The sequence below is a fragment of the Polypterus senegalus genome, chromosome 5 (genome assembly GCF_016835505.1).
Source record: "Polypterus senegalus isolate Bchr_013 chromosome 5, ASM1683550v1, whole genome shotgun sequence".
Taxonomy (NCBI): Eukaryota; Metazoa; Chordata; class Cladistia; order Polypteriformes; family Polypteridae; genus Polypterus; species Polypterus senegalus.
The window spans coordinates 169685123-169746070 of NC_053158.1; the positions used below are offsets into that span (position 1 = coordinate 169685123).

General features: G+C 38.0%; 1 protein-coding gene across 1 annotated transcript; it reads right to left on the bottom strand.

The window, feature by feature from the left end:
* Window positions 1–13076: 13076 nt before the first annotated feature.
* Window positions 13077–58558, bottom strand: nom1 (nucleolar protein with MIF4G domain 1). The gene is made up of 12 exons (XM_039753617.1): window positions 57457–58558; window positions 50828–50958; window positions 50046–50241; window positions 48248–48571; window positions 44227–44337; window positions 41002–41169; window positions 33533–33654; window positions 27548–27680; window positions 26780–26911; window positions 21079–21188; window positions 15482–15690; window positions 13077–13515 (listed from the first exon to the last, which is right to left on the bottom strand). Exons 1-11 carry the CDS (start codon window positions 58414–58416, stop codon window positions 15513–15515), a joined length of 2565 nt encoding a protein of 854 aa, XP_039609551.1. The 5' UTR covers window positions 58417–58558; the 3' UTR covers window positions 13077–13515; window positions 15482–15512.
* Window positions 58559–60948: the final 2390 nt, after the last annotated feature.

Here is a 60948-nt window from a genome sequence, read left to right on the forward strand (position 1 = left end):
ATTACATGCATTACAAAATACATTGCAATAGATGGTGCACTGTAAACGTTAACACTGATGTCTGATAAATTAGGTTCAGTGAACAAAGCTCAGTGATGTGTTGGGCACAAAGCAGGGACCAACTGTGGACAAGGACTACAGTCAATCACAGAGCACCAGTTAAAAATAAAGACAAAGGCAGCCATCTTCAAAACCATCACCGGTAGACTCAACAGAAAAGCAACTGACAAATTGTTCTCACAATCAGTTTTCATTTTCTCTTGGACAGGTTACCATTTACACACACTCTGCCACCTCATGGGTCCTGTGTTCCTGGTTAATATTCCACATCTGGTGAATAATATCCAACTGCTGAGCCTCACAGTCATACGTTACCAGAGGTCTGTGCTAGCAGTTCAAGGATGGAAGTTAAGGTTAGGAGCTGGTATGGTTAGCAAGTGATATAAACAGGTAAGGGGTTATTTAACATTAGGGGTTAGTGTTGTTCAGGTTAGGGTTTGGTGTGATTAGTGTGTCAATCAGCTTGATTTGTGCTAACCTATAATGATCACAAAACACTGGGTCTGTAACTTTTATCTTGGAAAGACTGGAGAGCTGAATGTTTTCTAGTTAATGCATGAAAGTCAGACAGGAACTAAACACAGTTCTTCTTTTGAATGCCACAAATTTAACTGGAAGAGAAACGTACTTTCTTTGTGAAGGGAAACACTGAGTTTAGAGGGAAATTCAATTTTATACTGAAGTTTTTTTCGCTCATTACTACAGGTGGGACAAAATATGAACAAAATAACTAACAAGCCATAGAATTAATTAACAGGTTTCATGAACACTTAAACAGGAGTGAAAATGGACTGTTTGAGGCCCCTGATTTAGTTGGTGTAAATGCGACCGGGATACCCCGTTTAGTCAAAATAAACAAAGGAGAAATAACTACTCAAGTTAGCAAAGCATTACAAGGCTTTTCAAAGAGCCAACAATTAAACAAAGTAAATTTTTAATGAGAAAAGGTTCTGTCCTCCTCCAAATCTAAGGTCCAAATAAAAAACACCTCCTTCCTGTAATGTCTGGACTAGAAGTGAGGGAGGTCTTGTCGGGTCGTTGTCCTATGTTACGTGCAAAGGAGAAGCGACTGTTAGCGTCAGTGTCCTCTCTCATTCTGGGGTGGAAGCATTTACCTTTCTAGAGCTAGGCACGCATGTTCCACACTGGTTAGCTGATGGCTCACTTTGCATCTCTTTACTGTTTGGATATCTGCTAAGGAAAAAAAAAACACAATTGAGTAAGTCAGTTATAATTAAGGCTAAAACAATTATTACAATAGAAGCACTAACTGGTTACTAATTTAGAAAGTGTCTGGAATTAAAACTTGTAACCACTGCCTCCCACCAGGATCAAAGGGTGACATCCCTGTCCTAGACTGTATGATTTTTGCATCCGACCTGCAAAATCACTTCCGTCTACAGCCCCAGCTACTCAGCAGGGTTTGTTTCAAGCAATTCTTGACATTCATTGGCCTCCTATCTTAATTAAATATGGAATTATTTGCCAGTTTCAATCTTTATCTTGTCAGTTGATAAATGCACAACAGAATTGATTTACTTTTTAACGGAAGTGAACAGGTATGACTAAGCTATGCTGATTTCCACAGGTGGGTAGTAACGAGTTACATTTACCTTTTTAAACAAAATTGTACTTCTAAGAGTAGTTTTACTGCACCATACTTTTTACTTTTACTTGAGTACATTTGTGAAGAAGAAACACTATTCTTACTCCATTACACTCGACTCGTTACTTTTTTCCATTTATAAATTAAACTATATTTTTGCAAGAGAGAAGTTGCCAGTGGATCTACTGCATGACTGTTTCACCAATCAGACGTAGCCATGCAGTCACATGACCATACACAAACTTCCTGTGTCTTGCAGCCTGTGAGAGACTTTTTAGTCAGGCGGGGGCTCCTGTTCACTGCTAAACGGTTACAGGTTCACTGCAAAAACCAGATCGTCGTTCCCAAGTCTGCCTTTCATGTCTTTTAACCTCATGTCTTTTCTTTGATTCCCCCTTCTTTTTTGTGCTGACCTGTATATGTATATATATATACATATCCGTCTCCGTGGGCCTTAATCACACGCCGTAGGAAGCCAATAAATCAATTGAGAATGATCGGACCCGCACAAGCAGGTGCGACTCGCTCCAACTACCTCATTAACTCCCCACGGTAGTGCAATTGCGCCCACAGAGAGTGACACGGCTTTATGGATTTGAAACTGGCCTTTTTTTTTTTTTGAAGCCGCGGACCCGCTAAACCACAAAGTGCATCTGCAATATTATACTGTCAGTGTACAGGATATCTCGTCACTCTAAGTAGTTTGCACTGTTCAAACATACATGTTACCTACTGTAGGTATCGGCTTCAAAAGCTGTGTTGTGAAAAACAAAGATTTGGAACTTTGTGTTATTTGTGCATCTTTATTTTGTAAAGATGTGATTTATTTTTACTCATTTTTTTATTTGGAAATAGCACAATTTGCACTTTATTTTATATTTTTGTCTGTCTTATTACAACATTTCTGAAAAATTAATTATTTATTATGTTCAAACAGTTATTCAGTACTTGAGTACTTTTTTACTCTTACTTGAGTAAGTTTTTGGTGGACTACTTTTTACTTCTACTTGAGTCATATTATTTTGAAGTAACGCTACTCTTACTTGAGTACAATTTTTGCCTACTCTACCCACCTCTGCCGATTTCCCATTTTAAGACTTCCTGCTTTCTTTTCTTCTCAGTTGTCTTGTTTTCTTATTTAGCTGCTTGTTCATGATCATCTAAGCAGGAACAGACATGGCAACGAAGTAGCAGTACCTGTGATTTGCAGCTGTGTCTGCTCCTTACCAACTGACATGGCTTCTAAGCAGATTCCTCATGCAATTAAACTGACATTTTCCTACTCACATTGTACAGTTAGAAATTTTTTTGCCTTATATATCAATAAACAGTTTGTTTTTCATTGTCTTCTTGCTTCCCCTTATTTTAGAGCTAACATCTAAACTCAAATAATGATAACTTCAAAAAGAGGGCACAGGCACTAAATGCCAAAAAGAAGCAACTGTGTCAACAGCATTTCTATCTGTGAAATCAATAGCAAGGAACTGCTTAAATAGTAGTGGTGTTTAAAATAAATAACACAGCAAAATCTCAAAGTCTATAAAACGTAATCCTAATTTTTAAAATTTTCCAATTAAAGATGGATATGATGGTGCCATCCCTTAATGATGCGATAGAAAACTAATGGTATAAATAAGAGAATGCTTAATTAAGACAGAAATTCCAGTTAAAAGCAGTCCTACACCCACTGCGGCTCTCCATGGACGTTGGCTAGCTGGGGTCTACACCATATAATGTTAATAGCAATTGCAGGTGTACCACTTTTAAGTTAAAATGTGGGGGGTCTTTACCCCATTTCAATTTCTAGTTTAAAACCATTTTATAAAACAAGAGTAGTTTCAGCATATGAAAGGAAAATCAATTTGCTCAGTTCCATTTTCTTGAAAATCATTAAAATGTTGGATGATAAGAGTGCTGAACAGGAAACAACGGAAACACCTAAAAGAGCTTCACATTGGAATTTAGAGAAACTAAGAAATATTAATATTACATGTAAAGTGGTGAAGTGGTGCATCCAACCTCTGTGTGCACCAATCTACATATTTTATCACCTTGGATGTGATATAAAACATTAAATGCTTGTGCAGTTAAACTATAGAGTATCATAAAAGAGGCATTTGTTAAAATAATATCTGGATTTTATTACATAATATATTTAGTGAGCAGCTGGCGGCTTTTATATTGCAACCATTGTGACCATGGAAACCCACTTTAACCACCAAAAATAAAACTTGATCTCTGTTGTACACTGCCAACAACAAGCATTATATATGGAGGACATATAGTGATTCAGATTACTTTATGATCGTAAAATGAAGCCCATAAAAGCCCTATCTGCAATATTTAATAGTCTATCCAGAATTCTTTAAATGATCTTTCTGGAAGGGTTTCAAACTAGCACAAGGTTTTATAACCACACTGTAGTGGATTCAAGAACCAGAAGGTGAGTTCAAGTTCTTGACGTTTCAAGCCCACTCCACGTCACCTTGAGCCGTCACTCCCCTATGAGGCCAAGTGACTGGTGCAGTTGCAGTCACATAATTCATGACTGGCTCTCTTAGTAAGGGGCTTTGGGAAAATTTACTGGGAATTGAAAGCATCGTATTGGATTACGCACAAGAAAACTCAAATAAAATGACCAATCTTCTAAGGATAATCCACATGACCTTCAATGTTAACCTAATAAATTGTCATAATAAAAACAAAAATGCCAAACAGATTTGTCTTTTATATCCGGCTCAGGGGTCTATACCCATGTAATGATAGTATACAGTGCAATATAATTCCCACCTTCAAATGGTGATGGCAATAAAAAGAAATAAAAGAAAAGAAAAGGGCAGAAAGCATACACATGCTGTAATGTTCAGGTGCATTTTGAAAGTTGTTACTTCATCAAAGAGGCAGATAACACAATTAGTCATCGTATACTGTAATAACAGAACATAATTGTAAATATGTACTGTAAATATTGCACATAAAATGCAAGTTTGTTAAATAATATTTTACAATATCATATCATTAAAAATAGAGCCCTAAGAGACTTGTGGTTGTGGAAATAACCCTCATTGACACAGTCACAAACTTGACAAGACGACACAAAAAGGTTTGGGGCAGCCACCCTTATATTGTTTTTCCTGGCTGCAGAATTGTTTGAAAAGAAGTAATACAGGTTAGAGTCCGCAACAGAACTGACTTTCTGGCACAAAGATGGTGGCTTTAAAAGAAAGTGGAGGAAGTGACATCATCGTTGGGGGTGGAACCGGAAGTGGTGTCATTGTGCCTGGAACTGGAAGTGACGTCATCATTGGGGGTGGAACCGGAAGTAATGTTATTGTGCCTGGAACTGGAAGTGATGTCATCGGGGCCCGTAACTGAATTTCCCATAACTGGTCTGCAGAGAAGTGAGAGAAAAGGTTAGTGCACTCCGCCACCCCCTGGTCTGGCATTGAATTACTCTCATTCAGGTCCTTTAGCTGCCTCCCATGCGCACGTGTGTTTATTTCAAGTGATGTTAAAATCAATTGCTGTAATATTGTACCTACTATTGTAGGATGTTCACTCCTCTGTTGGTGTTTCAGTAACTTGTATTGGGGATGTGTTGCCATCAGGATCTGTTTTTGTGTATTTTTCTGTTTTATGCGTCCAAGTTAAAATGACCTCTCTCTCGAGGTTTGTTTTTTAAAGCAATAAATTAATCAGGAACTCATGTCATAGGGAATATTTGTCTATTTAAGATTGAAGATTTCATTTATTTTAATTACTACAAAGACCCTTTAACTAATCTGGTATGATTCAAGCAGTAGCAGCGGTGAGTTGGTGCTGCATTGGTTCATGCAAGCTTCTTACATGACAGTTGATTTGATACCTGCTCAGCTCAGCTGGTGTTTCAATAACTTGCAGTGGGGATCTGTTTTGTCATCAGATGTGTACAAGAAAAAAACATACAAACTGTAAAAGCTGATGAAAGAATCTTTCCATCCAATAATTCCAACGCTCCTTTATCAGAGATGCCTTTTCCATATGCAGGAGAGCAATCTGGCTGTAGAGTGCCACATCAATATACTAAGAAGAGAAATAGAATAGAGAGGGGTTAGTAAAGGTTTAAAAATATTGTGATGCTTATAATTCCTTACAAACAGAAATAGAGTGTGCACAGCTGACCAGCAGCTCTAGTCAGGGCATGCTAGACTAAAGTAGTGAGTTTTCAGCCTGTATATAAAAGCTGAGACTAAAGGAGTATTTCTTTTATAATCAGACAGATCATTCCATAGCTTCGCGCCCCTGTAACTAAAAGCTCAACCTCCCACTGTTATTTTATTGATCCATGGCATCTTAAGTAGGTCAGCATCTTAAGATCTCATTGTGTGCTCTGATTTGTAAGTAAAGATAAGTCCAGATAAGTAAGTAGGACCATGGATTTTTAAGGCTTTATAAATTAAATGGATCAGCTTTAAGCTTACCTGGGAGCCAGTGGAAGGACATGAAAATGGGAGTTATATGTTCGTATTTTCTTGTTCATGTGGTAAATTCTTGAAGCACCATTTGGAATTAACTGAAAACAGCGTAAAGAATTATTTGAACAACCAATGTCTATCCTCATGTAGACAAGGGAATTAATGACCTGTTCTTTTTATTTCATGTATTCATTCTGTTCATTGGAGTCATACGTTTTTTTCTCCTGAAATAAGAAATGAATATCATGTGAGGCTACTTGTACTCTGTCTGGTCATTTTTAAACAGAATCCAGACACTTAGTTGACATAATCTCAGAGTGGTACACAGCCATTTGGCCGAAGTCTGCAGCATTGTGACTTTATTTTTCACTTTCCCTTTTACGATTTTAATCTCCACTGCTGTCAACTGTCCGCAGTTCATTGATTAATTTTAATGGACACATTTTGTTGGTTTTCATTTAAGTTTAATGAGTTTCTGCCTTGTTCTCTGTGTGTGTTAACACATCTCCATTTATATGCGTACCGGTTCTGTATTTAGTAATTAGTATAATCTAGGGGTCTCCAACCTTTTTTCCCCTGACAGCTACAGTGTCCACAACTCACATTTTTCATTAAAACATCACAAAAATATTTAGTTCACCTGCAAGTGCATTTTGTAGTCTGTATGCATTTTCTAGTGTATCTCACACTATTCAATTAAAACATGAATGCTGTCAAAACAAAACAATGCAATTCCAAATACACAGATATTCCTTATTCATTTGTCATTTTGTTCCATGTCACCGTTTCACTTTATTCACATGTCCAGTTGCACGTCTGATGTGTTTTTCAGTTAGTCAGATGACTGGCCCTGCATGGAGTCAACAAGAGAGGTGTATGGTGGAGTGTAGACACTCTTATGGAGTCATTTAAGCGTTCATCTGTCAGTCTTGTTCTGAACTTTGATTTCATGACATTCATGTTAGACTCACAGAGATATGGAGATTCAAAAAAAGCAGACATTTTCAGAGCTGCTTGGTGAAGATTCTTATAGTTATCTGGCTCTCCTAAGCTCCAGAAATGCTGAGAATGCTGTTGAGACTCTAACTGCACATTATTTTGAAGGTTTACTAATATATAATATATAAAATCCAATACCTGTCTGTCTGTATGTCTGTCCACTTTTCACGAGAGAACTACTTAACGAATTTAGATTGTTTTTTTTTCCATAATTTGCTTGAATATTCCGGTTGATTTTGTGACTTCTCTCATTGCGCTCTGTATCATAGTTCACTTGCGGTACCGATTTATTTGCGCGAATCCCAGAGACATGCAACGGGCCGAGGGGAGGGGCCTTCCTCACTCACTCGCCAGTTTCGGGGGCGTGTTACTTAACTCCACTTAGCTAGCGAATGAGAGAACAATTGAATTCAACTTTGTTTGATATTTAAAATAAAGTGTTACTTAGATCTTGATGAGTTCGAGTCTGGATATTCTCTTAAGTGTATGCCACATTAAAAAGATAGATTGCAAGTCAGATTGTGGATCGTGATTTTGTGTAAAAAAGCTTGTGATATGATTTTTTTGGAAAGATCACCCACCCCTAATTTTACTAATCAAATTTTCAAATTTATGTAGGATTCTTTAACCCTTTGGCAAGCTACTTGAAAAGGGGCTGCAAGCTACCGGTAGCTCGCGAGCAACGTGTTGGAGACCCCTGGTATAATCTATACTTGTATTTTAACTGAGAGTTGTTTACAGCATTTTGTGCCTTTATTCAGTGAAGAGAGCTATAGAAAAATAAGACAAAAAAGAAAAAGAAAAGTGGCTTCATTTCAGGATGGTATATAGCATATCACCATCTTGTATTTACATTAGCAGTCCTCAAATTTGGTCCTGGATGGCCCCAGAGGCTGCAGGTTTTTGCAGTGTCTTCATTCTTTTCTGATAAGAGAGCTTATTAGAGCCTTCATTCTGGCACACAAGGCCATTCTCATATTGTAGACCTTTGAGAATGTCATTGAAATGATTTGTGGCCCATAGCTGTTATGTATCAACTTGTGTTTGTGTATTTTATGTTTTCTTATTGCCACCACTCTGTAGCTACCAGAGAATTGCCAAGAAGTCCCCGCCATTTGGATGCTAACACTGTGGTCAGTGGTACAAAATTTCAATTCTTTATTGTCATATGTACAAGTACAAGTACAAGTACCATGTACAATGAAATGCTTGCTTGCATGTGCCCCTGCAGACAGTGAACATAGACAAAAAACACAGACAATAAATAAATTAATATAAATAAGTAAATAAATAAAACTAGAATCTTAGGAATAAATAGAGACAGCGGCAGAAGTATATGTGCAGGTAGCAGTGGAGGTGACAGAAGGTTACTGATTGTTCACGAGTCTGATTGCAGTTGGGTAGAAACTGTTCCTGAACCTAAGGGTCCGCGTCCAAATCGACTTTAGTTGCTTCCCAGATGGGAGGAGGATGAAAAGTGACAGTGCAGGGTGGCTGGGGTCCCGCCTGATACGGTTCACTTTCCTGAGACAGTGTGTAGTGTGGATGTCATGGATTGCAGGGAGCTGTGTGCCCGTGATCTGCTGTGCTGTATTCACCACAATGATAGCAGTCCTAGCTCCGCAGTCCTGAACTGAGCAGTTGCTGTACCAGGATGTGATGCATCCTGTCAGGATGGATTCCACAGTATACCTGTAGAATCTGCACAGGGTTGTGGGGGACATCCGGGCCTTACTCAGTCTCCTGAGGAAGTAGAGGCATTGTTGGGCTTTCTTGACTACTGCTGCAGTGTGACTTGAGTATTTAAGGGTCATCAGTGAGGGTGACTCCGAGGAACCTAAAGCTGCTGACCTGCTCCGATGTAGATGGGGCTGTGCTCTGTTGCCTGTTTGCTGAAATCCACAATCAACTCCTTAGTTTTGCTAACGTTGAGGGTGAAGTTATTGTCCTGACACCATTCTGACAGGAGTCTGACCTCCTCCTTGTAGGCCGTCTCATCGTCCTCGCTGATCAGACCTATTATGAGTAAAAGGCGAGTATCATCACTGTGTAATTAACTTTAGTTTAGACTTTTGCAGACCATTTAGCCAGGGAGGTAGGTGGCCTTCTTGCTGTCCAATCATCCCACCTGGGAAGTGGATTGTTTGTTATCCAGTCATTCCAGCCAGGTGGTGGCTGTCTTCTGTACAAATGTCCCTCCTGGGAAGTGGTCTTCTCATCTCATGATCTGTTCCAGGCCATTGTCTTGGGTCATACCAGCATGAGAATTGTTTTGCGTTGGACTCTTTGTGTTTATTTTTAGGGTTTGGCAAATGTGTTTTGTAGGGGTGTCTGGAAACCACATCAGGGAAAGGGTGGAATGTTATATATGAATTGTGTTTATGTATTCTTGAAGTTACAATACAGTACAATATGTAGTGAAATGGTCAGTTGATAACCTTCGCGACTGTGTATTAATTAAAATATAAAAGTACAATACACAACTTTATACATATCAATACACATATTAATGTTAAATGACAGAAATAGTATACATTATTTTAAAGTTATAAAAATATTTAATAAATAATAACTTAAACTTAAATAACACTATAAAATAATTAACATCATGTAGCTTTAGACGTTGTCCTCATTTAACCCTTTCGGCCCTGAAATCCTATTACTATTACATAAACATGCAGCCGTTTTTGTAAAGCACAGGCACGTTTGCAGCTGTTGGAACTTGGCGTGCTACTGTTAGCGCAGACTGGAGAAACTGGCATACAGTCCACGAAACATGCAAGTGAAAATGGATGCTCCCGGGCTGTGCATGCCATATATAGTTAAGCAGCTCCACTTTTAATTTTATTTCCTCAGGAAGATTAAAGTATTTGGCAGCTATTGTAGTAGTAGCATGTTGTACCATGTTAGCCATTATGAATGTATTGAGAAGTCAAGCAAAATGACAGCTTTTATTAGCTGACTGCAGTAAAAAGATTACAATATCCAAACTTTCGAGGCAACTCAGGCCTCTTCTTCATTACATCTTGCCTGAAGAAGGGGCCTGAGTTGCCACGAAAGCTTGCATATTGTAATCTTTTTACTGTAATCAGCGAATAAAAGCTGTCATTTTGCTTGCTTTCTCACTGCAGCTATTGTATAGTAATAGTGATATTTCTACACACCCCAAAGGTAGAATATCTCACAAAATAAGTTTTCCAATAAAAACGTAAAATTCAGGGCCAGAAAGGTTAAGATGTGAATGGACTGTGGACAGAAGTTTCTCCTCAGTCTCCCTGATCTGGATTTTAAGCAGCAGTAACGTACCTGACAGCAACACAGAGAAGAAGCCATTGTTGGTATGGTTGGTATCATTGATGTCCTAGTCCAACGTTGTTCATTGTAGATGTCCTGGAAGTAACTTGTAACTCAAGTTGGTTTTAAGTCAAGACTATTTTTCCCATACGAAATAATGGAAATACCCATAATGCGCTCCAAACCTCCCACAGCAACACTTACTTAACCTTTTCATAATAAAAAATGGTTGTTATAATGCGCATAATTTACCAAAATATCAATAATTTTTCTAATGTACTATCCAAAAAGTTACAAAAAGTGCCTAGCCTACCAGCAACAACAATTTCACACTGTACTCACCATTTAATTTGACATCTTTGGGCTGCAGGAAGGGAGGAGGAGGAGAATGAAATGGAAGATGGATATTGTTTGGAAGGAGCCTCCTTATGCAAATCTTTTCTTTGTAAAATTGTCGAGATGGTGGATTTCGACATGCTGTACATATTAGCGAGATCGGTCACGAACGCCACTCTCATATTTCCGCACAATTTCCTTCTTCGTTTCGATTGTGATCGCTGTTTCTCAAGTTAATAATGACAGTAGTCGAGCACTCAGTTCAAGGCTGGTCGTGTTGTTAACTGCTGTAATAATACACTCCAAAGCAAGCCGGTGCTGACTCAGCCTGATGACATCATCATGTGCCGTGCCAGCCCGCTAGCTAACATCCCTTAACAATCGCTTTCTTTTCCTTCGTTACCTTCTCTTCCTTCCTTAGCAATTATGCGTCTTGCTTGCCATGGTCTTAGTGAATTATATATATAGATGAATCACTGCACTGACCGAAATTACGTCCACAAACACATATATCTGGGCTCCGACTGACGCTTACGAACGCTCTCGGCTGTTTGTTTACAATCGCACAAGTGGATACACGTGACCACATTTGGGTCGTAATGCAAGATGTTGGTCGTAAATCAAGTTGTTCGCATGTCAAGCTGGTTGTATGTCAAGGGTCGACTGTACCTGGAAAGGCATGTGAGGTAGTAAATATATTGTCGTGCATTCTTCATCAGAGTGTTGATGTGCTCGGAACAGGTCAGATCCTCTTTGATATGGACATGCCCTCCATCTTCACCGGAGTGTTGTCAATACTGACAGAGTGGTAATGCTTCTGCTGTTTTCTCCCCAAGTCCACAATGAGCACATTGCCTTGCTGACATTCAGTAGTAGACTGTTGTCCTGACACAGTGTGATAGACTCTGCACTAAGGTAAGCCTACTCAGTGTTGTTAAGAGATCAGACCCACCACAGCCTCAGCCAGCTGAGTTATGTACCTTTACATTAAACACCCAGTAAGCAACAACAAAGTGCTTAGTTTTCACATAGTTGCCTCCAATATGAAAACCCAATCTAAATGGATCGTCGCTATCCGGAGAGAGAGCTTTATGATTAGTTCCCATACCCAAGTTTGTAACGGGCAATTTAAAAAAGGAGGGTTTTCACAGGCCAGGATCTGAGGCAGGGCAGCAATAGGGCAGTTGAAGAAGGGAGCGGGGCCTCTTTCAAGATCGGGGGTTTGGGAGAGGGGAAAGCAACAAATGGAGGATGATACACCAGGCGAAGAGGAAGATGATAAAATCCTTGCGGACCAAAACTACGCTTTTTTAGTTATCGACCTAGCACTTGATGAAAACATGTCTCTCATAGAGATCATCCAGCTGAGGAAACAAATTGAGAGCCTTACAATAAAGCAGTGGTTTTTGACATTCACTTTTTTACAAGGTAAGATGTCCAGCAGACTCATATTATTATGTATTGTATCATTGGCACCGAGTGCCACAATGAATGGATTCTCTGCTCTTTTGAGGTGGCTCTCCATCCTTTAAGGGACTGGAAAAAGCGGATGCAACTATACAGAGCTGCTGTTTTTATTGGTGCTCCTGCTATTGATGATGTAAAGCCAGCATGTTCTTTTAGGGTTTCGTCCATGGCTGATTTAACTTGTTCAATGCTGTTGCAGCATTAAGCTTACATACATATTCACCACTAAACAGTGTTTAATGACTAATTATTGAAATTCTATTTTTTTAAAGAAGTTTAATGTAATCACATATCTGTCCCATGTAACTTCATAGTAGATAAAAGATTTTAACACGTCTGGATCTTCCCTTTGTAACTGTGGATGTAGGTTGAAACATATAGTTTGAAGCCCTGAAAAATGGCACAATATTTAAATAATGCAACTTATGTTATTTACTGTGAGTCTGGGCACATCTTCAAGTGATCGGGTGAAAAATGCCGTTGCTCATCAGGAAGTGCTGTAGCTGGCTGACATGGAATCTGGAAGAGAGTGTGCATATAGCTCCAGACCTTCTACCTGCTTAATAGTTAATGAAACAATGAGGGAGACGCTATGAAACAGCATATCAGACAATTGTCCAAATACTATTGAGCCCTTGAAAATGAAGGAACCATATACAAAAATAGCTGTCATTCCTAAATGGCTCATCCTATATTTCTGTTAAACCCTTCGAATTAATGCTGAAAGCCTTCATTTCAAATCCATTGCGGTGTGTTGTCACTGTCCAAATAATTATGGACATAACTGTATACGTATATTTTAATTCCCAGCCACTTTCATTTTCCCAAAACCAAAGCAGCAGCACAAGTAAGGCTCTGAAAAATATTTATATGCTTTTTATTTTTCTGTACATTTTATATCTTACATTTTTCTAAAAATGAGCACTTTATTCAATTAAATGCAGACCACCATTACACAATTTTGCTAGTGTTTCCGGACTGTAATACAGTAAGAGCATCACAGTTGATTGATTGAGGAGTACTAATGAAGAAGTATCCTTTGAGAAGCTGACAATTAAACTGTGAGAATTCACAAGTAGTATGAAGATGGGCTGCAAAACTCGCTTCAGCACAGGAAAAAAAAAAAGATTATGGTATATTAATCTTTTTCCAGAATTAAGGGTCAAAGAAATGGTATCCTGCAGGCATCCATGCTGGCAGACTCTGTTCTTTCCAACCATCCCGCCATCGATTTTTCCAGTAAGGAGATTGTGGATTCACTTCCTGTGTGGAGAGCGCTTTTGAGCAGTGAGAAAAGTGCTATATAAATGGAAAAAAAAATTATTATTATTAAACCCATCTATACCTAGAAGAAATATTTCAAATAAGAATATAATAAGGCAGTTGAAAAATGCATTTAATTGGATGGATCAGCAGATACTCTTGACTTGTAAGTTTTATATACAAGACAAAATAAGATAAAGGACACTGCTCGAAATGTTTTTTCTTTTTCTTAAAATATGTGGATTTATTATGATTTTATCCTTATTTATACAATATATTTACATAAAGGGAACCGAATTTGGGAGAAAATGAAAAATTTTGCAATAATTTAATCAATGAAAAATGATTAGATTTTTCCAAGTCCACCATTGGCTACAATAGCTGCTATTGCCCTCACAAGTAGGCATTTCTCATAACTGTCAAGCTGTCTTTCACATCGACTGGGAGAACGTTTTTTTCCGCTCCTCTTTAGAGAATTCTTTCAGCTGTGTGACATTTGAGGTTTACCTTGTGTTCACAGCTCATTTCAAATCGCCCCACAGTACCTCGAGGGGATTCAGAGTCAAATCTAGGCGTTGACTTGGCCATTCCAGAACCCTCCATTTCGTTCTTTTCAGAGATTCTTTGGTGGATTTACTGGTATGTTCAGGTTAGGGTTTGTAGGGTTTTGGTCATATTGCAAGGTCCACTTTTGATTGAGCTTCAATGGCGATTATGTATACGACCAGATAACTGACACGTGGATTATGCAACACCATCATTTTCTCTTTCTTATGCATGAAAACATGAGATTAGAGATAATGGGGGCTTGAAGGTCTTATGGCCTGGAACCCCCACAGATTTAGTTTTTTCTCCATCTTAACTGGAGTTCTTTTTTTTTTTCTGTCCTCTCTGGTCATTGGATCTTATCATCAGACTCATAATTAGAGGCTTTAAAACCAACTCTATACTTAAGGACTCCACTTCTCTTAATTATATTTCTATCTTTTGTGCATTATTTATTTTTTCCCTGTACTATTTGTTATAAAGTAGTAATTAAAGCACTTTGATCAACATCATTTCTATGAAAATGTGCTATAGAAATAAACATTGTAGTTCAAAACCAAAAACCGATTTACTTAGTCTCCAATTCACCCTTTATATTGTGTCCTACACGTGGCTGAAATGAGACACAAGCTCCTTTCATTTGATGTTATCACGACAACAGCAACACAATAGAAGAATCAACAGAATCATGAGAGAAGAGCAGTGTGGAAGTACTGAAAAGGTTTCAGTACCTTTGTCAATATTGATGACTAACCAGTAAATAACAACAGTCATACAAAATAAAGCATTTTTACATCAAATAAAATCATCAGATATTAAATAAAACTGTTTGCCCAAGATATTGACGTGTGCTATGACAGCAGAGCTAAAACATTATTTCACTGCCTAAAATGTCACTGTAGCTGTTACTTTTTGAACCACCATTTAAAAGGTTTATTAGTTGTGTGCCTATGATGCTGTCAACTATTAGTATTATTTTCAAAGAAGCAGTGGTATCAAGTTGAAAAAGGGGGAAAAGATGAAGTTGTGCAATTGAAAGGAAAAAAACCACAAAATCACAGCAACAGACACCAAGCTTACAGTTCTGGCTAAATTACTCACAAACTGTAATTTGCTTTACATGTTACAGAAAATGCAAGATATATTTACATAAATATTAGAATCTCTAGTGATAACTTTTAAAGCAATATAAACATTTTCAAACCATGCATTTTAAGCAGTTTGATAATTCCAATTTATACATTTAAGAATTTCCATTTTCTCTCGTAAAATATGAACCTACCTGGAAAATAACTCAAAATGTAGATTCAAAAGAGTTAAAAAGTTGTCCTTACTTTGGCATTTTTTAATTTAAGACAAATAAATCTTTCACATAGTTATTATTATGTCATACGAGGTATAATATACACATCGGTTACTCAAACCTACAAAACTCAAAGAGTCCAAATTGACGGACCTTTCATTGTGATGGTAGAAAAAATTGCCCCTTAAAGCTTCAGTTTGGTATCCTTGGCTTCCAGGGCCTTTTCTGCCAAAGTTGCCCTTTCTCTTAATAGATTTGCTTGTTCAGCTGTTCCCAGGATCTGCGTATTTTTCAATAGAAAGTGACTGATAAAAAGTTTCAAGCCTTCTCGTAACATTGTAAGTTTGTCAATTCCAGATATTCTGCAAAAGTTGGTAAGAAAGAAACATTTGTTTAGTGATTGGCATTTCACACTTTAACAAGACTCTACTAAGAGAAAACTGACAACTAACTTGAAATGATCAGATTGTGATAAGCCGCTTTTACAGTGACCAACTAACAGAACAGAAGATATCTTTTCATGATTACCTTTTATAAGAAGGTTTATGTACCTGTAAAGAAGTTTCATTTATCTTGATGAACCTTGCATCAGACATTTGTAAGACAGTTTTGTACTCATAGTCCATTTGCTTTGTGCAGAATCAGGAGAAGATTAGTTACATTGTTTCAGTTCAGGTAAACGTCACACAGCAAACTTTCATGCAGATCAGAAGTCACATTAAACAGACCACAGTCGTGTTACGGACTTGTTTTGTTGGGCAGAAACAACTTTTCCTCTGGAAAAACCATCATGAAGGATAGAGAAGAGCTGCATTTGGAAGCTCTGGTGTGGGGACACAGGGATGTGCTTCAGTTTTGTTCGACAGTGAATGTATCAAGTGCAAGTAATTTAAATGTATGGCATTGTCTATTTCCTCTCCAGTAACCTACTCTATGAATGTCATCACTATTTAGTTTATTTTAAAGCACATCTACAGTCTTTAATCCTGTAAATATATGTTCACAATGTTCACTTTGGAATGTCTGATTAACATTTACTACACAGTAACAAAGTTAATTTGTTTGCAGTGTCGTACCAGGCTTAAAGTGTGATCACATGGAGAAGACACCCACCTGCGTCCAACACTCTTGTGGTGCAGATTAGGGGATTTAAGTATTGGTCGCATAGGGAATTTGTTTCTCACCAACTTTATATGTGGTTTAATCTGTCTGTTCACAAGATCATTTAAACTGTTTTTTTTTTTTTTCCGATAAGCTCTGTGTTGGTTCACTTTAATGCTTTGTGTGAACCGCTCCAAAGTTCACTTGGTATCACACCAAAACCCCCATTTCTGAAGGGTCTTGGGTCTGGTTGCTTTAGTCTGCAAAAGAGTGTGATGGATGTGTTTACATCCACCTAAATAAACTGGACTATGTATAAAATTGCTTCAGAGTTGGAAACAAAATGCTCCAAACAAACTGTGTGTGAAAATGCATGTGATCCCCAATTCTCAGCCTAACATAAGAATAAGAAGCATTGGTATGTGCCTGTAGAATTTTCCCCTCAAGGTACAGCCCTTAACCCTTCTTGTACGATCAAGTAACCTGCTACCAATTCATACCTCATTCACTCTTAATCATCCATCCATCCTCTTTCACTTATTCGAGGTCGGGTCGCGGGGGCAGCAGCTTAAGCAGAGAGGCCCAGACGTCCCTACCCCGGCCTCTTCTTCTAGCTCTTCCGGGAGAATCCCAAGGCATTCCCAGGCCAGCCGGGAGACATAGTCCTTCCAGTGTGTCCTGGGTCTTTCCCGGGGTCTTCTCCCAGTTGGACGTGCCCGGAACACCTCACCAGGGAGGCATCCTGATCAGATGCCCGAGCCACCTCATCTGACTCCTTTCGATGCGGAGGAGCAGCAGCTCTACTCTGAGCCCCTCCCGGATGACCGAACTTCTCACTCTATCTTTAAGGGAAAGCCCGGACACCCTGCGGAGGAAACTCATTTCAGCTGCTTGTATTTGCAATCTCGTTCTTTCGGTCACTACCCATAGCTCATGACCATAGGTGAGGGTACGAACGTAGATCGACTGGTAAATTGAGAGCTTTGCCTTACAGCTCAGCTCCTTTTTCACTACGACAGATTCTTAACTCTTAACTGAAAATCTAATTTAACTAGGGATGGAGGATGGAAACAATGATGGAAAGTTCATCCAACCTGCTCATTAAATACCATATATACTTGTGTACAAGTGAGGTCTTGAATCCAGAAAAATCGATCATTAAATCAAACCCCAACTTGCCAGCCCGTTCAATAATACAACACTTAAACTTGTTTTTTTTTTTACATCTTCTTGCCTCCTCCAATCTCACAGCAGTTGCTCAGACACATCGAATTTTGTTGCAGCAGTGCAGTTACCAATTTCTTTTTCCACTTCAACGACTTTTAACTTAAAACCTGCTTCATATTTTCTGCTGATCGAACCCTCCATCATAGATAAGGGATGCTCTTACTATAAAGGTGTATGAGGGTGCAAGATACAAAAAACACAAAACAGTGCAAACGTCACTTCGGAATAGTTCAGGTATTACCATATGGTCACGTAGGCACAATACATAGAAAAAAAGGGCAGTGTGCTCCGTGTTTACTCTCTCAGGCGGGCGTTAGCATATCATAATCTCTTGGATCACTAGCGTGAGTTTTCCGCATTTGACTTAAACGTCCGACCTTATAAAATACCGGAAATTATACGGTAAAATCAAGAACCGACTTATCCGCGGGAGAACTTAAACGCAAGTATATACGGTACCTTTCAGCAACTTTGATACTAGTATAAACATGAATTGTTTTAGTCATCTTATTAAAATACAGTTAAATGGTTTTGCAGTGGCACTTGTAGAACCACTGAAAATATCCATAAAACTTGACTCTGTGGTATAGTGCCTCCATGACGTCATCCACAAACACTATTGCGTTGTTGTTTTTTTTTTCCTACCTTTTCATGTTCAAGTGGTATTCAATATGGATGTGGTGTTTTAGGATGATTTTGCCCAGTCTGGTACTATGAGAAGCAACTGTCCTCGTATTTGCTTTAACACTAAGTCTGCTATGTTTTTTTCCCCTCTGAAACTTTGCTTAACGAAACAAACACCATTCTCTTCACTGAACAGTTTCACCCTTTTACATCCATTATGTATGCAGAAGCCCAAAAATTGAACATGGAGCGATTTTTGTAATTAAAGTATCTCCAAATAATATAGGTGATGTTAAATCCTTGAAGTTTTAATGTTAGGTGCTTATTTGGAGGTCTCCTAGCTCTTATTCCTCATTTTTACCCATGTCAGGTTTAAAACAAATGAGGTACTCTACTAGTAAAGCAACCTTGTTCTGTGTCTTTATTATTCATGTAAATTTGAAATGAACACTGTGTAAATGTCTGATATCTGTGATTGCTTCTGTGAATTTAAAAGGAATTCACAAAGGTTTTATGATAGTATAATCTGTTTCAGATGTATAAACGTAAACCATGAAATGAGATTAACAAAGTACAGGCAGTCCACGGGTTACGTATGAGATAGGGACTGTAGGTTTGTACTTAAGTTGAATTTGTATGTAAGTCAGAACAGGTACATTATTTTAATAAATGCTATTGTTGACCGACTGTAACCAAGTGCTCTGCCAATGAATGATGGAGTTTCACCTCTCCCTGACCTTTTTATTATTTCTACTTTACTTTCAATGGTGATGGTTTTTCTCTTTTTTACTGTATCACCAGCACTTGCATCAAAATTATGTTTCAGAGACATTCTTGAAGGGTGAAGACAAAAGGTTAAGATGAGCTCTTCTACACAGCACTGTACACGTTATCACAGCAGGAAGGCACCAGTCATCAACATGTCTGATGTACTGACAAGAGACAACTTCTGCTATGTGCGTAATAGTACAAGCAGGCTTGCTATTGAGAATGAATGGGGGTGGCGAGGGGCGGTTCATCACCAGCCCACTTCACAGTCACCTCCACTACAGTATGCTGCCTGCAGCGTCCGCCCACCGAGAACGAACACGGTGCAGCCAAAGGTGGGTAGTGAATCGGCCACCACTGCCCCCATTCAACAGGCAGCCATCCGAGGCACACTACAATGCTACCCCCCGTTCACCCACAACCGGGTCACCGCTTGCAGCATCACCAGCCGCACACCGAGATTGAACGGGACAGCCATGTGTGGTGGGCGGTCAGTGAAATCGCTTGCCGCCGGGAGCCACCCGAGGGACACTACACTGTGCGAGCAGTGAAATCGCCCTCCATAACTAGGTCACCGCTTGCAGCATCACCAGCCGCCCACTGATAATGAATGGGGCAGCCGTGTGTGATGGGCAGGCAGTGAAATCGCTTGCCGCCAGGAGCTGCCCGAGGGACACTACACTGCACAAACTGCGAGATCGCCCCCCTCCAGCCTCCATCTGGCCACCGCTTGCAGTGTCCCCAGGCCAAAGATGATGGAGTGGCAGTTACTGAGGCGCATGCGTTGCAGCTGCGGCCCTGTTCGTATGTCGTAGGTCAGATGTCTGTAACCTGGGGACTACCTGTATTCTGTTTACTGTACTTCAAGGGACTGAAAATATTAACAATACAAGAAGGTTCTTCACAAGAACTACTCCAAGTACTACTATAAATTAATAGACTGAAATTTTAACAACTCTTCAGCTTTATATAGAACAAATCCAATCCAAACAGAAATCATAACAATTCCACTTAATGATTATCAGGAATTAATTTACGTACTGTATTTCTTTGTAAAAAACTACACTTCAAACTGAGCAGCCACTCTCCCAACCTAATAATACAGGGTTTAGAATCTACCAAACTTGCACTGTCCACTTTAGTAAACTTCAATTACTGAAGCACAGGACTTTCTAAAGGGCAGCATGATGAGTGCTGATGCACCATTGATCCAGTATACTGGGCTGGAATCCTTCACCTAGTTGTTGCCCCTGTGGAGGTTTTCTCTTAATGATACATCACTCAGTTTCGACTGATCTAAACTTCTAAATCTTTGAGGAAGTGTGTTGATTTATTGACAAGTCCACTGTATGACCTTTGTTGTATTTCTATGAAGAATTGCAGATTACATGCAGCTGAACGAGGTGAACATTTGAATAAAGTAAACAGAAATTTTGGGGAAGAACTCTGCTTGATTTTTTCATTGCCATTTCTTTATTGATATTTGGACCATTTATGTTAAATAACAAATGTGTACATATCCTGTATATCTCATATAGTATATATCTGAGAGTGTGTGGGTATGTGTGTGACTGTGTCCTGCAAAGGATCGCTGCCCTGTCAATCATTGTTTCCTACCTTACACCAATTACTGCTAAGATAGAAATAGGCTGACCACAACTCTGAACTGGATAAATGAGTTAAAAACATGCAAGGATAGACATACTGTATTTGCGCGCATGTGTTTTTATCGTGCACAATTTTATTTTTGCCATACTACATATTAACATTATGAAACTTTGTATCTGTAAACCTTAAAAAGCTGTATACAAAAGTAGATTGAATTCATATGAATGAAAACATGATGTCACAATAATAAACAACATTTTGAAATGATCAACTTCAAGGAACATAAAGTACTCTGTAGTATTTGACTAAGGGGTGGTAGTCTCCTTAGTGCACCATATCATCCAACAATCTATTGATTTTTTTAATCACCTTAAATGACTACGTTCACAAATAACCAGTTTTTGCCAAAAACATTATTTTACCTTCCAAATATACTGATCAGGTCTTCTGGTTCACTTTCAGTAAGAAGTTTACTCAACACCTGGCGGAGGAAGCGGACTTTCACCTTATCGAGCTCACTGAACTCTATAATCTAAGAGAAAAATATAAGTTGTCTTTGATTAAAGTTTTACTTTAATTCCTAGGTAAACATACATCCATCTAATTAATGTAAGTTCACAGCAGCAAGAAATAAAAATACAAATATTAGCACAGATGCTAGGAATTTTATAACATAACAAATAGTAACTGATGGAGATGATCTATTAACATGTTTATTTGGTTTGACAATTCTAATTGTGTGAATTAGATGTACTGCATGTAGGTACAGAACAAAGCTTACAATATGTACTGCAGTATACAAAGACATACTGCATGAAAGTAATATGAGGTATCAAAAACATATGGAAATTCAATGTTAATACTCTTTAACTGATACTTTAAAGAAACAAAACTACAGGGCTGTGATAAGAGAAAACTAATAACGAAAAGGATACAAGGGGATACAGTCAAATTAAAAGGTCAGAAAGAACTTCAATAATTAGTGGTTGACTAAAATGATTTAGTATCAGATGCTATTAGGTTGTGCTGATGTTCCAGGTCAGTAAGAATCATATGCACAGAATTGTGGTGTGTTTGTGAATCCTTCATGTTTGCATCAGTATTGTAATATCTCAGTGCCTATAGTATTTCCAACCTTTAAAGAACACCAGAAGTTACCACTCTGTTAAGAAGAGGATAAACAACTATAACTGATTCTATATATCTATAAATAATTTATTATTTATTGGTCACTGAAGGCAGCTCTAAAACGGTAAGGACAAACGTATGTAGGTAGTCGCTGTATTCAGGAGTTGAATACATAGGGTTGCATACGATTAATAATAACAAGAAAGACATGGTCACCACAGAGCAGTATTAGATAAGCATTTTTGCCAATCCCCAAAATAACACATTATAATGAAACTTAAATATTGTCAACTGCAAGTAGCAGTTAAATCTGTTGTAGCAAATTTAAAAAAAGAACATTTAATGTAAAACAAGATTCAATCAGGCACATTTCCCCCTCTTATTGATGACTGGCTAAGATGCTCTGTGTGGACTGTGTGGGATACTACTTAGATGTAATGAAAGATTCTTAATTTAGGCAATGAAGAAAATGAATGGTTTGGAAAAAGGAATGGGCCCACCCAGGACTAATCTTTTGTAAAACTTATCTGCTACAGGAAGACCACCGAGTTGCTGGCATGGTGCAGATGAATATTACCTTCTTATGTACTTAATGTAGACATTATTAGTAAAGCTGCAGGCAGGATACCCTAATTATCAAAGTACAAAACTACCCAACGACAACATTAAAATATTGAACACACAATAAAACAGGGGGCGGCACGGTGGTAGCACTGCTGCCAAGCAGTAAGGAGATCTGGGTTCACTTCCTGGGTCGTCCCTGCATGGAGTTTGCATGTTCTCCCCGTGTCTACGTGGGTTTCCTCCAGGTGCTCCGGTTTCCTCCCACAGTCTGAAGACATGCAGGTTAGGTGCATTGGCGATCCTAAATTGTCCCTAGTGTGTGCTGGGGTGTGTGTGTGTGTGTGCCCTGCTGTGGGCTGGCGCCCTGCCCGGGGATTGGCTCCAGCAGACCCCCTGTGACCCTATGTTAGTATGTAGCGAGTTGGACAATGACTGAGTGACCGAATGACTGACAATAAAACAGCACTTTCCTCTTCTTACATATCCAACTGCAAACTATAGTGTGTCTCCTTTTCAACATATCCACAGGGTGAGGGTAACCAGAAAAAAAAAGTGTTACATTATGTTAATTGTAAAATTGATGTAGGAGGGTGGGATATGTGTAGGTGGTCCAATTCTAACATTTTTGCATCACAGCAAGCCTTCCATTATGCGGATTTCTACAAAAAAAATAAAGTTTCTTTAAGAAACTTTTTCTCTTTGCAACATACATTGTCTTGTTATGTTGTTTTGACGCCATTGATCATAACATTCTTAGAAATCGCCTTAGTCAATGGGTGGGCCTCTCTGGCAGTGTCTTAAATTGGTTTGAATCCTACCTGACAGGGAGAAAATTTTTGTTAGTTGTGGGAATTACAACTCGAAGACACATGATATCCAATATGGTGTTCCACAAGGCTCTATCCTGGGTCCGCTGTTATTCTCAATCTATATGCTTCCGTTAGGTCAGATTATCTCAGGGCACAATGTAAGCTACCACAGCTATGCTGATGACACACAGCTGTACTTATCAATAGCACCTGATGACCCCGATTCTCTTGATTCACTAACACAATGTCTGACTAGTATCTCAGAATGGATGAATAGTAACTTTCTCAAGTTAAATAAAGAGAAAACTGAAATCTTAGTGATTGGCAATAATGGATACAATGAGGCTATTAGAAATAAACTGGATACATTAGGATTAAAAGTCAAGACGGAGGTAAAAAGCTTAGGGGTAATTGTTGACTGTAATCTGAATTTTAAATCGCATATTAATCAGATCATTAGGACAGCATTTTTTCACTTAAGAAACATTGCTAAAGTTAGACCTCTTATATCACTGAAAGATGCTGAGAAATTAGTTCACGCGTTTGTTTTCAGTCGACTAGATTACTGTAACGCACTCCTCTCAGGACCACCCAAAAAAGACATAAATCGTTTGCAATGAGTGCAGAATGCAGCTGCTAGAATCCTAACTAGGAAAAAAAAATCCAACACATTTCTCCAGTTTTAATGTCACTACACTGGTTACCTGTGTCATTCAGGATTGACTTTAAAATTCTGCTTATGGTTTATAAAGCCTTAAATAATCTCGCCCATCTTATATATCGGAATGTCTGACACCTTATATTCCAAATCGTAACCTCAGATCCTCAAATGAGTGTCTCCTTAGAATTCCAAGAACAAAACTTAAAAGAAGTGGTGAGGCGGCCTTCTGCTGTTATTTATGCACCTAAAATCTGGAATAGCCTGCCAATAGGAATTCGCCAGGCTGATACAGTAGAGCACTTTAAAACACTGCTGAAAACACATTACTTTAACATGGCCTTTCCATAACTTCAATTTAACTTAATCCTGATACTCTGTATGTTCAATTCATCATAATAACTATTCATGGTGGCTCTAAAATTCGTACTGACCCCTACTCTCTTTTCTGTTTCTTTTTCCGGTTTCTTTGTGGTGGTGGCCTGCGCCACCTCCACCTACTCAAAGCTTCATGATGTTCCAACAATGATGGATGGATCCAAAGGCAGAACTCTACGTGACCATCTTCATCAAGCCCTTCCGTGAGAATCCTAAATCCAAAGAGGACTGTTTCATTTATGTTAGGTAGAATGCCCAGAGGGGACTGGGCGGTCTCATGGTCTGGAATCCCTACAGATTTTATTTTTTCTCCAGCTGTCTGGAGTTTTTTTGTTTTTTCTGTCCCCCCTGGCCATTGAACCTTATTCGATGTTAATTAATGTTGATTTATTTTGTTTTCTTATTGTGTCTTTTATTTTTCTATTGTTTATTGTGTAAAGCACTTTGAGCTACTGTTTGTATGAAAATGTGCTATATAAATAAATGTTGTTGTTGTTGTTGTTGTATGTAATCACATGTTGCACCTTTCACTTGGTATCACAGTATCTTAAACTATCTTCCAGTGCAACAGAGTTTGAAAACTTTATAACCTTAAATTATTTAACAAATAAATAAATAATAAAACAAACCTAGATACAATTTTATGACAATTTAACTATTTGCTAACTAAATAAGCTTGTATGACAGAATGATTACCAGTCAGTGTATGTTCTTATGTTCTAAATCCATTGGAAATCTCTAGCAAATCACCATAATAACAAGCCAGTCACAATCTTCTGCAATTGTATTGCTGTGAAGTGAAAGTAAACTGAATTTTGTTCATATTACAAGAAATTCGTATCAAACCACTGAATAAATTATCAAAGGACATGTATACAAAGACTATGGCCATGCCAGGACACAAGCCCATTCCCCTGAACAAGGAGATACTGTGTGGCCTGTTTAATATATGTAGAGAGATTCTAGATAAAACAGTTTTTAGAAAGTTGACTTTAACCAAGACAAATATGACAAAAAAAAAACCAATTCTAGCAGAAATATTTTGGTATTTGATTTTATTTTTCATAATTTAACATTATCTAACTATGTGTATTATCAGTTTACGTTTACAGGTTTCTCATTGTTTTAAACACACAGGAGAAAGTAATAAATCAACATCCTTTCCTTAGTGAGGGCAGCAACTGAGTTTTCAAAAGGAACAGCTGATGAATGTTTTTAGTCTGGAAACTGAAAAAGAGATTGTGTTGAAAAAATATTATAGGATAAAGGATCTTTATTTTTAATATTATTGTATGGATCGGAAGGTTTAGTGTTAAAAGTAAGAGGAAACTGTCTAGGATTGTCAGCCCACCCAGTAAAATTAATTGTTCGAGCAAAGCAAAAGTCTTATCATCTGCATTATACCACAGTTCAAAGAAAAGTTTAGATTATTGCTGCCTCACCTCCTCTCACGCTTTAATATTTTCAGCTATAACTACTTCCTTCAGGGCAGTATTTTAGATCGTCTAAGGTTAAGAAAAATGCATATATAAAATGTTTTCTTCTTTGTCATAAACATATTCAATGAAGTGAAGTGTATGCTATTATCAGAACTGGATTATAATACTTACTGTATAAGACAATATGAGTGACTATCATATATGGATATTTAACTATTTATATTTTTCATGAGGATCAGCGTGTTATTCATGTGCCAATGTGTTTCTGATGGTAATGCCAAAGAGAAATTCCCACCCTTCTGGAAAGATAATGATATTCTGTTCATATAAAGTCACAAACTGAAAAAATTAACATTTGTGTTTCGTCTGCATGTCATCTTGCATTATATTTGAAGTATAATGTATTTGTAATTGGCATATAGGGTGCTGGGATTGCATATGGACATGTAGATTATAAGAACAAATTGGAATAAACTGAATTTAACAAACTGAGAGGAATTTGCACGTTCTCCCATTCTCTCATATCCCAAAGACATGCAATAATTGGTGAGTCTAATGTGTAGACAATTCACTGTGATATATTTCATCAATATACAAACACAAACTAAATACACACAGTTTATATTTATTAAACTCTGGACTCTCAAACTTCTTTTTGTATTCGACCATAGGATGAATCAGTGCTTCCCAACACCTTTCTCTAAAGCTTTGTGACCTTCTCCAATTTTCACTTAAATCAAGACGCAAGAACAGTTTTTAAACAACTGCACTGCAGAAAAAAGATGGACATCTAAGCCATTGCAATTGCAGTAAAAACATCTTTAGAACATTACATAGTAATAAAGTTAATTGCATTATAAAAACAAATGTGCTGAATATATAATGTAGACACCCACTTAAACACTATGCATCATTATAGACTGCAAAACTTATTACATAGATTACTTTCAAAACCCATTTTTCTTTAAGTACTTTTCTTTTTATTCAGCTAAGATACATCTACAGAGAGTCCCATTCCCCAAACTTAATTACATACTTTTTTTCACGCAAAGACCCAAATAAACTTGCTAATCATGCAACACATAGTGCTACAAACAATTTTGTTTGTCAATTCTAGCAAGAAAATCACCAATTAATAATTTCTTACCTTCAGGACTGACAAGGAAAGGGACGTCTTTTTCAGGAAGTGAACCAAAAGATTAACTAGATTAGAAAAGGCAGGGCTTGATAAATTGGCCAGATCACGAAATTTGTCCCACATGGTGAACTGAATTGTCATCTAATGATTAGATTAAAATATATACAGAAAATAAAATTTAAGATGCTGCAGTTTTCAGCATATACACATCTTTCAAACAGATTAGTATATATTTATTCAATGATCATTTTATTAATAAAAATAGTAAAATAGTAATAGCAATTGTACATATTAAATGTGTTATTTGGAATATATAAATCGATTCTTGTATGCCTGAATATCCCAAAACCTTCAAACCATTCTGTTTTGACTGCAACCGAGATTCATTGTTATGTATAAGCAGTGACATGCTTTAATCAATAAATAAAAGGATTTGCTTTAAATGTGGTTAAATAGAGTATAAACAGCATAGTGATAAATATGGAAAAGAAATTAGATGCCTGACTTTGACACTAACTAAAAATATGTTTCCTAGCATAATACGTGATATCCTGCATAGCAGCCACTGCACAATGTCCAATTTATTCATTAGGAGTGTACACAGGTGAAAATCTATATATTTATTCACAACAAATTATATTTAATTATTAATATGCAGCAGATCTTAGCATAATATATCATTTCCAAATCTCTGAATGTGCCGAGACCAGTCCAGGTACATTGTCTATATATATGTAAGAAAAAATCCAATTTCCACATTTACGGAAAATACTGCACCTGAAACTGTCGATCATAGCTGCAAAACTTCTCTGCCAGCACAGCATAATAAGGGTTGAATGACTTCTCTTGCAAACAACAGTCCACAAGGACATGTACAATTTCTCTTTGCTGGTGTTCTTTCAATCCAAGTCTTATAAAACAGAGAAATAAGAAATGTCATTTAACGTGCAATTTATTTCAAAGCTAGAAATTTCTTGATTAAGGGCTGGTTAAGTATACAGCATGATTAAAACGTCTTTATTGAACTACTACTCTTCTTCAGATTTCACTTTAAACATCCATACACTACCAAACATACAGTATATCAGAAGGGAAGCAACCAATAATTTTTTCACACGTTATACTAGTATTAGCTGAAAAGCAAGAACATGCATTCATTTTAAAATTAAAAGCCGACTCAAGAAATAAAATAGTAAAACAGCAAGTAATCAGATGCTTTGAATAAGATCAACTTGTCAGATGCATAAAACAAACAATATTAAGCTAGAAATACTACAAAGACATGTTTTTTAAATACACAATCTTATACACAAATTCTCTGTGGAGAGGTATTTTTTTACTTGGGGTTTAAGAAATAAAAACACTTTTTATATTGAACACATGGAAAGCAAAACTGGAGCAAAAAAATTAAAACCTGTGATCTAATAGAAGAAGCAATAAAAATAGATGTACTAAGTCATAGCAGATCTGCCTGCTTCTTGATATATTCTTTTTTCATAAACAAAATATCAATAGAAAAAACAAGGTATACAAATGGTGTGTGTGTGTAAATAAATATGCAAAAATAAACGCATCATCATTATCTATCATAGCTTTGGTGGTGAATAATACTTTTATAAACACTAACAATTAATCCATTAGATGTTATTTATGCAAATATGAGGTTATCCTGCTAATCTTGCTGTACAATCTCTCTCTCTATATTATACAGGTGCTGGTCATAAAATTAGAATATCATGACAAAGTTGATTTATTTCAGTAATTCCATTCAAAAAGTGAAACTTGTATATTAGATTCATTCATTACACACAGACTGATGTATTTCAAATGTTCATTTCTTTTAATTTTGATGATTATAACTGACAACTAATGAAAGTCCCAAATTCAGTATCTCGGAAAATTAGAATATCAATTAAGACCAATGCAAAAAAAGGATTTTTTATAAATGTTGGCCAACTGAAAAGTATGAACATGAAAAGTATGAGCATGTACAGCACTCAATATTTAGCTGGGGCTCCTTTGGCCTGGATTACTGCAGCAATGCGGCGTGGCATAAAGTCGATCAGTCTGTGGCACTGCTCAGGTGTTATAAGAGCCCATGTTGCTCTGATAGTGGCCTTCAGCTCTTCTGAATTGTTGGGTCTGGCGTATTGCATCTTCCTCTTCACAATACCCCATAGATTTTCTATGGGGTTAAGGTCAGGCGAGTTTGCTGGCCAATCAAGAACAGGGATACCATGGTCCTTAAACCAGGTACTGGTAGTTTTGGCACTGTGTGCAGGTGCCAGGTCCTGTTGGAAAATGAAATCTGCATCTCCATAAAGTTCGTCAGCATCAGGAAGCATGAAGTGCTCTAAAATTTCCTGGTAGACGGCTGCGTTGACCTTGGACCTCAGAAAACACAATGAACCAACACCAGCAGATGACATGGTACCCCAAACCATCACTGACTGTGGAAACTTTACACTGGACCTTAAGCAACGTGGATTCTGTGCCTCTCCTCTCTTCCTCCAGACTCTGGGACCTTGATTTCCAAAGGAAATACAAAATTTACTTTCATCAGAGAACATAACTTTGGACCACTCAGCAGCAGTTTTGTCTTTAGCCCAGGCAAGACACTTCTGACGCTGTCTCTTGTTCAAGAGTGGCTTGACACAAGGAATGCGGCAGCTGAAACCCATGTCTTGCATACGTCTGTGCGTGGTGGTTCTTGAAGCACTGACTCCAGCTGCAGTCCACTCTTTGTGAATCTCCACCAGTTTTGAACGGGTTTTGTTTCACAATCCTCTCCAGGGAGCGGTTATCCCTATTGCTTGTACACTTTTTTCTACCACATCTTGTCCTTCCCTTCACCTCTCTATTAATGTGCTTGGACACAGAGCTCTGTGAACAGCCATCCTCCTTGTGCAAGGTATCAATGTTCGTCTTTTGGACAACTGTCAAGTCAGCAGTCTTCCCCATGATTGTGTAGCCTACATAACTAGACTGAGAGACCATTTAAAGGCTTTTGCAGGTGTTTTGAGTTAATTAGCTGATTAGAGTGTGGCACCAGGTGTCTTCAATATTGAACCTTTTCATAATATTCTAATTTTCTGAAATGCTGAATTTGGGACTTTCATTAGTTGTCAGTTATAATCATCAAAATTAAAAGTACAAGAAATACATCAGTCTGTGTGTAATGAATGAATCTAATATACAAGTTTTACTTTTTGAATGGAATTACTGAAATAAATCAACTTTGTCATGATATTCTAATTTTATGACCGGCACCTGTATATGTATGTGTATATATATTATATATTATATATTATATATATATATATATATTATATATATATATATATATATATATATATATATATATATATTATATATTATATATATATATATATATATATATATATATATATATATATATATATATATATATATATATACAGTGGAGGAAATAATTATTTGACCCTCACTGATTTTGTAAGTTTGTCCAATGACAAAGAAATGAAAAGTCTCAGAACAGTATCATTTCAATGGTAGGTTTATTTCAACAGTGGCAGATTGCACATCAAAAGGAAAATCGAAAAATAACTTTAAATAAAAGATAGAAATTGATTTGCATTTCATTGAGGGAAATAAGTTTTGAACCCTCTAACAAAAAGACTTAATACTTAGTGGAAAACCCTTGTTTGCAAGCACAGAGGTCAAACGTTTCTTGTAATTGATGACCAAGTTTGCGACATTTTAGGAGGAATGTTGGTCCACTCCTCTTTGCAGATCATCTCTAAATCCCTAAGGTTTCGAGGCTGTCTCTGTGCTACTCTGAGCTTGAGCTCCCTCCATAGGTTTTCTATTGGATTAAGGTCCGAAGACTGACTAGGCCACTCCATGACCTTAATGTGCTTCTTCTTGAGCCACTCCTTTGTTGCCTTTGCTGTATGTTTTGGGTCATTGTCGTGCTGGAACACCCATCCACGACCCATTTTCAGTTTCCTGGCAGAGGGAAGGAGATTGTCGCTCAGGATTTCACGATACATGGCTCCGTCCATTTTCCGTTAATGCGATTAAGTTGTCCTGTGCCCTTAGCAGAAAAACACCCCCAAAGCAAAATGTTTCCACCCCCATGCTTGACGGTGGGGACGGTGTTTTGGGGTCATAGGCAGCATTTTTCTTCCTCCAAACACAGCGAGTTGAGTTAATGCCAAAGAGCTCTATTTTGGTCTCATCAGACCACAGCACCTTCTCCCAGTCACTCTCTGAATCATTCAGGTGTTCATTGGCAAACTTCAGACGGGCCTGCACATGTGCCTTCTTGAGCAGGGGACCTTGCAGCCCTGCAGGATTTTAATCCATTGCGTGTAATGTGTTTCCAATGGTTTTCTTGGTGACTGTGGTCCCTGCTAATTTGAGGTCATTAACTAACTCCTCCCATGTAGTTCTAGGATTCTTTTCACCTTTCTCAGAACCATTGACACCCCACGAGGTGAGATCTTGCGTGGAGCCCCAGAGCGAGGTCGATTGATGGTCATTTTGTGCTCCTTCCATTTTCGAACAATCGCACCAACAGTTGTCACCTTCTCTCCCAGCTTCTTGCTAATGGTTTTGTAGCCCATTCCAGCCTTGTGCAGGTCTACAATTTTGTCTCTGACATCCTTGGACAGCTCTTTGGTCTTTCCCATGTTGTAGAGTGTGGAGTCTGCTTGATTGATTGATTCTGTGGACAGGTGTCTTTTATACAGGTGACTAGTTAAGACAGGTGTCCTTAATGAGGGTGACTAATTGAGTAGAAGTGTCTAACCACTCTGTGGGAGCCAGAACTCTTAATGGTTGGTAGGGGTTCAAAACTTATTTCCCTCAATGAAATGCAAATCAATTTCTATCTTTTATTTAAAGTTATTTTTTCGATTTTCCTTTTGATGTGCAATCTGCCACTGTTGAAATAAACCTACCATTGAAATGATACTGTTCTGAGACTTTTCATTTCTTTGTCATTGGACAAACTTACAAAATCAGTGAGGGTCAAATAATTATTTCCTCCACTGTATATATATATATATATATATATATATATATATATATATATATATATATATATATATATATATATATATATATATATATATATATATATATATATATATATATATATATATATATATATATATATATATATATATATATATATATATATATATATATATATATATATATATATATATATATATATATACACACATATACAGGTGCATAAAATTAGTATATATATATATATATATATATATATATATATACACACACACACAGTACAGACCAAAAGTTTGGACACACCTCCTCATTCAATGTGTTTTCTTTATTTTCATGACCATTTACATTGGTAGATTCTCACTGAAGGCATCAAAACTATGAATAAACACATGTGGAGTTATGTACTTAACAAAAAAAGGTGAAATAACTGAAAACATGTTTTATATTCCAGTTTCTTCAAAATAGCCACCCTTTGCTCTGATTACTGCTTTGCACACTCTTGGCATTCTCTCGATGAGCTTCAACAGGTAGTCACCTGAAATGGTTTTCACTTCACAGGTATGCCTTATCAGGGTTATTTAGTGGAATTTCTTGCTTTATCAATGGGGTTGGGACCAGCAGTTGTGTTGTGCAGAAGTCAGGTTAGTTGGACGATCATTTATTTTTCAACAGGACAATGACCCCAAACACACCTCCAGGCTGTGTAAGGGCTATTTGACCAAGAAGGAGAGTGATGGAGTGCTGTAAATGGTCATGAAAATAAAGAAAACACATTGAATGAGGAGATGTGTCCAAACTTTTGGCCTGAACTGTATATTATATATCATACTGTATAACCCAAATTAAAAGTAACAAATTAACAGAGAAATATCTATTTACATGCACGATCAGATCTCACTTAAGTTGCAGGAAGGCTAAAATATGTCTTTGCTATAAAATGGTTGAAAAATGGTGGAGTATTTCTTCCTGACCTATTTATCTCCTCACCTATGGGTACTCTCGTCATCCAGAAGGGATGAATTTACCAAAGTTCAATGTCCTCTGTTACTCAAAGGTGATGCTAGTTCTAAATTAAATATAGTATGTGATAGGTCCTTCACAACTTTTCTTCATGAATATGCCAAACCTGGGAATAACACACTGCCTTATGCTTTAGGTGAACTCAACATCAAAATTAACTGGCCAAACACACAGTATACTTGTTAAGGACATGGGGAGAGATTTTTTTAATGAACAGCTTGGGAGCTTGAATCTATCCTAAATGGTCAAAAAGTATTAATCAACTCTAAACTAGGTGGCAATTCATCACAGATGCATACACTAATAGAGTAAACCTATAATATACATGCCTTTTGGAAATATTAGGAAATGGAAGGACACTCATGGGGGAAAAAGGAACTGTCACTCTAAACAAAAAAAAGTAAACATATTTAATACAATATGTTAGTGATTGACATTAAACTAGCTGACTTAGTATATTCAGTCCTTTTGCTTAGCTTTTACACAATACTGCCCCCTCTAGTACAAAATTCTTCATGTATCAAACTAATTTCTCTTCATTTCATACAATCTAATACATTTATGCTCTGTGTGTCCTTGATTTGTCTTTATGAAAGATACTGGAAGAAAACTAATTTCCAAAAGCCTCAAGTTTGCTGATTCAGGAATATGTGCCTGTAATGAAAAACCATTTAAAGATATAATGAATCTGGCCATAAAATTTGGTCAAGATCTGAATCATACCTTAAAAGCTTTTCAAAAGCATCTAGAAAATCCTCACTAGTCATCAGGACACAGAAAATATTTCTTCTGATATCAGTGTTCATTCTCTGTTTGCGGGCAAGATCTAGAATTTTTGCACTTGCCTTAAAAAAAGTGAAAACATTTTATGTAATAAAGTTGACAAACAGTAAAAACAGCCATTTAAATTATTTGAAATAACTTTAATGTATTTTTCATTTAAACATATTGGCACTATATAATAAAATGTAGATTTTGGTTCAGTAGCACTTTATCTGGGTGATAGGGTTTACATTCTCCTTGACTAATTTCAGGTTTAATTTCTTCCTAAAACAAAATGTGGATGTTTTAATGTTAAATAACCTTGTGTGGTTGAAGGATGATGAAGTCCCCCACCTCTACAGACTACTACAGATACTCCAAATAGGTTGAGTAATTGATTTAATTTAAACAAATGTCCTAACATACAAAGTAGTAAATTGCTCCCCCTCTAACCTTTAAATGTCTATACATAAGGACATAAACTGTATTGTGTTCTGAAATTGGGGGCCTTCTTAAATTTCTAAGGACAAGAAAAATAAACTAGTTTATTATCAAGAGACATTACTTATGGGGCATCCATACTCTTGAGTGATCCACATACCAATATTAGTGATATACACTTGTTAGATTTGCTGTTGGGTTGTTCCATACTGCTCTCTTATTATTTTTAAACTGTAATAATTAATTTTCCTTCTGTTCTTTGTATTGGTGGTAGCACTTGGCCTGCTTTGGAATGACTGCAATATCACATAATGAATAAAAGATCCATGTTTAGATACCCAAGATCAGAAAAAAAAAGTACCTCACCTTCCAGTCCTGGGGAAAAAAGACTACAACCCTGGGAAGGTGCTGCTGCCATGAGTGGAGGAGAAAAGGGCTTAGACAAGCGATTACCTACTACTGATCAGCTGATTAAGTTTAAGATCATTTCAGGTCTTTAAAGCCCATGGTTTTTTTTTTTTAAACTGTTACTTTTTTTCTTTTTGAATTGAAAGTAAATACGGGGCTACCCTGATGGTTTTCCACATTGTCGTGTTGTCTCGCCTTCTTCCTGGCTTCCAGTTCCAGTATATATATTCTAGATGCCACATGGGCTGGACAGACATCACGGCCAGAAGAGGGGATGGTTACTTACCTGGATGGGAGGCTCCTAACAGGTAAATATTCATCTCAGTCATGGAGAAGAATAGGATCAGACCCAGAAGAAAGTACCCAAACGGGAAAAGACGTCGCTGGAGATTTTTTACTCCTCCACCACGCTAGATAGCAGCAGCCCCAGATATCGGTACCCAGTGGGAAGCCAGCAGAGCATGCTGGGAAATGTAGTCTGGTAGAGCAGCCCTGCTGGGGTCACTGGGTGCCACAAGAGGGCACTGCAGGCAGACACACACCCTACTGTAATGGACTCCTGTATGACCCGGAAGTACTTCCATCAGGCAGTGGCCCTGGCACTGGAAATACTCCCGGGTCCTTAATAAAAGGGGCAACACACCCTTACTCAGGCAAGTCACAGCTAGGAGGACATGAAGCAACACTTATTTGGAGGAGGGCAGTGTGATGGTGGTGGTGGTGACAGAAAGGTATTGTGGAAAGGGAAAACTTGTTTCTTTGTGCTTTTTGCAACTTTGTGGAAGAAGTGGATTAATAAATACACTCAAACACACTACTACTACAGTGGTGTGAAAAACTATTTGCCCACTTCCTGATTTCTTATTCTTTTGCATGTTTGTCACACAAAATGTTTCTGATCATGAAACACATTTAACCATTAGTCAAATATAACACAAGTACACACAAAATGCAGTTTTTAAATGATGGTTTTTATTATTTAGGGAGAAAAAAATCCAAACCTACACGGCCCTGTGTGAAAAAGTAATTGCCCCCTGAACCTAATAACTGGTTGGGCCACCCTTAGCAGCAATAACTGCAATCAAGCGTTTGCGATAACTTGCAATGAGTCTTTTACAGTGTTCTGGAGGAATTGTGGCCCACTCATCTTTGCAGAATTGTTGTAATTCAGCTTTATTTGAGGGTTTTCTAGCATGAACCGCCTTTTTAAGGTCATGCCATAGCATCTCAATTGGATTCAGGTCAGGACTTTGACTAGGCCACTCCAAATTCTTCATTTTGTTTTTCTTCAGCCATTCAGAGGTGGATTTGCTGGTGTGTTTTGGGTCATTGTCCTGTTGCAGCATCCAAGATCGCTTCAGCTTGAGTTGACGAACAGATGGCGGACATTCTCCTTCAGGATTTTTTGGTAGGCAGTAGAATTCATGGTTCCATCTACCACAGCAAGCCTTCCAGGTCCTGAAGCAGCAAAACAACCCCAGACCATCACACTACCACCACCATATTTTACTGTTGGTATGATGTTTTTTTTCTGAAATGCTGTGTTCCTTTTATGCCAGATGTAACGGGACATTTGCCTTCCAAAAAGTTCAACTTTTGTCTCATCAGTCCACAAGGTATTTTCCCAAAAGTCTTGGCAATCATTGAGATGTTTCTTAGCAAAATTGAGACGAGCCCTAATGTTCTTTTGCTTAACAGTGGTTTGCGTCTTGGAAATCTGTCATGCAGGCGTTTTTGCCCAGTCTCTTTCTTATGGTGGAGTCGTGAACACTGACCTTAATTGAGGCAAGTGAGGCCTGCAGTTCTTTAGACGTTGTCCTGGGGTCTTTTGTGACCTCTCGGATGAGTCGTCTCTGTGCTCTTGAGGTAATTTTGGTTGGCCGGCCACTCCTGAGAAGGTTCACCACTGTTCCATGTTTTTGCCATTTGTGGATAATGGCTCTCACTGTGGTTCGCTGGAGTCCCAAAGCTTTAGAAATGGCTTTATAACCTTTACCAGACTGATAGATCTCAATTACTTCTGTTCTCATTTGTTCATGAATTTCTTTGGATCTTGGCATGATGTCTAGCTTTTGAGGTGCTTTTGGTCTACTTCTCTGTGTCAGGCAGCTCCTATTTAAGTGATTTCTTGATTGAAACAGGTGTGGCAGTAATCAGGCCTGGGGTGGCTACGGAAATTGAACTCAGGTGTGATACACCACAGTTAGGTTATTTTTAACAAGGGGGCAATTACTTTTTCACACAGGGCAATGTAGGTTTGGATTTTTTTTCTCCGTAAATAATAAAAACCATCATTTAAAAACTGCATTTTGTGTTTACTTGTGTTATATTTGACTAATGGTTAAATGTGTTTGATGATCAGAAACATTTTGTGTGACAAACATGCAAAAGAATAAGAAATCAGGAAGTGGGCAAATAGTTTTTCCCACCACTGTATATACTGTACGAATACCAGTAATGGCGCATTGCACGATAAAGTGTACTGAATACACTTGACTTGAGCATTCATAGATTTTATACTCTTTTTCTGTATGTTTATCATTCATTTGCTCAGAGGTTGATGTTCTTGCAGCTTACTGACCAGCTCTTCTTCTCTCCACCCTAGCGACCCGCTTCTTCTCTTCTTTCATCGGCATCTTTTTGCATTAAAACTGATTAAGTCACTGTTCGTGTTGCAATTACTTAGTACGTTTTCCTTAATTTTTCACTTAAGCTGGCACTTAAGTCTTCAATATGCCTCAAGAATGATATAAAATATGAAGAGGTAGAGGAAGTGACAACAAAAGCGGTAGGGAATGTGAACGGCGACAGTACACATGTGCTGCATGGCCGCTGCTGAGAGTTTATTCTATAATAAAATAAAATAAAAATAAAAAGAGGAATAACCTTGGAGGTCATTCATCACCCAAAAGCGGATAGTAAACGTCATGTAGTATATGTATACCAAAGTTCAGGTCAACAGATCAAACGGTTTGAGAGCTACTGGTGATTCAAAATCCTGGACAGACAAACAGACAGCCATGGTAGGGTATTAAATAAAAAGATTTACAGTGCACCTGGAAAGTATTCACAGCACATCACTTTTTCCACATTTTGTTATGTTACAGCCTTATTCCAAAATGGTTTAAATTCATTTTTTCCCTCAGAATTCTACACACAACACTCCATCATGACAACGTGAAAAAAGTTTACTTGAGATTTTTTCAAATTTATAAAGAATAAAAAAACTGAGAAATCACATGTACATAAGTATTCACAGCCTTTGCTCAATACTTTGTCGATGCACCTTTGGCAGCAATTACAGCCTCAAGTCTTTTTGAATATGATGCCACAAGCTTGGCACACCTATCCTTGGCCAATTTCGCCCATTCCTCTTTGCAGCACCTCTCATGCTCCATCAGGTTGGATGGGAAGCGTCGGTGAACAGCCATTTTAAGATCTCTCCAGAGATGTCCAAGCGGATTCAAGTCTGGGCTCTGGGTGGGCCACTCAAGGACATTCACAGAGTTGTCCTGAAGCCACTCCTTTGATGTCTTGGCTGTGTGCTTAGGGTCGTTGTCCTGCTGAAAGATGAACCATTGCCCCAGTCTGAGGTCAAGAGCGCTCTGGAGCAGGTTTTCATCCAGGATGTCTCTTTACATTGCTGCAGTCATCTTTCCCTTTATCCTGACTAGTCTCTCAGTACCTGACACTGAAAAACATCCCCACAGCATGATGCTGCCACCACCATGCTTCACTGTAGGGATGGTATTGGCCTGGTAATGAGAGGTGCCTGGTTTCCTCCAAACGGAAGGAATCACACCGGCAATCACACCAAAGAGTTCAATCTTTGTCTCATCAGACCAGAGAATTTTGTTTCTCATGGTCTGAGAGTCCTTCAGGTGCCTTTTGGCAAACTCCAGGCGGGCTGCCATGTGCTTTTTACTAAGGAGAGGCTTCCGTCGGGCCACTCTACCATACAGGCCTGATTGGTGGATTGCTGCAGAGATGGTTGTCCTTTTGGAAGATTCTCCTCTCTCCACAGAGGACCTCTGGAGCTCTGACAGAGTGACTATCAGGTTCTTGGTCACCTCCCTGACTAAGGCCCTTCTCCCCCAATCGCTCAGTTTAGATGGCCAGCCAGCTCTAAGAAGAATCCTGGTGGTTTTGAACTTCTTCCATTTACGGAAAATGGAGGCCACTGTGCTCATTGGGACCTTCAAAGCAGCAGAAAATTTTCTGTAACCTTCCCCAGATTTGTGCCTCGAGACAATCCTGTCTCGGAGGTCTACAGACAATTCCTTTGACTTCATGCTCGGTTTCTGAACTGTCAACTGTGGGACCTTATATAGACAGGTGTGTGCCTTTACAAATCATGTCCAATCAACTGAATTTACCACAGGTGGACTCCAATTAAGCTACAGAAACATCTAAAGGATGATCAGGGGAAACAGGATGCACCTGAGCTCAATTTTGACCTTCATGGCAAAGGCTGTAAATACTTATGTACAGGTGCTGGTCATTAAATTAGAATATCATGACAAAGTTGATTTATTTCAGTAATTCCATTAAAAAAGTGAAACTTGTATATTAGATTCATTCATGACACACAGACTGATGTATTTCAAATGTTTATTTCTTTTCATTTTGATGATTATTACTGACAACTAATGAAAGTCCCAAATTCAGTATCTTGGAAAATTAGAGTATCAATTAAGACCAATGCAAAAAAAGGATTTTTAGAAATGTTGGCCAACTGAAAGATATGAACATGAAAAGTATGAGCATGTACAGCACTCCATATTTAGTTGGGGCTCCTTTGGCCTGGATTACTGCAGCAATGCGGCGTGGCATGGAGTCGATCAGTCCTGTGGCACTGCTCAGGTGTTATGAGAGCCCATGTTGCTCTGATAGTGGCCTTCAGCTTTTCTGAATTGTTGGGTCTGGCGTACTGCATCTTTCTCTTCACAATACCCCATAGATTTTCTATGGTGTTAAGGTCAGGCGAGTTTGCTGGCCAATCAAGAACAGGGATACCATGGTCCTTAAACCAGGTACTGGTAGCTTTGGCACTATGTGCAGGTGCCAGGTCCTGTTAGAAAATGAAATCTGCATCTCCATAAAGTTCGTCAGCATCAGGAAACATGAAGTGCTCTAAAACTTCCTGGTAGACGGCTGCGTTGAACTTGGACCTCAGAAAACACAATGGACCAACACCAGCAGATGACATGGCACCCCAAACCATCACTGACTGTGGAAACTTTACACTGGACTTCAAGCAACGTGGATTCTGTGCCTCTCCTGCAGACTCTGGGACCTTGATTTCCAAAGGAAATACAAAATTTACTTTCATCAGAGAACATAACTTTGGACCACTCAGCAGCAGTCCAGTCATTTTTGTCTTTAGCCCAGGCGAGATGATTCTGACGCTGTCTCTTGTTCAAGAGTGGCTTGACACAAGGAATGCGTCAGCTGAAACCCATGTCTTGCATACGTCTGTGCGTGGTGGTTCTTGAAGCACTAACTCCAGCTACAGTCCACTCTTTGTGAATCTCCCCCATAGTTTTGAATGGGTTTTGTTTCACAATCCTCTCCAGGGTGCGGTTATCCCTATTGCTTGTACACTTTTTTCTACCACATCTTGTCCTTCCCTTCGCCTCTCTATTAATGTGCTTGGACAGAGAGCTCTGTGAACAGCCAGCCTCTTTAGCAATGACCTTTTGTGTCTTGCCCTCCTTGTGCAAGGTGTCAATGTTCGTCTTTTGGACAACTGTCAAGTCAGCAGTCTTCCCCATGATTGTGTAGCCTACAGAACTAGACTGAGAGACCATTTAAAGGCTTTTGCAGGTGTTTTGAGTTAATTAGCTGATTAGAGTGTATTCTAATTTTCCGAGATACTGAATTTGGGACTTTCATTAGTTGTCAGTTATAATCATCAAAATTAAAATCAATAAACATTTGAAATACATCAGTCTGTGTGTAATGAATGAATCTAATATACAAGTTTCACTTTTTTAATGGAATTACTGAAATAAATCAACTTTGTCATGATATTCTAATTTTATGACCAGCACCTGTACATGTGCTTTCTCAATTTTTTTATTTTGAATAAATTTGTAAAAATCTCAAGTAAACTTTTGTCACGTTGTCATTATGGGGTGTTGTATGTAGAATTCTAAGGAAAAAAATTAATTTAATCTATTTTGGAATAAGGCTGTAACATAACAAAATGTGGAAAAAGTGATGCGCTGTGAATACTTTCCGGATGCACTATATATGTGTATATATTACGTGATGTTTTTCTGTACTCGTTTCAATATTGTGTTATGTTCTGTTTTCACCCTATACTAAAATGATTATTTTACACTTAATAAGGATACACTGAACTTGTAAGTTGAAACTGGCAAAATAATTTTTTGAAGAAAAACCATAAACACAGTAATCTTTAAAGGGTGTTTTACAAAGGCAACTTGCCAATATGTTGGATATGCCTATTATTACTTGTTAAAGTCAACAGAGACTAAGTTTGGACTTTTAATTTTATCCTGTACATAGTAACTGAAGGCACGCAAAAAAGTAGCATTAAATTTGGGAAAGCCTACCTTTCCGACGGATTTAATCTCTTTGTCTTTAATATCAGATGCATTTAACATAGGGGCTCCACTCCACGATGACCCTACAATCCACCAACGGCCCACCTGGTCAGCAGTCAGTAGGCTGTCAAGTGTTACTCGCAAACAAACATCACTTCCACTGGCATTATTGTGAATCTGTTAAAAAAAAAAAAAAACACACACACAAGGATTAATGCATTTTTTGTAAAATATTCAATAAACAGATTAACAAAAATGTACTGTGAAAAAGGTACTTAAGAGTAAAATATTACACTCCAAATAAACAATATTCAAAGGCTGTAGTGCCCTCTGCTGTTCGCACTTGGTATTTTAAGGAGTTTTAATATAAGACTGAAATTACATTGAATTATTAGTTCTTTGAAAATTGGGATACAAAAATGGTCATTCTGATGGTAAAACTCAGCAAGGAAGTTCAAAATCTTGCAGAAAATTACTGTCTTTTTATAAAGTAATATTTATATTATATAATTTAGTTTATTATCTAAAACTGTTATTCTGAGGCAAGTGCTATATTTTTAAATATAACTGCTGGTTTGTGACACATCTGTACAGAAATAACAGGCAATTAAAGCTGCATCAAAAAAAATGTAATAAAAATATTAAAAAGAACGTGCATATTTTGCAACTCACTTAAGGTAAGAAAGAAAGGAAACATCAAATTACAAAATATAAACACTATATATTAAAGTCAATATTTAAAAAAAAAAATTGCTTTAACCCAGTGGGGTTGGCAAACTAGAGCTTGTAGGCCAACTGTAGCCCGCAAATATTTTTTTCTTGGCCTGTGGTGTTGTTTTTTCCTCACCTTTCTCCATAATAGTGCAACATCACTTACAACAACTTGTGTATAATTCTTTGTTGCATCTATTGGATGTCAATATCACCGTAAAACACAACTTACATTTGAACGGTAAACACCTAGAATTCCATGATGTCAAAAAAAACACACAGATCGATTCGGAAGTTTGGAAATTTAAAGAAAAATAGTCAGAAAAATACTCTGTGATGCCTGTAGAGAAAATTATATTTGCCTGGTATGCCAAGAAACTATTGCGGTAATTAAAGAAATCAAGAAGACAGGGCATTAAAAAACAACGCATTAAGCAAAGCTATCAGAATACAAAGGAAACGAGTGGAGGGAAAAATTCAAACAACTAAAAAAATTACTTTCAGCACAACAACCCCTACATAGAAGAAAACATGAAAAAATGGGAAGACAGTCAGAGCTGGATGTCAAGTATGACATCTTGTTGCTGCAGCTGGTAAGCCCTTCACTGAAGAGGAGTTTATTAAGCAGTGTATGCAAGAGACTGTGAAGGAGGTGTACCCAGAGAAATGGTACTCGCTCCAGTTGGCGAGTTTTCCATCAAGAACAGTTAGCAGACGATCACTTGCAGCATCTAAAAAGTTCAACAGTACAGAGATGTGTTAATTAATCCATTGCACTTGATGAGAGTACTTACATAGTGGACATATTTGGTGATGTTTTTATGAAGTACAGATAAATCGTTCAACATCATTAAGGAACTAGCTACTGTGACAGGCAGCCACAGCCATTACCTGGCCGGGACACAAGCTGGATGGAAGGACTGGGGAAGAGAATATTGGCAGGGCACTACCTTACCCAGAGATGCTAGAGGGCAGCATCTAGTGGGTGGATGTGGCACCATGGATTCCCGCAGGGCATGCTTGGAGCTGGAGTTTGGTGCAACCCTGTTTGGTTCCGTAGGGTCCGCCAGGGGGAGCTGCCCTCTAGCATTCCTGGGGAAGGTAGTGTGCCTATTCTCTCTCCCCCAGTCCTTCCATCCAGCTGCCGTCCCAGCCAGGTAATGGCCGTAGCCACCCGTCACACTACCTTTCATAGTTTGAAAGGTAATGTAACTGGAGAAGAACTGTTCCTGTGTGTGTAAAACACTTGAGCAATTTGATTTAAAATTGGAGAACCTAAAATAGGTTACAGCCAATGACACTAAAAACATGGCAGGAAAGAAAACTGGCACAATGAGTAGAATATAAAAAAAAATTGCATCCCATCAATGTCAAAACTTCTCAGTCTTGAAGATGTAATAAGAGTAGACAAATCTATTGTAAATTTCTTTCATTCATATGCACTAAATTCCAGACACTTTTTTTTTTGGTGGGGGAGTGATCCTAACTCACTGTACAGTGGTGTACCATATCATACCAAAGAGATGTGACTGAGAAGAGGCTATTATTAAGGAGACATTTTGAACTCCTCTCTGAACTTCGAATGTTCATGACAGAAAAAGGAAAACCTGCCAAAGAGATATCTGATTCTGCATGGCTTTGGAAGTTGTCCTTTTTCACTAATCTTACCTAGCACATCAATGAGTTACATTCCAGACTACTCCAGGGAACTGGAAAAGTCATCTGTGATATGTACAGCAGTGTCAAGGCATTTGAGATGTGTCTGTCAGTATTCAAAGAACACATGTCAGGGAAACTGGATCATCCCCCAGTCTGGGCAGAACTCTAAAAGAAGCTCATTACAAGTGTTGTGCAAAAGATTAAATTGTTGTAGGAGACGTTTACGCAGAGATTTCAGCAAACTTGCAGATATCATAAGGCACTTTCAAAATCTTATTGGCCTAACTATTAATTCAGCACTATTTGCTCATCAGTTGGAGCTCACTGATATGCAAAGTAGCAATGCTTTGAAAGACAAATACAAAAAATGTGATCCTGTTACATTTTACAAGGAATTTTCTTTCAACAGTTTTACTACTCTGAAAGCAAGGGCATTAGGTTTTATTACCATGTATGGAGGCACATACACCTGTGAACAGGCATTCTAATGGATGAGAACTACAAATTCAAGGTTGAGATCCAACCTCTTAGGGTATTGGGATCCAGACACAGACCACAGGGTAAGTAACCCCGTATTGGTCTCTCCAAAAATCTCTTAAAGCAGCAACCTAAACTTTTCCTACATGGTTTCCCATTCAAGTACTGGTGAGGCCTGAACATGCTTAGCTTCAGGTGGATTACCTGTTGTGAAATGCAAGTGTTATGGCTGCTGGCTAATAAAAGATTGAAACAGTGCTGGTAAGGTGCGTTCCGCATGCTGTTTCAGTTACCTGCCTTGATGTGACCCTCACTTCCCAGCTCTCAACTTTTTTTTTTTTAATTATTTTGCCACAACAGTATACGTGAACAGAAGATGACGATTACCAATATCCTCTGTAATTTCCGCAGTCTATCCACTGGCTCTGGATCATAGCCTGGAATTTTCCTGATGTCATTGTTCTTCAGCGCAAGCAGTGTCTCCAGCATAAAGCGCACCTGTGGAAAGCAGAGCAGGGTGGCATTGTTGGGAAAGCTCTGTGGGAGGTAAACACTCAAAAAAATCTGTAAGTACCTTAACAAAAGGCTAGTGATGCAGTTTGTTCACATTTATAACTAACAATGAAAAACAATTCAGGGTGTTTTTGCTTCAAAAAGCAAATGCATCAATTTGTACAACACTTTTTTCTTAGGTGTTTCTTAAAATATAAAGAATAATTTTCCAAGTAAATGTTTCTAGCAGGTGTCCCAGTTCTTTTTTTTTTTCACCAAAATGCAATACACATACTCATACATGCTATGTTACATGTAAAACAGAAGCAATAGATTAAGTTTTAAAATATCTGATTTCTCTTGTCTTACATGGATACCTTTATGTGTCTCAGCCTCTCTGTTGAGTCAGTCTCTAGCATATCTTTTCCACTTTCTGACTACCATCAATTGTTGAAGGGCCCAATTACTTCCTGTAAAAACATCATTCGTATTTTGGCACAAACTTCCCATCTTTTGAAGTGACTCTGAGCATTCCCCTTACTCCTTTCCTCTGTATCCTCATGAGTCTCAAACTCTCTTGCCCAACACTTCCCTTCTTGATTGTGTTTGAGCAAGCAGCAACCAAAGCAAAACTAATCAATCAGACCAAAGCCAAACTGACAAATCAGATCACACCAAGGAACCGGACACACACAGTAGCGTTGTATTACATAGTGCAAGATATAGGTATATAAACATATGTGTATCTTGGAAAAAAAAGTAAAATAAATGCTTTAAATCTGCAGTTCTTTAATTCAGTTCTTATATCTTATTTTAATTATAATAACAATTATTTTAACAAGTATCTATTTATTTACTGAAAACCATAAATCTATATGATGGAACAGACTCAATCTCCCTGGGAACCTCCACAACATACTACTAATTTAACTCTAGCACAATGCTAAAAAGACACAATAACATATGAATTATAAATGCCACAAGATCATTCTAAGGACTTGGATTCACTTCCCTATTGAGTAATGTTCCATGTTTAACATGCAAACTTTCTTATTCTACCTTTAATTCTGTTCCTAAAATGTATATGGCTGGGCTGCTTCTTAATTTTCAGTGCAGTGGTGCCAGTATAGGTTTCAGTTTTTTGTTTTTTTTTTTGGGGGGACAGACTAAGCTGGTTAAGAAAATGAATGGATGGATAACACTTGAAGAAGAAAAAAAAATCTTCACCTTAATATGACCCTTTTATTATAGCAAACAAGTTTTTAAAGTAATCACTGCTACTTCACTCTGACCTTTTAATAAGGCTACTTGCATTGGAAACAGTGAAAAAACAAAAACAAACTCTAAAGTGAAAAATATCAATGATTGATGTATTTTCGACATAGTCAAAGCAAATAAAAATGTAATTGCAGGATGAGATGCTCCTTAGATAAAAATGAAATACATGTTCCAACCTCCACCTTATTCAAAGACAATATCTGCTTGCAAAATATTGTTTTAATTTGTTTTAATTTAGAAGAATCTTTTTTACTTTCGGTAGGAAAGAAATCACATGAGTGATTTGTGCTGTTTTTTTTTTTGTTTTTTTTTAGCAGACATTCCCTAATCTTTGCCAATAACCCGCTAAATGCTGACTTTTCGTTTGCACTCTAACACCTATTGGCTACATTGGGAGATTAAATATTGTTCTTATTTAGTTAAAAACCTTAAATCTTCATGAATTGCTTAAAGTACAAAATGTGATGGCATACCTTAAGAAGGCACTTCCCAATTGCATTCCGCGTAAATGAATAATTGAAAAAAATGTTTACAAAATGTTACATTAACGTACATACATATATACACACATATATTATATATATACCAGTAACGGCAGACTGCACGATAACGTGCAGGGAATACACTTGACTTATCGTTTCCATCCTCTTTTGCTGCACGTTTAGCATTCGTTTGCTCAGAGATTGATGCGCTTGCTGCTTCCTGAGCAGGTCTTCTTTTCTCCACCCGAGTGGCCCGCTTCTTCTATTCTTTCGATGGCTTCTTTACCCATTAAAACTGATTAAGTTAGTTTTTGTGTTGCAAAACTTGCATTGTTCTTAATTTTTCACTTAAGCTGGCACTTAAGTCTTCAATCTGCCTCAAGAATGATTAAAGATATGAAGAGGTAGGGGAAGTGACTGTGAAGGTGGTAGGGAATGAGAACAGCACCAGTACATGTGCGCCGCATGGCCACCCTGCTGGCTGCTGCTGAGAGTTTATTCTACAGTAAAATAAAATAAAAATAAAAAGAGTAATAAAAATCATCACCCTGAAAGCGGATAGTAGACGACACGTAGTATATGTGTACCAGGTGATTTAAAATCCTGGACAGACAAACGAACAGCCACAGTAGCGTATTATATAAAAAGACACAAGTAACGGCACACTGCAAAATAATGTGCAGTGAATACACTTGACTTGTGCATTCCTAGTTTTCATACTCTTTCTCTGTACGTTTGCCATTCGTTTGCTCAGAGGTTGATGCGCTGGCTGCTTCCTGAGCAGCTCTTCTTTTCTCCACCCTAGCAGCCTGCTTCTTCGCTTATTTTGTGGGCATCGTTTTCGTTAAAACTGATTAAGTCAGTGTTTGTGTTACAATTACTTAGTATGCTTCTTTCATTTTTCACTTAAGCTGGCACTTAAGTCTTCAATCTGCCTCAAGAGTGATTTAAGATATGAAGAGGTAGGGGAAGTGACAGCGAAGGTGGTAGGGATGAGAACAATGCCCGCACGCATGCACCACACAGCTGCCCTGCTGGCCACTGCCGGGAGTTAATTCTACAATAAAATAAAAATAAAAAGAGGAATAACCTTAGAGGTCAATCATCATCCTGAAAGCGGACAGTAGAGGTCACATAGTATATGTGTACCAAATTTCAGGTCAGTAGGTCAAACGGTTTGCATGGCAATCAGTTACATAAGTTTTTGATAAAAATAAATGCTGAATTCCACAAAGAATGTTTTAGTGCAATTTTATAGCAATTATGCAACTTAAAGTCACATCTTTTGTAATATTTTCCCAAACCCACCAATGATATAATTTTGGGTTCGAAATCAATTTATAATTATAACTAAGCCAGTCTGCCTCACTGCAAATGATTATGAAAGCCTACTTGACTGAACTAGTGACTCTGATTTGAAACAGAAGTAAGAGTAACTCCCATTAAATAATTTTTGGGCTAGCTTACTAGAACTCCCCAATGCGTCAAAATGAGCAATTCAAGTATTATTGCCTTTTACCAGAACTTGTTTGTGTGAGAGTAAATTTTTGTATCATGCTGCAACAAAAAGAATGTATAGGAATAGACTTAATGCTACTCAAGATAAAATGATTCACAATTGTACCTGAAATTAAAAGAATATGTGATTCTAACATGCAGAAATACAGATCTCGTTAAAAAATGGCTTTTGCTTCTTTTCAAAAATATAATGGATTGTTTTTGTATTTTACATATTAAAATTTTAAGTACAACTGCAATTTTTAGCTTTTTCTTATAATTTCTAAGTACGTTTTGATTCCTCTTAAACACTTGAGCATCTTTTATGTATTTTTTAACGCAAATAACCATCAATATAAGTATTCCATAATTATATTACAAATTGAAAAGTGTTTCATAAGGAAAAAGTTAGAGAAACACTGCCTTAGGATAAAATTAGAACATTATCACGAATGAGAAGAAGAAATATTTCCTGTTATATTGATTGAAGTTAAAGTTATTAACGTCAAACTGAGTTTCAACAATTCTTCTGTCACTGTATATTAACATATATATTACTGCTTGAACAATTAAAAAGACAGGTTATGAGCAAAATCACTTTTCTTGGAATGTTACATATTGGCTACAAGACTGTTACATAATACAATAAGGATTCATACCCTTGGCTGTTCTTGCATTCTGGGTGCCAAACTTCCTGCTTTGCACTGGATTTCAGAAATGATCTCCTTAAGGGCTAATGGATCATCTTTCCTCAGTGAAAATCCAACATTTTTTAGCAAGAACAAAATCAGTTCTATATCCTTCTCTGTGAAAGTCTTCAGAAGTTTCTTAAGAATGTCAAACATTAGCACACAATGCACAATATTAAAATTGTACATATGTGCTATCATGGCAAGAAGATTGTCACTTTCTTTTCCTTCACTGGAACTCAGATGAAAAACATCAAACCTACGGACAATAGTTTCTAAAAAATGTGCGCCAACCTAAAAAAGAGCAATATTCAATAAAATTCACATAGTTCCCAGCAAAATAAAAAATAACATAACTATCTTTTAAGACAGGTTTTTATGTCAAACATTTTTTAATAAATAAATTCATGCACTGGGCATGGACAATAATGTAAAAGTTTTTTTTTTAGAAAATGCATAAACCTTCTAAGCTGGAAATGAAAGAATATAAAAATAAATACAACAAGCCATTATATAATATATCTAAACTGGATCGTCTGCTCCTCTTCACCATTAACAATTATGCAGATTTAGCTATCACAAACAGTTTTTTCAAAATGCATGTTACATTCCTTGTATACTTATTGAAGTTAAAGTTGGAAGTCATATTCATGCAGACAATGATGTTTTATATTATTGTGCTTGATAAGGAAATCCATCCTATTTTGAAATCTTTTATTAACTGAATATAGATTTAAGGTACTGTATCTCAGCAGTTTCCACAGTAAAACTGTAAAAACTTAGTACACCATCTAATCTTAGCGCTGGGTGATTCCTTTCGAGATCAGAGCTTATGCTTGTATTTGAGCCGTTAAGCAACAATTGAGACTAGAATATTTCATATTTTAAATATTTAAGATTATATTATTGAAATTCAGACATTTTCACACATGTTCATTGAATATTAATTCTGGAGGAACAAGTCACGGGTGTCAAACTTAACAGCCTGGATGACCAGGTTTTCTTTTCAGTCATTTTCTTATTTAATAACTAATTACTGATGAGAAGGAAACATGGTTCTTTTGTCTTAATTTAAACTGACTTTATTTTTAAGATTCTGAGGCCTTAAATTATTTCCTTTTTACTAAGTTGGTTACTATTATGGAAAGTGACATGAATGAAAACCTGCAGCCACTGCAGCGTTCCAGGATTTGCAGAGGTGTCAAAACTCAGTAAGTTACTATTTATTAAACTTTAATACATAAGCAAAACTTGTTGTTCAATTCTCATATCCTGAGTTCAATATCAATTGATCATGTGAAAAAAAAAAATCCTATGATGCACTTTTTCTTTTTGTGTTTCTTAACTTTTTCCTTTTGCTCATGGAACTATGCAGCCTCTCATTTCAGGTTTATGTGCGGTCAAGAGCACATTTGACAAACTAGGACTGAAATAAGAATTTAGTCAAAAGTGACAAGTAGTTATAGGTGAAGTTTCTTCTACAATAGTGCAAATGTTAGAAGTATGCCATTTATTAGAATACAGAAAGAAAGGATTTTCCAAAGCATCTCCAACAAAAATATATTTCATCCTTATTCTCCCAGAAAACATAAAAAAAACAAAATCCCAGTTATTAACAATAAATATTACAACAATACAGTACTGTATCAAGTCCCCATCTCCAATATGTAAAAAAAATAAATTGTTGGAGAGTATTACATGTAAATAAAGTACCTTCTTATTAAACTATATTAAGCAAAATAAATGGTAACTGAATGAATTCATTTACCTCCATTCCAACAGTGTGATGAAGAATACTTATAAGTAGTATATGCTCCATCAGCAAACGGGTAGGCATCAAATTAGGAATTACACAGCTCACCAACAGAACATCTGTTAGCGTGTCATTCATGTCTTTTCGACTGTGTGCCATGTAAAGCTCCTCAAATTGACTGCAGATAGAAGCAATATTGGCTTCGCTCAATCTACAGAAACAATGAAAGAAATACCAAGAATATTGAAGATTTCTTAATTATGTATAGTTTTACTTACTGTAATTAAAAACAATCAAACCACAATGCATGGAAAAAACAAACTTAATTTGTAATTTTCAGTGACAGCATGAAATTGCTTTCAAGCATGTGTCGAATGCGTTTACAGTAATATTACAACAAAAACGTATACACAATTAGTGTAGGTGTTCAATAAAAAAGTAAGCAAATATGACCACTTTTTGTCAGTGCCAGTTTGACTGATAAAGACTGATTTCTGAGACAGTGGTGGAAACACAAATACGGCAATGATAAACGGGCAATCTTAAGAAATACATGAAACCACAATGGTGTCTCAATGCTGGGCAAAGTCATTTAACTAACTTGGGCTGCCATTCAAGAGAATTGTTCTCAAGAATTACCAACACAGTTCTTGAAAATATGAGTGGTTTAACAATCAAAATACTACACATTTAAAAATTATTCCCAACTCCTGAAACAGGTTGCCAGTAAAACTTAACTTTTGTGTTGCATATGTTACTGCTGTTGCCTTTCTATAGTAAAGCTGCTTATAAATTACCTGTTTATCAGACCATTCACACTTCTTTTAAGTCTTTCAAGCTCTTCTCTTCTTTTCGAATCAACTGTCTCAGCTGACCTCTGAAGATGAGGAGGAATGTATTTTTCAGTTGTGCCTTCCTGTCCTGAATTCTTTGGAAAAAACAGCAACAAAATATCCTAATGAAGTTATTATTTTCTCCTCTATTGTAGAGTATTCATACAGTACTAGAAACATTAGTAAGGTAGCAGATATATTATGTTAAAACTAAATGATTACTAGAATACACAAGTGCTTCATAAGAAATAAAAACTTCCTAAAATAATTGAAATACCTATTAAATGGAATACCATAAGCAACAATTGTAGTTTAACACTTTTTAAATTCAAATATAAACAATATATGCCATGTGAACAGGTGTGTCCAAAATGTTGTATGGAACTGTATACTGTATGTATTCAAATTTGATACTCAAATTTCAAGAAAAATTGGAAAAATTAGGGTGTTCTAAAACATTTATATGCATGCATACACATACATACAAAATTTGGCTTTTTACACAAGCTCTTTAAATAAGTAAATAACAAAATTGTTTATATCACTGTATATATAAACACACACAAAACATACACACATACATGCATATACACACACACATATATACATTGTGAAAAACCAGGCTGGACGCAGACAGACACTAAGACAACCAAGTCCCAAAACGCACACATTTATTTTGTTTCTTCTTCCTGCACAACACACACAGTGCAAAAACCCCAATAAACTCAGCTCAGTTCTTTTACTTCTCTTCTTCTTTTCTTATTCTTTTGCTGCCTCCACTCATCTCCTCAAAAGCTTCATCTTTTGCCTCCTGACTCTGGCTCCCTGAATGGAGCGAGGCGGTCCCTTTTATGTTGCACCTGGATGTCCTCCAGGTGCACCCTGATGAACTTCCTGGTGTGGCAGAAGTGCTGCATGAGCACCTAGAGACACTCCAGGTGCATTTTGTTCCTGTTCGAGCAGCACTTCCTAGTGTCATTGAAATGCTGCCATCCAGGGCTCCGGGATTGTCCAGGCATTGTTGGGGATTGATTGGGGATCCGGGATTGTCTCCAGGGCAGAGCTTCCAAGCTCCAAATCCGGAGCCCTGATGTAACAGGCGCTGACGGCCCTTCCCTTCTCCAGGCATCCCAGCCACAATATACATACATATATAGTATACATACATAAACATATTCACACACATATATACATACATATATACATACATACATATACACTGGTGTGAAAAACTATTTGCCCCCTTCCTGATTTCTTATTCTTTTGCATGTTTGTCACACAAAATGTTTCTGATCATCAAACACATTTAACCATTAGTCAAATATAACACAAAATGCAGTTTTTAAATGATGGTTTTTATTATTTAGGGAGAAAAAAAATCCAAACCTACATGGCCCTGTGTGAAAAAGTAATTGCCCCTTGTTAAAAATAACCTAACTGTGTGTATCACACCTGAGTTCAATTTCCGTAGCCACCCCAGGCCTGATTACTGCCACACCTGTTTCAATCAAGAAATCACTTAAATAGGAGCTGCCTGACACAGAGAAGTAGACCAAAAGCACCTCAAAAGCTAGACATCATGCCAAGATCCAAAGAAATTCAGGAACAAATGAGAACAGAAGTAATTGAGATCTATCAGTCTGGTAAAGGTTATGAAGCCATTTCTAAAGCTTTGGGACTCCAGCGAACCACAGTGAGAGCCATTATCCACAAATGGCAAAAACATGGAACAGTGGTGAACCTTCCCAGATGTGGCTGGCCGACCAAAATTACCCCAAGAGCGCAGAGACGACTCATCAGAGAGGTCACAAAAGACCCCAGGACAACGTCTAAAGAACTGCAGGCCTCACTTGCCTCAATTAAGGTCAGTGTTCACGACTCCACCATAAGAAAGAGACTGGGCATAAACGGCCTGCATGGCAGATTTCCAAGACGCAAACCACTGTTAAGCAAAAAGAACATTAGGGCTCGTCTCAATTTTGCTAAGAAACATCTCAATGATTGCTAAGACTTTTGGGAAAATACCTTGTGGACTGATGAGACAAAAGTTGAACTTTCTGGAAGGCAAATGTCCCGTTACATCTGGCGTAAAAGGAACACAGCGTTTCAGAAAAAGAACATCATACCAACAGTAAAATATGGTGGTGGTTGTGTGATGGTCTGGGGTTGTTTTGCTGCTTCAGGACCTGGAAGGCTTGCTGTGATAGATGTAACCATGAATTCTACTGTCTACCAAAAAATCCTGAAGGAGAATGTCCGGCCATCTGTTCGTCAACTCAAGCTGAAGCGATCTTGGGTGCTGCAACAGGACAATGACCCAAAACACACCAGCAAATCCACCTCTGAATGGCTGAAGAAAAACAAAATGAAGACTTTGGAGTGGCCTAGTCAAAGTCCTGACCTGAATCCAATTGAGAAGCTATGGCATGACCTTAAAAAGGCGGTTCATGCTAGAAAACCCTCAAATAAAGCTGAATTACAACAATTCTGCAAAGATGAGTGGGCCAAAATTCCTCCACAGCACTGTAAAAGACTCATTGCAAGTTATCGCAAACGCTTGATTGCAGTTATTGCTGCTAAGGGTGGCCCAACGAGTTATTAGGTTCAGGGGGCAATTACTTTTCACACAGGGCCATGTAGGTTTGGATTTTTTCTCCCTAAATAATAAAACCATCATTTAAAAACTGCATTTTGTGTTTACTTGTGTTATATTTGACTAATGGTTAAATGTGTTTGATGATCAGAAACATTTTGTGTGACAAACATGCAAAAGAATAAGAAATCAGGAAGGGGGCAAATAGTTTTTCACACCACTGTATATACATACTGTGGCATCCGGCCGGGCTCCAGGAGACACCCTGGACACCCAGGAGGACCGGAGGAGGGCTTGTACCTCCTCCAGACCACGAGGAGGCATCCGCCCAGGTTATGTTGGGGGCCACAGGTAAAGGGCTTGGAAGCCCAGCCCTGTAGAGACCCGTGGCCACCGCCAGGCGGCGCCCCGGTGCCTGAATATCCCTGGAGCCCAGCACTTCCGCCACACCAGGAAGTGCTGGGGGGAAGACGACAGGGGACACCCGGACGGCTTCCGGGTGCGCAGCTGGCACCTTTGCCACACTGGGGCGTGTCTATGGAGGAGTGCCGGGAAGCAACTGGAGCCCATCCGGGTTCCTATTTAAGGGGCCGCCTCCCTTCAGTCGATAGCGGAAGTCGGATGGAAGAGAGACGAGCTGGAGAGAGGATTGGAGAAAGGCACAAGGACTGCGAGGTCTGGATATTTGGGGGAACGGTGCAGGAGGCACTGGGGAGTGCACGTGACTAATTGTAAATAAACCGTGTGTGGTGGAACTGACGATGTCCGTCTGTGTGTTTCCGGGTCCGAGTCCACAATACATACATACATATATATATACATATATATATATATATATATATATATATATATATATATATATATATATATATATATACACACACACATATATATATATCACTGTCCGAATAGTAATTATGTGGTGACATAGGAGCATTTCTGCTTCTGTCCGTTTACAGTCCGTCTCGTTTTCATGACGCTATCGTTTCCTCTCACGATGTCTTCTCAACCTTTCTCCAATCTCGCAGGTTGCTTTGTAGCAATCCAAAGAGTAAGGCAATATACACGGAGCAATGGTTATAAAAGGGGGACACAGGTATCCATGCTCTTTAAAGCATAAATAGGGATCACTTCACTGACATGTGAGCAAGCCATGGTACAACTGTGAGATGCGCAGCACTCGCCGGCTACAACGTAACAATAATAATTTCCGGAATGTGCTGTTACGTTGTCATTCATTTCACCCACTGTCTTTCTTTCATTCATATGTTATGTAGGCACGTACCTTTTATCTTCGGCAATCTCATTCTCTAACCAGGCCTCAGGAGCTAACCAGTGTAATACTGTCTACCATCCCTTTCGTTATTTCGGCACATTGTTGACATCTGTGAGTAACAACAACGTACTAAACTGGAAGGTGGTTTACGCATGCATACATACATACACACAGTGCATCCGGAAAGTATTTACAGCGCATCAGTTTTTCCACATTCAGGGAGAAGAATAGGATCAGACCCAGAAGAAAGTACCAAAACTGGAAAAGACGTCACTGGAGATTTTTTACTCCCCCACCACGCTAGATAGCAGCAGCCCCAGATATTGGTACCCAGTGGGAAGCCAGCAGAGCATGCTGGGAAATGTAGGCCGGTAGAGCAGCCCTGCTGGGGTCACTGGGTGCCACAAGAGGGCACTGCAGGCAGACACACACCCTACTGTAATGGGCTCCTGTTCGACCCGGAAGTACTTCCATCAGGCAGTGGCCCTGGCACTGGAAATACTCCCGGGTCCTTAATAAAAGGGGCCACACTCCCTTACTCAGGCAAATCACAGCTGGGAGGACATGAAGCAACACTTGTTTGGAGGGCAGTGTGATGGTGGTGGTGGTAGTGACAGAAAGGTATTGTGGAAAGAGAAAACTTGTGTCTTTGTGCTTTTTGCAACTTTGTGGAAGAAGTGGTTTAATAAATACACTCACACACACCACTGTATATACTGTACGAATACCAGTAACGGCGCACTGCACGATAACGTGTACTGAATACACTTGACTTGAGCATTCATAGTTCTCATACTGTTTTTCTGTACGTTTATCATTCATTTGCTCAGGGGTTGATGTTCTTGCTGCTTACTGACCAGCTCTTCTTCTCTCCACCCAAGCAACCCGCTTCTTCTCTTCTTTCATCTGCATCTTTTTGCATTAAAAACTGATTAAGTCACTGTTCGTGTTGCAATTACTTAGTACGTTTTCCTTAATTTTTCACTTAAGCTGGCACTTAAGTCTTCAATATGCCTCAAGAATGATATAAAATATGAAGAGGTAGGGTAAGTGACAGCGAACGTGGTAGGGAATGTGAACGGCGACAGTACACATGTGCTGCATGGCCGCCCTGCTGGCCGCTGCTGAGAGTTTATTCTACAATAAAATAAAATAAAAATAAAAAGAGGAATAACCTTGGAGGTCATTCATCACCCAAAAGCGGATAGTAAATGTCATGTAGTATATGTACTGTATACCAAAGTTCAGTTCAACAGATCAAATGGTTTGAGAGCTACTGGTGATTCAAAATCCTGGACCGACAAACAGACAGCCATGGCAGGGTATTAAATAAAAAGTTTTACATTGCATCCAGAAAGTGTTCACAGCGGATCACTTTTTCCACATTTTGTTATGTTACAGTCTTATTCCAAAATGAATTAAATTTATTTTTTTTCCCTCAGAATTCTACACACAAACCCCATAATGACAATGTGAAAAAAGTTTACTTGAGATTTTTGCAAAGTTATTAAAAATAAAATAACTGAGAAATCACATGTACATAAGTATTCACAGCCTTTGCTCAATACTTTGTCGATGCACCTTTGTCAGCAATTACAGCCTCAAATCTTTTTGAATATGATGCCACAAGCTTGGCACATCTATCCTTGGCCAGTTTCACCCATTCCTCTTTGCAGCACCTCTCAAGCTCCATCAGGTTGGATGGAAAGCGTTGGTGCACAGCCATTTTAAGATCTCTCCAGAGATGTTCAATTGGATTCAAGTCTGGGCCACTCAAGGACATTCACTGAAGCCACTCGTTTGATATCTTGGCTGTGTGCTTACACATACACAACACACATAATGACAAAAAATAAAGCTAAATAAGTACATAGTATGTGCAATAAATAAATATATATTTTTTTACATTTACATACACAAACACACACACTGCAGATCATGTCCAGTGAATAGCCGGAAATGGTAAAAAGATAAATAATAAATGACCAGAAGTTAAAAAAAAAAAAGTTTAAGCTACCAAAAACTGAAGGATAATGACATTTTTTTAATACAAAAAGGTATTTTCTAAGGAACAAGTAACAGGTTAACAATTTACTGCTTTTCTGCAGCAATAAATGTTAATTAAGTCTTGAAGGTTGATGCAAACAATTCCTGCAGGTATCCAGACATTTGTGGATTACTTATAAATGCTCTGTCTGTATGACTGTAGAGCTGGAATAAATTCTGTTAAAAGGGTGTAGCAATATTTGGCAAATACTGCACTGTAGTCTGCTACCATAATGGAGAGCAAAAGGTCATTAAAAGGAAGACATAAAGACCATTATTGCCCTTTCAAATGTAAGCATTTCCTTTAGAGAAATTGTAAAGGAAGCTAAGGTGTCAGTGCGTATAGTTTCCAACAAAAACTTGGAAACTGGAGAAAATTACAACAGGATCTGGTCTGGAAGATTCAAACCACAAAAAAGAAAGAAATCAGGAGGAAATCAGTGCAACCAGAGGAACCCCACGAGAACATGTGAAAAATATGTAAACTCCACGCAGGGTGCACCCGAGACGCGAACCCCTGTCTCTTGTTGCGAGGCAGCAGTGCTACCCCTGCGCTATTGTGACACAAAAAAGACCTGAACTACGCTAGTGTGACACAAAAAAGAACTGAACTACGCTAGTCTGAGTAGCCTTTTCGGAGTCCGTGCCTATTTTTTATTCTAAAAATGTGTCACCTACCATTTCAATATCTTCACTTTCTCCTTGGGCACTAAGAAAGCCCTTGCTTTCTTCCTGTTCACATGTTGTCGTTAGAATGTTCTGCTCTTCTTCTGATGGAACTGAATCTTCCTGCTTAGATTCTTCCCATTCGTCAACATCAGATTCCCCCGTCTCCTCAGTCTCTGACAGTTCTGACTCCTCAGGGTCAGATTTCATTTCCGAATCCTCAGACTCTTTCTGGTTGTAGTCGTCACCCACAAGTTCATTCAGTGTCCCACCGATCGCCTCAGTTTCCTCATCGCTCTCGTACAGCCCCGAACCGGCAGCCCCCGGTTCCAGGATCCCCAAGACGTAGTCCAGACCGTCTGCCGTGAAAGACTGGGGCAGGCTCTTTTTGTTCTTGCGCCTGTTCAGTCCTAGCTGTTTTTCCAGCCTTTTGATTTCCCTATCCTCTTCAGCATTAGCTTCCAGGAGCGCCTGTCTCCTCGTTTCGAGTAATCGCCCTCCACTTTTTTTCTTCGGCTTCTGCTGCTCATCCCTCTTACTACTCTCCAATTTCGTGCTTTTCTTCTGACCCTTCTCTACCGGGTTTACAGCTTTACCTTTAACTTTGCTGCGCATCAACTCGGATGATGTCGGAATGCTCTTTTCCGCCACATTGAATTCTTTTCGTAGTGGCGATCTCGCCTTTCCTTGCTTTTTCAACACCGTCTCCACCGCGTTAATGCTTCCCGTGCGCTTACCTTCGCAGTACGTTTTCCTTTTTATCTTTTTTGCTTTTCTTTTCTCTCTTCTTAACTCTTTCCTGCTTTTCTTCTTGACACTGAACCTGGAGGTTCTCTTGAAAGTTTCCTCCTCATCCCCGACACCTCCAGATTTTCCTTCTTTTCTTATAAACTCCTCCACTGACTCGGTAAGCTTTCGCAGAACATCAACATGTTTCTTTCCCTTCCGATTGTGCTGAAATTTTCTTTTCATGGCAGCCCCGATCTTCACGTAACAACGCAAAAGAACAATTCCAGTTTGTACACAAATAAAACATTAACGACAGATTTCACCAGTGCCTGAAAGCATGCAACTCAAAGGGCGCCGCCATGTTTGTAACAACAGGAAATAAGAAACTGTAAAGCTCCGCCCTTTCCGCTATGTGAGATTAACCTCTAACTGTACACTCTTCATTCATTCGTTCATAATGATTATTCGGTGTGCTACTGCCATCTATAGTGCAGTTGGAAACATCGTAAACGAAGACCCTTTCTAGCAGTATATTTCTGCCTTTACCTTTCTTTTCGTTTTAAATTTAAAAACGGAGATGGTTTTAAATTCTTTCGTTTTAAATAAAAACTTCTCAGAGCCGAATTATGTCTCACAAACAAATTAGAATTAAAATAATATAAAACCAAAACCCATGCCCTTAAACTACTTAAACGGGTGAGAAAATGGAAGGATCAAAGTCCAACTTTCGGCACAGGAACGGGAAATACTAATGTATTTATATTTTAATTTCCTGTAATACAATGAGTGCAGATATACCCAACTGAAAAAGTGGTTAGTGAGAATGGAAGGCAAAAATCAGCAAGATAAAAGCAACTCTATCCTGTATGGGCTTGACTATACCTAAATGGTCCCTATATCTACCACATGGAACATTTACTTTTTTGCCAGCAGATCATCTTTTTCCATATTTTCCTGTCCTTTGCACCTTGCTCTGTTACACCCACCACCTTCATGTCCTCTCTTGCCACATCTATAAACCTTCTCTTAAGCATTCTTCTTTTCCTCTTACCTGGCAGCCTTAACATCCTTCTCCCGATATACCCAGCATCTCATCTCTGCACATGTCCAAACCAACGCAATCATGCCACTCTGACTTTGTCTTCCATCTGTCCAACCTGAGCTGACCCTCTAATGTACTCATTTCTAATTCTGTCCATCCTCGTCACACCAAATGTATATATTAACATCTTTAACTCTGCCACCTCAAGCACTGTCACTTGTTTTTCTTGGTCAGTGCCTCCCTCTCCAACCCATATAACATAGCTGGTCTCACTACCATCTTGTAGATCTTCCCTTTTACTCTTGCTGGCACCTGTCTGTCACAAATCATTCCTGACACTCATCTCCACCCATTCCACACTGCCTGCACTCTCTAATTCACCTCTCTTTCACTGTCCCCATTACTCTGTACTGTTGATCCCAAGTACTTAAACTCACCCACCTTCACCAACTCCCTGCATCCTCCCCATTACTCTGACCTCCCTCTCATTCACACACATATATATTCTGTTTTATTTCTACTGACTTTCATTCCTGTCCAGGGTCTCCTTGACCTGATCCTTCCTCTCTCTACTGATCACAATGTCATCCACAATATCATGGTCCATAGTGATGTTTATATTCTTTAAGTTAATTTTGCAATTTCTGCACAATATACATTTATTTGCTGATTGTTTGAATTGTCCTTTGAGCTTGTATCTTTGTTTTTATGTATCTTCTGTTGCATGCATCTAAATTTCCCCTTTTGATTAATAAAGTTTATCTAATTTAATCTACAGAGTACATTGAATTCTCATATCTGCCCAACAAACATGGCAGACACTACCACTCTGCAGTGCTATATACCTATAATAAAATACAAATCTTAGTTTTAATCCGAAGCAAGACAAATCAGCATACCTGATAGACTTCTTACTTCTATTTCTATGTACCCATTAATTAAATATTATTGAAAAAAAAAACAGTTAAAGAAAAAGTAAAATTGTCAGCTCGATCAAAGTATTGGCACATATGATAAACATTTACAGGACACCGGGGAAGCATTTAGATCTTTCAGATTATTTCAGATTTTGCTATGTTGCTGCCTTATGATAAAATTGCTGAAATTAATTTTATCACTCATCAAGGAAAATGTAATACTCCAACAATCACAAAGCAAAAACAAGATTTTACAATTTTTGGAAAATAAATTTTAAACAAAAACCTGAATTATCACGTTGACATAAATATTCAGACTCTGCTTTGACACTTGAATTTTAGCTTAGGTGCATCCTGTTCTATTGGTCATTACTGAAATGTTTCCATGCCTTGTTTAGAGTCTACCTGTGGTAAATTTAATTAGTTGGACATGATTAGGAAAGGCACACAACAGTCTATAGAAGATCCCACAGCTGTCAGTGTGCATCAGACCTAAAACCAAATCATGAGCTTGAAGGAATTGCTTTCAGAGCTTAGAGACAGGATTATGTCACCGCACATCTGTGGAAGGCTACAAAACAATTTGCAGCTTTTAAGGGTCTTAAGAGTACAGTGAACTCCATAATTCTTAAATGCAAGAAGTTTGGAACAATTGTAACATTCTCTAGAGCTGGCCACTAGGCTAAACCCAGCAATCAAGGGAGAAGGGCCTTGGAAGAGAGAAGACCAAGAACATGATGGTTAATCTGGCTAAACTCCAGAGAACCTGTATTGAATTGGGAGAAACTTCAGTAGGATAACCACCACCAGTCAGGG

Excerpts from the sequence above, each read along its gene's own strand:
- nom1 (XM_039753617.1), bottom strand. The coding sequence starts at position 58,416 with ATGAAAAGAAAATTTCAGCACAATCGGAAGGGAAAGAAACATGTTGAT. Across the intron at positions 48,572-50,045 it reads ATCACACTGTTGGAATGGAG|GTTGGCGCACATTTTTTAGA; the intron begins GTAAATGAATTC and ends GCTCTTTTTTAG. Across the intron at positions 33,655-41,001 it reads AGATTAAATCCGTCGGAAAG|GCAAGTGCAAAAATTCTAGA; the intron begins GTAGGCTTTCCC and ends ACTTTTTTTAAG.